Here is a 72,089-nt window from a genome sequence, read left to right as displayed (position 1 = left end):
AACAACTATCAACTAGAGATCAAATGACGTGAAAGTGAACAACTATCAACCAGAGATCAAATGACGTGAAAGTGAACAACTATCAACTAGAGATCAAATGACGTGAAAGTGAACAACTATCAACCAGAGATCAAATGACGTGAAAGTGAACAACTATCAACCAGAGATCAAATGACGTGAAAGTGAACAACTATCCACCAGAGATCAAATGACGTGAAAGTGAACAACTATCAACCAGAGATCAAATGACGTAGATGTAAGCAACTATATGGCTCTGTCGGACCTTGAAAATAAGTAATACCTATATAGTATAAAAGCTATGAATGCTAATGGCGTGACAAAATGTGAAACAATTCATAATTTTTATACAATATATGTGCATTGTCGGAAAATATCATATTTGTACGAGCTTTAGAAACATTTTCTCTTGTTTCGTAACGAGTACAAATAAATTGTAATTCTAACAATGTACATTTATTGTTTATATCCTTACACCAAACACTTTAGGTTTAGTTGTATTAATTTAAATAGTTGTCTCTGATTTTCAAAGAAATTGGCATAGTTTAAGCGCGGACCGCGAAGAGGATCCCAAAATGAACTCATTTTCGCATTACCATTTGCTCAGTACGGAATGGGAGTATCAGATGTCTTTATTTATACTTTACAAGTACAAATAAAGCAAAAATGTATTGTGTAACTGTTATTTGTACAATAGTTGGCTGATAGCAGGATAAAAACGATAAAATTGATAGTTACTTATATGTTATTTAAGTTATGTTTATACATAGTTTAATGTCCATTACACTAAGAAGTCATGCATTTTTTTAGAATTTTCCAAGGATGTTTTGTTTTCTTTACTATTGACAGAGACATATAATACATGTATTATATGTCTCTGCTATTGAGAAGAAACAGATTTATTATCATTTCTTAATTAACCCGAATAATTCAGTCCCTCCCCGTAATCGATCTCTCCTAATGAAGTAATCAGCGGAATATAACTACTGAATTATTCGGGTTATTTCTTAATCAGTTACATGTGAAGTTTATCAGATGATCTTAGCAGGGGGTTTTATTACATCAGTTCCATTACATATTATATACATGTCTTGTTAATTAGTGACCACTTGTGGCATTTGGCTTTCCTTTGTCCTTTGTTTGTTTGCAAATAAACTTAGGTGTAGTTTAGCTCCTCCCATTTAGGACTATCCCATTAAGAAGTTATTGAAACCCCGGACATGCTGCCTTCAGTGTCCAGCTTTAGAAGTTAAAAGAATAATTTTCAACACAAGTTGCTTTCTTTAAAAAAAGAAATGCAATCGTAAACCCAAATGCTTGTTTGGCATTAAATATTAGATAAATGTTTTTTTTTTTTAGATAAGAGTTAGTTTCTAGGCTTATGTTCAAATACAAATGTGAAGAAATTTAATCAATTAATGATTATTTGTGCTTAAAAAAAGAAATGCAATACGTGAAACTTAATAGCTGTTTTTATTGGAATTTGAGATATTTTCATGGTTATTTGAACAATGGCTTGATATTGTTCATTATTAAGATCCTTACACCTGCTCTGCAAGGTTTTTGTAATGCTTAGGGTAGTAAGCATTGGCAATTTTAAGTTGTGTGCTTTGTGCTCTTAAAAGTTTTAGATGACAAACCTCTTTTGTTAAAAACAAAAACTTTTTAAAACCTTTAACTCGATTTGAAGATATTTTTTGAATGTCCCTTTTTATTTTGATGTTTTCTTATATTTTAAATTGTGGGTCATGAAAAAAGGCCTGCAAGTTTAATTGTAAATATATATAATTTGAATTGCACTGTATTCTCTTCACCTTGATGACCAAAACCAATTCATTGAAAAAGCTATTTACAGCCTAGACAATACAGCTTACACCTTGTACTTATAAATAAACAAACTAAATTGAAAACAACAAAACAACTAACATAATCAAACCTGAAATTATCACTGAATACCCATTTCTAAACATTAGTTTGTTTAAAGGCCACATTTATGAACTGTTGTAAGGTGTTCCTTTTTTTTATTTGAACACGTTTTTTCATTAACATTTAAAGGGTGTCTGTTACATGGTAAAGTTACACTACTGTCTTATGGTATGTATGTAAATTCTTTTAAAACAGGTGTATTCATAAGCACATGTCCCAAGTCAGAAGCATGTTGTTTAGTGGGGTTTTTTTTTTTGGTGCAGCTCATATTTGCTTTTTGTTTCTGGTTTGAAGTTAAATTAGATTTGATTTTTCCTGTTTGAATTGTTTTATAACAGTGTCTTGGGGCCCCTAGTAAGATGCAGTTCAATGTGAGCCAAGCCTTTGTGTTGAAGGCTGTATTATAACCTATAATTGCTTACTTTGACTACACTGTGTCTTGATGGAGAGTTGTCTCATTGGTATTCCTACCACATTTAAAACAGATATTCCCTCGGACATTTGACAAATCCATTAGAATAATCTAAATATTGAAATGGAACTGAAGTTGCCTTGTAGGTTTCTTATATTGACCTATCCTTTTTCTCTCGTGCTGGATAGTTTTATACTAGTCATTTGGGGGCACTGTATAGCCTACTGATCACTGAGATGGCTTGTATTGAAAGAAAAAATGTAACCTGTAAAATTTTGCTTAATTGTACCACATTGTGTCTTGAAAGGGAGTTGTGTCATTGACATTCATACCACATCTTCTGATTTTTATATTGAAGCAGTTTTGAATGAAAAAAAATCATTGATTTCCAATATTGAATTTTTTTTTTTTAACTCAAATTAGTCGACACTAAAGAAACTAATTCCTCAATTTTATATGTCATACAATGTCATGTTTTTTCTGGCGAGCTACCTTTTGATAAATTATTTATGGATTTAAAAATACAGTAAGTGGGAGACACCTTCAATGTCGTCCCTCCTCTGGGTACGGTGGGGAGAAAAAGATTTTTATTGTTGCGAGCAACCATTTGATGAAATATAACTGGGTATAAGAATTTTTTTAAGCAAGACAGGAGAAAGATTTTTACCGCGCGACCATTTGATGAATTAAAAATGGATTTCAGATTATTTTATTAAGAAAGGCAGGACAAATGTGATAAGAAAGGCAGGACAAATGTAGTAAGAAAGGCAGAACAAATAGCAGATTTTATTTATTTAGTAAGGGGTAAATCTCTTCGTTAATTTATCTTAAACCGGCGTTTTGCATTTGCGCCGATCTGCATTTCACTTGTGACGATTCTTTTCTTTCAATTACACCAGTTGTATAGGAAAGCATGACATATGTAAGGTATCCTAAAGTATTTAACGACTAAAAAAACCCATTTAAAAACGTAATTATAATAAGAAAAAAAATCATTAACCTCGCAAGATCTTTTTATGATTTTTTTTTAGTATTTATATTGTCTATTTCTTTTCCAAATTAGATTACTAAAAAATCATTTGAATAGGCTATTGTCTCATTCGTAAAGTCTACATCTCACTCCATGTCTCATTCGTAAAGTCTACATCTCACTCCACCTGCATGGACTTTCAATGTAGCCATGATGTCAACATATGGTAACAACAGGCGTCGCTCTATATAATTAAGATTCTCTCAGCATCAATTATAAATAATTTTATACTCACTTACTGTCTTGTAATCTAATTAATTAGTACAACAACCGATTTGTTTTTGCAACGCAACTTTAACATCACAAAGAAACACTTACAACCCATACACCGTAGCTGTTATATAGGACACCAGAGAAAGTTTAGTTTACACAGTTATGAGAACAGTTGACCAGGAGCTTTTAATTAATTAGATAACGCGTTTACATCAGTACATTATCACAATGATCACACAAAGCTCTGCTACTTGTGGTCAAAATTATTAAAATATAACACAAATAAAACAAACTTCAAAATTTCCTAAAAACTATTTTACATGCATAAAACCTAAGTATCAATTATCCTGTCGTCTTTCAAAATCTCCTTGCACTATTTTACATTTTCGTATTTAATATATTAAAACCAAAAATTCATCATCTGATCGTTTTCAAGAAATAATATTTTTTTTTTTTTATTTTGACGAACATTTTGAAGAGCCTTAATTACTACAGGTTAGATAATCTGTTCCCTGGCCCAGATAACTATAAATAGAAATTATTTTTTCTTATCTCTGCCTGCATCTGTCATCACTCGGTGTCTATAAATAGACATTTGGTATCTTATCGCTGACCCTGTAAAGTCTGCTGAAATTGCATGCATGATTAATTTTAAGGTTATCGATCGTAATTAAAGCGGCACATTTAATTCCTTATTTCATTGCTTGAAGTATTATTTCTTTCATCTGCATGGTCAAATGTATTTTTTTTTAAACATATTTTAGATTTAGATTTCAGTTTTAGTTTTTTTTTCATATTCAATATCTATTTATTTTCAATTCTTATAATGAAAAAGGATCCAGATATACCTATAACAATCTGATTTGTTATTTTAATCCTCCTTGTTTTTTAAAAAGGAAATAATGTTGGAATATTTAAACAAAGAAAATAACATTACTGTATTCCAATTTGCAATGTACTTCGGCATAATCAATTTAAACGTTATTTTTAATAAACGATATTTTTTTCGAAAAATCCTCGTTTTTTACATCCATTCAAGGACGTATAATAGATTATATAGGCCCTTGGTCTATTCTAGACGTAAAATTTTAATAAAGTGCAAGAAAGACTTCTTTTTAATTTCAGTATAAAAAAAAAACATGAATTAGCCTGCTTTGTACATCAAGTACATCTTCCCTAGACTCAAAATCTTAAATGAAATGCTAGTAATACTTCTTTTACAGATTTTAGTTTTAACGATTCTCGTTCCGAATATAAATCGCATTGTTTACATGAAATCTTATCTCATATCTAAACACAGCTGGTTTCAACGTTAGACTCTAATTAAAATAAGTACGCATATATGTAGGTAAATATTAGCAGCTTGTAATTGCGTGCAAGGAAGTATTCAAATGCTTGCATCATAATAAATTTCGCATCATATGTAACATATCTCTATAGCAACTCTTAGATGGAACGGGGACCCAGTTATTTCCCCCATTGAAACGCATTGAAAATCATAGTAAATAAATGGGGTGCTGTCCAATAAATAATTTTGATAGCCACCTTGGGACTTCTGTTTCACGTTAGGCATTTGTTTCGAAGTTTCTAAGTGCAATCTCAGTGCCTCATGACCGGCATTCCGTTGCACAATTTTGTTTTGATTGACAACAGGGTAGGTCGGTCTACTTCCGGGGAAGAATAAAGGCTAGAATTTAGGCAATTTACTCTATGTACCGACGCCAGATTACATTTAAATCAATCAAAATTTTTACAGAAATTCAAGCTAGAAAGCCTACCCATTCAAATAAATCTACATTCAGTTACAGAACTTGTGTAATAATAAAACTACACCATTTTAAATAAAAGTTATATATTTTTTTTAAGAACTACATTCGTGGGTACCGGACTGGTTGCCGTAACTGGGATCCTATTCCTGTCAGACTTTAATTTTTTTTCCAGACTTTAAACTGCACTTTTAAAATAAAGATATACATCTCAGTAGTTATTGTGCAAAGTTTCAATAGATTTGATCCAACAGTTACAGAGTTATTGATCCTTATCTATGACATCTCAAATACCAGAAAATTGATCGGATAAAATCATAAATTCATGAAGAAAATATGCTTAAAATCAGCAAAACTTTTTTATTTTAAAAGATATTTACATTCTGTAAATTGCACATGGTAGATAAATTCATTTTTGATATGGAAATCTAGTTAAAAAAAAAATTCTGCTAAAAATAAAATAATTATAATTATTTTTTTAATTAAAAAAAAAATCTTATAAGAATTACATATGCAAAGAAGCATACCCCATAACAAGGGTATAAATCATGAGACTTAGTCTTCAAACAGTCAGCTAAGTTCATTTAATATACAATGGAAAAGGCTAGATGCAGAGAAGTTCTCACTTGTAGCTAAAACCAGTCAAGACGGCACCTCCTACAGTTTAACAAATGTTGGGGGAAATCCTGGATCTGCCTGAATGCTTAATGCTACTGTGCGTTGTTATACTTGTGACTGCTCTAAATGTCCCACTAGTTCATACGTGTGTGGTGGTGGACACTCAAACTGTTGGTGGCTCATAGGAGATCCATGTACTTGGGTCCAAACAAGTTAACCAACCTGAATATGGATAACAAAGACAAGTTAATAATGCAGGAACTTTTAAAAATGAAACTTAGCGAAGAAGCATTAATGAAAATGAAATTTAATCATAACACTCAAAAAGGTGAATCTGTTAACAGAGCACTGTTTCCTTACCAAAGAATATGAACTTTTCTAGAAATTTGAAGGGAGGGAGGGCATCATCAATAATTCACACTTTGAATAATGGTATAGCTTATTCCTTGTGACAAAAAGCAGAATGTATTGGTTTTAAAATCTCAAAAGGTTCATTAAAACACTTCGACCAGATGTAAAGGGAGTGTGAACGGAACAAAGTAAACCAAAATACTCCAGAAAGGAAAAAGAAAAATTTACAACGCACCAGACAGAAGACTATGGTTCAAGTGGAAGAAAAGGATCGAAGTAAACGTACAGATAGATATAAAAAAGGGCAACCTGATCCAAAACTTGATGCTGCATTTGTAAAAACATAATGGACGATCATTCATATGGTAGAGTAATACCTGCTAAGAAGAATATACATACCAGAAGCTGTTCTTCAAAAGTACCAAAATCAAGGAAGATATAGCTGCATTCATCTACTGCTGAAAAAGATACAGACAAAATGAACGGTCCTTTTAAGGACCACCAAAATCTTTAAAAAGGAGTCTAAAATTGTTGTACATTCAGTTAAAATTGTTTATATAAGCTATAGCCCTACCCCTTACATATCTTCAAAAAACATCCAGGCCCAAATCTTTAAAATTGGAGAGCCCCTGGCAAAATTTTCTGAGTTTACAAAATATTCTGTCGTTATTTATGTGATGCGGCTCTTCAGTAATGTGAGCCGCATTCCCACACAAACTTTTATGACACATAAAATGGCATAAAGTGTTTTATTTAATATTTAAAACTTATCAAAAACTAATTAAAAACCATAAAACTGAATCTATGGGCTTTTTTCTTTTTCCAGGTCCCAGAAATAGGATACTGGAAAGAAATAAGCCCATATTTTCCATCTTTTGTTGTCCCCTGATCCCATATAAGACATTTGTTATTTCTTGCCAGGTGGCTCTTTTCTAATATTCTTTGCTGATATTTTTCGAAAAATCCCTCCATTTTAACTTACAAGTGTATGAATACATAATACCATCAAAATGACCTTAATGTAACCCCTTTTGAAACTTTAAATTGAAAAACAAACTTTTTAAAAATTTCATAAATTTAAATTTCAATTTAATTTAAAAAGTTTAATTCAAATTTTAAAAATAATTACACCATTGTTTTCCTTATTGAATTTTAAAGTTGCTGGCCAAATTTCATCTATGTAACTCCACAAATAAGCTTACAATTGCAGATTGAAGTGTTCAAAATATGCCCTCTGACAGGAACGGGGACCCAGTTATTTCCCCCATTGAAACGCATTGAAAATCATAGTAAATAAATGGGGTGCTGTCCAATAAATAATTTTGATAGCCACCTTGGGACTTCTGTTTCACGTTAGGCATTTGTTTCGAAGTTTCTAAGTGCAATCTCAGTGCCTCATGACCGGCATTCCGTAACCCGAATAATCCAGTCGTTATATTAGGCTCCCTATCGATCACTACATTAACGTTAATGTAGTGATCGATAGGGAGCGTAATATAACGACTGGATTATTCGGGTTACGGAATGCCGGTCATGAGGCACTGAGATTGCACTTAGAAACTTCGAAACAAGTTACAGAACTTGTGTAATAATAAAACTACACCATTTTAAATAAAAGTTATATATTTTTTTTAAGAACTACATTCGTGGGTACCGGACTGGTTGCCGTAACTGGGATCCTATTCCAGATGCTAATGCTTATTCAACAGGTCAATTAATAAGCTATTGCGCATGTATATGAAAGGTGGTCATAGAAAGAACAGACGTTTTCCGAATAACATCCGGTGTTCCGAAAGACTACGGACATCTGGGACCTGGAAAAAGAAAAAAGCCCATAGATTCAGTTTTATGGTTTTTAATTAGTTTTTGATAAGTTTTAAATATTAAATAAAACACTTTATGCCATTTTATGTGTCATAAAAGTTTGTGTGGGAATGCGGCTCACATTACTGAAGAGCCGCATCACATAAATAACGACAGAATATTTTGTAAACTCAGAAAATTTTGCCAGGGGCTCTCCAATTTTAAAGATTTGGGCCTGGATGTTTTTTGAAGATATGTAAGGGGTAGGGCTATAGCTTATATAAACAATTTTAACTGAATGTACAACAATTTTAGACTCCTTTTTAAAGATTTTGGTGGTCCTTAAAAGGACCGTTAATTTTGTCTGTATCTTTTTCAGCAGTAGATGAATGCAGCTATATCTTCCTTGATTTTGGTACTTTTGAAGAACAGCTTCTGGTATGTATATTCTTCTTAGCAGGTATTACTCTACCATATGAATGATCGTCCATTATGTTTTTACAAATGCAGCATCAAGTTTTGGATCAGGTTGCCCTTTTTTATATCTATCTGTACGTTTACTTCGATCCTTTTCTTCCACTTGAACCATAGTCTTCTGTCTGGTGCGTTGTAAATTTTTCTTTTTCATTTCTGGAGTATTTTGGTTTACTTTGTTCCGTTCACACTCCCTTTACATCTGGTCGAAGTGTTTTAATGAACCTTTTGAGATTTTAAAACCAATACATTCTGTTTTTTGTCACAAGGAATAAGCTATACCATTATTCAAAGTGTGAATTATTGATGATGCCCTCCCTCCCTTCAAATTTCTAGAAAAGTTCATATTCTTTGGTAAGGAAACAGTGCTCTGTTAACAGATTCACCTTTTTGAGTGTTATGATTAAATTTCATTTTCATTAATGCTTCTTCGCTAAGTTTCATTTTTAAAAGTTCCTGCATTATTAACTTGTCTTTGTTATCCATATTCAGGTTGGTTAACTTGTTTGGACCCAAGTACATGGATCTCCTATGAGCCACCAACAGTTTGAGTGTCCACCACCACACACGTATGAACTAGTGGGACATTTAGAGCAGTCACAAGTATAACAACGCACAGTAGCATTAAGCATTCAGGCAGATCCAGGATTTCCCCCAACATTTGTTAAACTGTAGGAGGTGCCGTCTTGACTGGTTTTAGCTACAAGTGAGAACTTCTCTGCATCTAGCCTTTTCCATTGTATATTAAATGAACTTAGCTGACTGTTTGAAGACTAAGTCTCATGATTTATACCCTTGTTATGGGGTATGCTTCTTTGCATATGTAATTCTTATAAGATTTTTTTTTTAATTAAAAAAATAATTATAATTATTTTTTTTTCAGCAGAATTTTTTTTTAACTAGATTTCCATATCAAAAATGAATTTATCTACCATGTACAATTTACAGAATGTAAATATCTTTTAAAATAAAAAAGTTTTGCTGATTTTAAGCATATTTTCTTCATGAATTTATGATTTTATCCGATCAATTTTCTGGTATTTGAGATGTCATAGATAAGGATCAATAACTCTGTAACTGTTGGATCAAATCTATTGAAACTTTGCACAATAACTACTGAGATGTATATCTTTATTTTAAAAGTGCAGTTTAAAGTCTGGAAAAAAAATTAAAGTCTGACAGGAATAGGATCCCAGTTACGGCAACCAGTCCGGTACCCACGAATGTAGTTAAAAAAAATATATAACTTTTATTTAAAATGGTGTAGTTTTATTATTACACAAGTTCTGTAACTGAATGTAGATTTATTTGAATGGGAAGGCTTTCTAGCTTGAATTTCTGTAAAAATTTTGATTGATTTAAATGTAATCTGGCGTCGGTACATAGAGTAAATTGCCTAAATTCTAGCCTTTATTCCTCCCCGGAAGTAGACCGACCTACCCTGTTGTCAATCAAAACAAAATTGTGCAACGGAATGCCGGTCATGAGGCACTGAGATTGCACTTAGAAACTTCGAAACAAATGCCTAACGTGAAACAGAAGTCCCAAGGTGGCTATCAAAATTATTTATTGGACAGCACCCCATTTATTTACTATGATTTTCAATGCGTTTCAATGGGGGAAATAACTGGGTCCCCGTTCCATCTAAGAGTTGCTATAGAGATATGTTACATATGATGCGAAATTTATTATGATGCAAGCATTTGAATACTTCCTTGCACGCAATTACAAGCTGCTAATATTTACCTACATATATGCGTACTTATTTTAATTAGAGTCTAACGTTGAAACCAGCTGTGTTTAGATATGAGATAAGATTTCATGTAAACAATGCGATTTATATTCGGAACGAGAATCGTTAAAACTAAAATCTGTAAAAGAAGTATTACTAGCATTTCATTTAAGATTTTGAGTCTAGGGAAGATGTACTTGATGTACAAAGCAGGCTAATTCATGTTTTTTTTTATACTGAAATTAAAAAGAAGTCTTTCTTGCACTTTATTAAAATTTTACGTCTAGAATAGACCAAGGGCCTATATAATCTATTATACGTCCTTGAATGGATGTAAAAAACGAGGATTTTTCGAAAAAAATATCGTTTATTAAAAATAACGTTTAAATTGATTATGCCGAAGTACATTGCAAATTGGAATACAGTAATGTTATTTTCTTTGTTTAAATATTCCAACATTATTTCCTTTTTAAAAAACAAGGAGGATTAAAATAACAAATCAGATTGTTATAGGTATATCTGGATCCTTTTTCATTATAAGAATTGAAAATAAATAGATATTGAATATGAAAAAAAAAATAAAACTGAAATCTAAATCTAAAATATGTTTAAAAAAAAATACATTTGACCATGCAGATGAAAGAAATAATACTTCAAGCAATGAAATAAGGAATTAAATGTGCCGCTTTAATTACGATCGATAACCTTAAAATTAATCATGCATGCAATTTCAGCAGACTTTACAGGGTCAGCGATAAGATACCAAATGTCTATTTATAGACACCGAGTGATGACAGATGCAGGCAGAGATAAGAAAAAATAATTTCTATTTATAGTTATCTGGGCCAGGGAACAGATTATCTAACCTGTAGTAATTAAGGCTCTTCAAAATGTTCGTCAAAATAAAAAAAAAAAAATATTATTTCTTGAAAACGATCAGATGATGAATTTTTGGTTTTAATATATTAAATACGAAAATGTAAAATAGTGCAAGGAGATTTTGAAAGACGACAGGATAATTGATACTTAGGTTTTATGCATGTAAAATAGTTTTTAGGAAATTTTGAAGTTTGTTTTATTTGTGTTATATTTTAATAATTTTGACCACAAGTAGCAGAGCTTTGTGTGATCATTGTGATAATGTACTGATGTAAACGCGTTATCTAATTAATTAAAAGCTCCTGGTCAACTGTTCTCATAACTGTGTAAACTAAACTTTCTCTGATGTCCTATATAACAGCTACGGTGTATGGGTTGTAAGTGTTTCTTTGTGATGTTAAAGTTGCGTTGCAAAAACAAATCGGTTGTTGTACTAATTAATTAGATTACAAGACAGTAAGTGAGTTTAAAATTATTTATAATTGATGCTGAGAGAATCTTAATTATATAGAGCGACGCCTGTTGTTACCATATGTTGACATCATGGCTACATTGAAAGTCCATGCAGGTGGAGTGAGATGTAGACTTTACGAATGAGACATGGAGTGAGATGTAGACTTTACGAATGAGACAATAGCCTATTCAAATGATTTTTTAGTAATCTAATTTGGAAAAGATATAGACAATATAAATACTAAAAAAAATCATAAAAAGATCTTGCGAGGTTAATGATTTTTTTTCTTATTATAATTACGTTTTTAAATGGGTTTTTTTAGTCGTTAAATACTTTAGGATACCTTACATATGTCATGCTTTCCTATACAACTGGTGTAATTGGAAGAAAAGAATCGTCACAAGTGAAATGCAGATCGGCGCAAATGCAAAACGCCGGTTTAAGATAAATTAACGAAGAGATTTACCCCTTACTAAATAAATAAAATCTGCTATTTGTTCTGCCTTTCTTACTACATTTGTCCTGCCTTTCTTATCACATTTGTCCTGCCTTTCTTAATACAATAATCTGAAATCCATTTTTAATTCATCAAATGGTCGCGCGGTAAAAATCTTTCTCCTGTCTTGCTTAAAAAAATTCTTATACCCAGTTATATTTCATCAAATGGTTGCTCGCAACAATAAAAATCTTTTTCTCCCCACCGTACCCAGAGGAGGGACGACATTGAAGGTGTCTCCCACTTACTGTATTTTTAAATCCATAAATAATTTATCAAAAGGTAGCTCGCCAGAAAAAACATGACATTGTATGACATATAAAATTGAGGAATTAGTTTCTTTAGTGTCGACTAATTTGAGTTAAAAAAAAAAATTCAATATTGGAAATCAATGATTTTTTTTCATTCAAAACTGCTTCAATATAAAAATCAGAAGATGTGGTATGAATGTCAATGACACAACTCCCTTTCAAGACACAATGTGGTACAATTAAGCAAAATTTTACAGGTTACATTTTTTCTTTCAATACAAGCCATCTCAGTGATCAGTAGGCTATACAGTGCCCCCAAATGACTAGTATAAAACTATCCAGCACGAGAGAAAAAGGATAGGTCAATATAAGAAACCTACAAGGCAACTTCAGTTCCATTTCAATATTTAGATTATTCTAATGGATTTGTCAAATGTCCGAGGGAATATCTGTTTTAAATGTGGTAGGAATACCAATGAGACAACTCTCCATCAAGACACAGTGTAGTCAAAGTAAGCAATTATAGGTTATAATACAGCCTTCAACACAAAGGCTTGGCTCACATTGAACTGCATCCTACTAGGGCCCCAAGACACTGTTATAAAACAATTCAAACAGGAAAAATCAAATCTAATTTAACTTCAAACCAGAAACAAAAAGCAAATATGAGCTGCACCAAAAAAAAAACCCCACTAAACAACATGCTTCTGACTTGGGACATGTGCTTATGAATACACCTGTTTTAAAAGAATTTACATACATACCATAAGACAGTAGTGTAACTTTACCATGTAACAGACACCCTTTAAATGTTAATGAAAAAACGTGTTCAAATAAAAAAAAGGAACACCTTACAACAGTTCATAAATGTGGCCTTTAAACAAACTAATGTTTAGAAATGGGTATTCAGTGATAATTTCAGGTTTGATTATGTTAGTTGTTTTGTTGTTTTCAATTTAGTTTGTTTATTTATAAGTACAAGGTGTAAGCTGTTTTGTCTAGGCTGTAAATAGCTTTTTCAATGAATTGGTTTTGGTCATCAAGGTGAAGAGAATACAGTGCAATTCAAATTATATATATTTACAATTAAACTTGCAGGCCTTTTTTCATGACCCACAATTTAAAATATAAGAAAACATCAAAATAAAAAGGGACATTCAAAAAATATCTTCAAATCGAGTTAAAGGTTTTAAAAAGTTTTTGTTTTTAACAAAAGAGGTTTGTCATCTAAAACTTTTAAGAGCACAAAGCACACAACTTAAAATTGCCAATGCTTACTACCCTAAGCATTACAAAAACCTTGCAGAGCAGGTGTAAGGATCTTAATAATGAACAATATCAAGCCATTGTTCAAATAACCATGAAAATATCTCAAATTCCAATAAAAACAGCTATTAAGTTTCACGTATTGCATTTCTTTTTTTAAGCACAAATAATCATTAATTGATTAAATTTCTTCACATTTGTATTTGAACATAAGCCTAGAAACTAACTCTTATCTAAAAAAAAAACATTTATCTAATATTTAATGCCAAACAAGCATTTGGGTTTACGATTGCATTTCTTTTTTTAAAGAAAGCAACTTGTGTTGAAAATTATTCTTTTAACTTCTAAAGCTGGACACTGAAGGCAGCATGTCCGGGGTTTCAATAACTTCTTAATGGGATAGTCCTAAATGGGAGGAGCTAAACTACACCTAAGTTTATTTGCAAACAAACAAAGGACAAAGGAAAGCCAAATGCCACAAGTGGTCACTAATTAACAAGACATGTATATAATATGTAATGGAACTGATGTAATAAAACCCCCTGCTAAGATCATCTGATAAACTTCACATGTAACTGATTAAGAAATAACCCGAATAATTCAGTCGTTATATTCCGCTGATTACTTCATTAGGAGAGATCGATTACGGGGAGGGACTGAATTATTCGGGTTAATTAAGAAATGATAATAAATCTGTTTCTTCTCAATAGCAGAGACATATAATACATGTATTATATGTCTCTGTCAATAGTAAAGAAAACAAAACATCCTTGGAAAATTCTAAAAAAATGCATGACTTCTTAGTGTAATGGACATTAAACTATGTATAAACATAACTTAAATAACATATAAGTAACTATCAATTTTATCGTTTTTATCCTGCTATCAGCCAACTATTGTACAAATAACAGTTACACAATACATTTTTGCTTTATTTGTACTTGTAAAGTATAAATAAAGACATCTGATACTCCCATTCCGTACTGAGCAAATGGTAATGCGAAAATGAGTTCATTTTGGGATCCTCTTCGCGGTCCGCGCTTAAACTATGCCAATTTCTTTGAAAATCAGAGACAACTATTTAAATTAATACAACTAAACCTAAAGTGTTTGGTGTAAGGATATAAACAATAAATGTACATTGTTAGAATTACAATTTATTTGTACTCGTTACGAAACAAGAGAAAATGTTTCTAAAGCTCGTACAAATATGATATTTTCCGACAATGCACATATATTGTATAAAAATTATGAATTGTTTCACATTTTGTCACGCCATTAGCATTCATAGCTTTTATACTATATAGGTATTACTTATTTTCAAGGTCCGACAGAGCCATATAGTTGCTTACATCTACGTCATTTGATCTCTGGTGGATAGTTGTTCACTTTCACGTCATTTGATCTCTGGTTGATAGTTGTTCACTTTCACGTCATTTGATCTCTGGTTGATAGTTGTTCACTTTCACGTCATTTGATCTCTGGTTGATAGTTGTTCACTTTCACGTCATTTGATCTCTGGTTGATAGTTGTTCACTTTCACGTCATTTGATCTCTAGTTGATAGTTGTTCACTTTCACGTCATTTGATCTCTGGTTGATAGTTGTTCACTTTCACGTCATTTGATCTCTGGTTGATAGTTGTTCACTTTCACGTCATTTGATCTCTAGTTGATAGTTGTTCACTTTCACGTCATTTGATCTCTAGTTGATAGTTGTTCACTTTCACGTCATTTGATCTCTAGTTGATAGTTGTTCACTTTCACGTCATTTGATCTCTGGTTGATAGTTGTCTCATAACTCATCTCCTTATTTCTATATTTTTCTGAGGGTCTTGATTGGGTTGACAGAAAAGAGAATAATGGCTAAAAGAAATAATGAATAGACAAAAAATGAGCAAAAAATAAAAAGAATAGTGAATAATGGCGAGCAAAAGTATAAAGAATAGTCAATAATGGTGTGAAAAAGAACAAATCATAACTGTGGATAAAAGACTTGGGTATTACAATACTGATTACAGAAATATGATGTACAGAATAGAGAAATCATCTAATTACAGAGAGATTGGATAGTATAATCATGAATGAGAATTTCTAAAGATACAGGATAATGTCCTAAAAATCTAAAGAATACCAAAAAAAGATCCCCATCCTGACCCTCTTCTTTCTCTCTATTATAATTTATACGAGTTTCTCCCTTCTAGACGTATTCGTCTGTCCTTTATTTGTTTGTCACGGGAGCAAAACGGTTTGCTGGTTCTATGCAAGGACGAGCGAAGCAATAGCAGTAACTGTTCCCGTTAATCAAGTATTACATTTTACCATACAAACTTTTGGTCCAGTAAGGATTGCTAACCCTGCCGGAGCACTTGAGATCTCCCCTGTTTTTGCTGTGATTCGTGTTTCTCAATCTTAAGTTTTCCATGTTGTTGTTTTGTGAAGTGTTCGTTTTTGGCCGTTTTTCGGTTTTTTTTCTCCATTGAATTGTCAGTTTGTTTTCGACTTATGAGTTTGAATATCCCTTTGTTATCTTTCGCCTCTCTGTTAGATTATAATAACACTGAAAATGAATCATGGTTTTAAATATTTTTTATTTACTTGTCCAATGACGAAAAACTCGCCCAAAAAGTAACTCGTACCAAAAAACAATTTAAAAACTAAATCAGGATGACTTATTGGAGAATTCTTGTCTATACCGTAAGGCATTTGCTCTTTACTTGTATAAACTTGTCATCCCTGTTAATGAAAAAATCATGCTTACTCTGGATGGTTGTTTTTTTTGGATGTCCTGTCACTTTATTGTCCGGCCTGTCAGGACTAACGACATTCACATTAAAGACAAAAAGGAAAGCAACCTGATTAAAACTCAGATCTATAACAACTCCCGTGCTAAGAGATCTAAATTTTAATTGGATTGTAAAGAAAGAAGCCTTGTTGCCTCACTCTAAGAGTAACCATTCTATAGCTGTATATAATTACGTGAACCCCCTGAGGGGTTCACGCTTATATATTGGCGAGTTTTGGAAGTGTCTATGGGCCACTCGATATCCTCGGAATCACGATTCTCGGAACGTCTCGAAAATTTTCCATCATTTATATAGGTAGTTATTTATGTCTTTGATACGGTCCCTCTATGGATAGGCTACAACGTGACATTGTATATTTCAACAATCCGACATTGTTCATTTGTAAATTTGAAAGTAAAACAATAAAGACTAGGTTGCATTCTAAAAATCATTTATATGATAGAACCTATTTACCTTTTGACAAAACATAAATGTTTTTAATAATGTGAATGTTTATTAAATATCAAGTATAATGATAACGCAATCATATAATTCGTGCTTTGAGACGGTCCCTCTACGCGTTGTGTGTGTTGTATTTAATAAACCTGGGAATAGTTTATTGATATACAATGACCCAGAATAAACTGATTATTTCTGAACGTTTATCATTCGATATTTAGTATTTCAATCATAGCATGAGAAAATGTCGAAAAGAATGAAGAAAATTAAGAAAACGATATTTCTGTTAAAAATATTTATCTAAGGTCGGAAACACAGTGGTCGGAAAGCAGAAAGATAATCAAACAAAAGGATTGTTCTGTAACAAAATATCTAATTTCATTAATAGATACTACCAGACAGAGAGAATATTCATTGTTAAGGTAAAACTGAGACTGAATTTATTCCTAATAATTACAGAATATAATTAAAATTGTAACGTATACGTGCATTATGTCTCACAGGTTTGATCAGTCATTACATTTATGAAAATTATATGTAACGTATGCGGCACCAATGAGCAGGGATGCGTACCCAAAGTTAGCTAAATATCTAAATTTTAAACGGTCGTGAATGAAAAAATACTTGCGTGGTTTCAATTCACAAGGATTTTAAATCCTTGCATCTCACAAAAAACGTAATTAATATTTTACAATAATCATAACAAAATTTAATAACTATCATATACAATGTTAATTATTATTTTTTTTAATTTTTTTTTTCTTTTATTAGTTCAACCTTATAGCATCTAAATATTTGTACTATGGTACGGTTTTGAAAATTGTATCCATTGTGATGGTCAGCTATCCTACACGTCTTGATAAGAGCTTGCCATGTGACTTTCAAGCATGGTCATCATTGCTTACGGTATCCTGACCTCTAGCTGTTTCTCTTTTGTTTTCTTTTTTTGAGTCACTGTCCTTTTATAAACTTTGATATTTTTGAAATGCCAAGGATTTTCTACCCAAGGAATAGATTACTTAACTTCGTACTTTATTTGGCCTTTTGAACTATTTTTATTCGAGCGTCACTGATGATTCTTTGTAGACTTAACTCGCGTCTGGCGTACAACATGTTAATCCTGGTATTTTTTTATATCTACATGTCTTTTTATATAAATTGGTTCTTTTGAGAGTATATTCAGGTATTCACAAAACTTCTGAAAATAAGATATTCTTCAAAACCAAGTTTCCCTGTAAAAAATTTGGATTGATTTAAATAAAATCAGGAAATCCTTAAAATTTGGGATGTTTTATGAGACCAAAATAAGTCTCTATATAAGAGGTCCAAATGAAGCTGGTGTGTTACTCTCAAGAAAAATATACGAAACCTTCTTATAAGTTACATGCCACAGGGTTTCACTTCACATGGAAAATGGACTTTAAATTATCGGTACAACATCTACCATGAGTACAGACAACTTCAATAACGAGTTGAGAATATGAAGGCATCCATGCAGGAAACAAAATATAAAGATGATCATTTGATAGATAAAATAAATGCATCCAGATTATAAAGCAAACTGAGTGCTTGAATTTATATTGCGATTGGTTTGTGCAATTTGCATTATACATCCGGTTTGTAGAAACTGGGATTTGCAATAGGATTATAAAAAAATGATGTACAATCCCAAGTAATAAATGAAATAGTCGAGCTTTAAAATGTGTATTCAAATAGTAGCTGTATATACACTTTTCTATTCACACCTATCCAACATTGCTTTCAACTGACTTGTGCAAGAATGTACACACTATTACATATTTTTAATAAAGGTAGTTTAACTTCATCATTATCTCCTTCTATTGACAGTCAATTATTTCAATTCAAAAGCAAACAAAAATTCAGCAACAATCTTTTGGTGACCAGTCAGCGGTCTTAGGTTCACGTATTGCTCTTCCTTTTTTAAAGAAAGCAACTTGTTTTGTAATGTCTGACGTACATGGTCAAAGAACTATAGATTTCTCGAGTACCGTGGCAAAAAGTAAGAGATTTAAAGATTGAGTTAAAAAATAAGTTATTTCTCAATCTAATAAAAAAAAAACAGTCGATGATTCTTCGACGAGTAAGCAATTCAAAATGGATCTAAACTTTTAATTAGATTATATGTAAGACACTAATATTAACACGCAGTGGCATGGGTCTCTTGACCGGGACAAACATTTGTTTCGTCTTCAATAAAAACAAACACCATAAGAACACATTTTTTTTCAAATTTGTATTTATTTCTCCATATATTCAATGAAAACAAAATATCGTTTTCTCTTTCTTTTTGAAACAATTTGTTTTTCTTCGAGAAATTTAAAATAATACAATTTATTTACAAAAACATGTCGCTACCAAACACACAAGATGAATGGTCGGTGCCTTATGTTTTAATTTTGAACCTTCCAACAATCCGTCAATGCAAAAGTGCGATACCTAAATTATTAGTTAACAATCTATTGCACTTTGTTCCTACTATTTGCCTTTCGGACTTGACACTCTTGCATTATACATAAACTGCTTAAGTTACACAAAACTATACATATTAGTATACCAACCTTGCTTAGCCGAGATGGGCTGTTTTGCTGATTTTCTGACCATTGTTTTGGTCGATGTATGTTCAGTGTCCGGACAAACAGCACGGGCATCCAGGACAACAAGGAAAGTGGCATGTATTCCTCACAAGAACAATCGCCATTCTGTATATAATTATGCTATGCCCGACGTTCATAGCTGCAAAACTATAGATTTCTCGCGTTACCGTGGCAAGGTAAGTAGTCATCTTTATTAACCAAATGGTAATGGGATCTTTTGTGGCAACTGACAGTGACAATTATGTGTCGTAAATAAACATACGGCTGAAAAAGATACTGTTAGATTCTAGAAAGGAATTGTATATTTAAATATACAATTCCTTGATTCTAGCGATGGTTTAGTCAAAGGATAATTCTCATTGAATGTTTTTCATTTTATGCCGGTGTTGTAAAGCCATTTCCCCCCGGGGTAATTTTGGATCATTGCTATTCTTCTCCTGAGGAAAGTTGACAATACGTATACATAAAGCCACTTTCAAACCATGTCCATATTTTCCCTACACTTTGGATTTCACTTTATACATATACATCAAATTACGGCCATTTATTGTATAACATATTTGTCGTATTTTCTTAAGAAATAATTAATTCCTGGAGTGCTAAACTATGATACTCTGATTTTCGGCTTGGGTTGCATAAGATGTTGGGTAAAAATTGTGTTCGTTTTGTTGACACGTATGTCACTACAAAGCTTTAGGGTCGGGGAGTGGGTTAAGGGCACCTATATATTTGTGCTATAGGAGTTCCGTTTTCATTCGAAAAATATCCCTATTCATATATTAGTTTAGACAGTATACAGTGGCGGATCCAGAACTTTTTGTAAGGGGGGGGGGGGGGGGGGGAAGATACTGACCTAAAGGGGGGGGGGGGTGTGCGCTCCGGTCATGCTTCAGTGATTCCCTATATAATCAACCAAATTTTTACCACAAAAGGGGGGCCCGGGCCCCCAGGGCACCCCTGGATCCGCCTATGGTATATATTAATGAAAAATTACAGCAATAAAGTATTACAATGTTAATGAAATTCAAATATGGGATTCGGAAACAAGTTTGAAAAAAAACTTTTATAAATCCGTCTCCCATATACTTTTTACACTTTTATATCTTGAATCTGTCCAAAAATTCGATTTATTAGACTTACATATTAGCAGTAACTGTGGGTGATGAAATACTACTGTCAAATTTGGAGATTAGCACTTTCATCGAAGGAATAAATTTATTTAATATTCATTAAGATATTATTACCCATTGATATATATACAACTGTTTAATCCAATTGCCAACTATTGATATATGATAGCCTGAACATTTCCATCCATTCATATATTTAACATCCGGAAAAAGGTACAGCGGTATGGAACTTATTCAAAGGAGTTAACCTATATGCATTAAACATTGAACTTTATGTTTGTGCTCTTGTCTGTGTCCGCTAGCATGTGCATGTAAGAGAGTATGGTGATTTCAACACATATCCACAAATCAGAGTACATTTCTGCATGGCCACTCGTCTGTCAAAGTGTCCAGTAGTCTGTTAACATATCTACCAATCTGTGTATATGCCAACAAACCCGTTTACATGTTCACCAGATTGTGTATATACTCACCAGTATGCCGACATGCCTACCAGTCTTTCTACGTGTTCACTAGATTGTGTATATACTCACCAGAATGCCGACATGCCTACCAGTCTTTCTACATGTTCAATAGATTGTGTATATACTCACCAGAATGTCGACATGCCTACCAGTCTTTCTACGTGTTCACTAGATTGTGTATATACTCACCAGAATGCCGACATGCCTACCAGTCTTTCTACATGTTCACTAGATTGTGTATATACTCACCAGAATGTCGACATGCCTACCAGTTTTTCTACATGTCCACCAGTCTGTGTGTCTCCGCAAGTCTCTATATATGTTCACCAGTCTATCTACGTGTCAACCAGTCATTCGACATGTTCACCAGTCTTTCTACGTGTCCGCTAGTCCGTCTACGTGTCCACCAGTCAGTCAACATGTTCGCCTATCGGTCAAGCTATATGTGTCCACTAGTCTGTCGACATATCTACAAGTTTATCTATGGATTCACCAGTCTATTAACATGTCCACATGTAGCCTGTCTTCACATCTACCAGTATGTGTGTGTGTCTTTTAGTCTGCATGTCTATGGATCCACACGTCTGTCAATATGTTCACTGGTCTGTGTATGGGTCCACGAAGAATGTTTGGTAACGCTAAACTATTTAAAAGAAGGTTACTATCTTTTAATGGATAATTAATTCCCAACTACAAAGGGGGGGGGGGGGGGGGGTGGAAATGAGCTTTTCGTGTTACTATGGGAGAAGAATAGGCCTGATCATGGCTCCCCCCGTCACGCTTAGGGGCAAAGTAGGACCATGCCAATTTTTCCGGGGAAAAAAAAAACTGGACCGATCCACCGGAAAAATTAGCATGGGGACAAAATGGCCATAGGACACGAGCCATCCAACCAATATCTCAAAATAACGCCCAAATGAAAAAGGTCGGACATCTTACCAATAGAGCTGCGAGCTGAACTTTTGCAGAATGTTAATAAATTATTTTTGTACTGATGCATACACCATGCAGTTGATAAAAGACATGGTTCGTAAGCTGTCTAAGATAGTTGCTTGGAATTGAATTTTTGTTTACAGTGGGCTAATTTAAATGGCCACTACCACAGACGTATAAATTAAGGCATAGTTGCTAAGAGCACTCAGCTTCTAACTAATTCATTTATATATTTTGTTAGATTAAATCTGAAAAGTTATTTTTTCAATCTAGTTTGAAAAAAAAATCATTATTTTGAAACGTTTTTTTTTTTAATTCTACATCGCATACCATACTTTTAGTTGAACAGAGTTTTTTTTTATTTGACTTTGGAGAGGGTACCAGATAGTTTTCATATTACGTTCATTTGTACTTGGAAAGTGAAGAGTAGACACATTAGATTACCTGCCCTTGACATCCTTACATAAAACAAAATCAGCATCAGTTATATCACGTCTGTTAGTATGTAACTATTCTCTTTAGTCTGGGATGGAGGGTTTTGTGGATATATTGACCATTGTTTTGGCCACGCTGTGGTCAGTTTCGGGACAAGATTTATCATCAAGGCAGGTAGCCTGTTACCATCACGATGACAATCTCCATTCTGTATATAATTTTTCTATGCCGGACATTCATGGTGAGAAAACCATAGATTTCTCCCATTACCGTGGTAAGGTAAGTTTATTTATAATCCTGAATAAAAACTTATACGAGTGCATGTTAACTTCTAAAATTACATCTAGAATTTTAGTTTGTTGAAGGGCCTTTTGTCTGATTTTAAGAATATGCTTTAAATTGTAAAAAATATTCGAATTAGCTCTCGCCGCGATATAGCCTTGTTGTGCTAATGCGGCGTAAAGCAACCAACAATCAATCAATAATCAACAGACTTTTTAAAATGCGTATAAAATTCGGTCAATTCGGCCATGCAAATCATGCAAATATTACAAATTTAGAAAATAATATGAAGAAAATCATCTGAATCATATTCTTATATATTAATTATTTTATTTTATATACTAGGACCCTTTTTTTTATTCTAGTCAGGGGCGTATCCAGGATCTGTGAAAGGGGTGTAATTTCAGAAAATATACCGCTGAGCGTACAAAAATGTAGCGACGCGAAAAAAAGGGCGATTTTTGCCAGAAAAGGAGATTTGTTTTTATCGAAATTTTACGCCCCCCCCCCCCTCCCCACTTGAGGTTGGTCAAGATATCTTATAAAACATGTATTATTTATTATTTTTAATTTTGAGTGTATTATGTCGTTTTTGTCAACTGTTATGGCTCCGCTTTGAATCATTCTGTATTAATGTTCTTGAATCTCTAGTAATTTTCAGTTGATTATTGTGTTACTAATAAGAATTACTAATTTTAAAATTTAACCTATTTAAAGTTCTTTATTTAAAAAAAAAATTGTATACGAGGAAAGCATATCATGCAGGAAACACATTTCGACCATTTATCGCACATGCATTTAACATGAATATGTATGAGGTTCTGGGTGGGGTTTACAAAATAAAAAAAAAACAATCGGCAAAAGGTGAAGAATAAATATGCTAAAGGGGGGACAAAGAAAAGAGAAAAACAATAAGGAATAATGCGGTGCTAAAATATAAAGAATAGAGGATAATGGTCAAAATAAATAAAGAAGAGAGACAATTTCTTAAAAATGAAAATAATTCCAGACCCTCGTTATTTCACTTACATTTTATAAACGACTGGCCTAGTTTACGGACATGACTATGTATGTTTTACGTTGAAGGTCATTAAACTTTAATATTTCATTTCCTCAGATTTCGCTTTTGAATTTTTTTCAAATGTTTCCATGTTTTATCATTCCACCAATATAAGAGCTGAGAAAAAAAGCTTAAGAATTTTTATATATTTGCGAATCTGGTGTTTCAGTGAGTTATTTTGAAAGATAAGCTATACTTTTATATAATTAATCGACCTTGATGATTGGTAAATAAAACATTGAAAGACTGCCAATATGCATTGCATTCTCTTTCATCTTATACAGCTGATATATGTACATATGTCAATATACACAGTAATAAATTACATATAAACAAACTTTCACAAATGATTGGTACATGTAAGTGGCCATCCATTAGCTATCAAACTTTCTATACATATAACAGTCAGGAAAGAAAATACACGCTAAACCTATGGAGGTTAGTGCAGGCGCGGATCTAATATTTGTTGTTAAGAAGGGGGGGGGGGGGGGGGGGGGGGTGGCGAGAATAAGAATATAGAGGATTATCCTTTTAATGAGAGGGTGGATGTTGAATGTAAAGTCTCGTATTGCCTTGTATATATGAATACACAAATTTCGACTTTTGTGATCTTTAATACGTATGAACGGCTTCAATTTTCGCTCTGGTTAGCAAAAAAAAAAAGTCAATTTTAGTCTTTAACTTCGAATTCAAACGCTTCATGTGTTCCTTTTTCATACGCATATATATAGCTGTCCTATGTGAATTGGGTCTTTACCCTCTCTCTCTGACTGCATTCAAGTCTAATATTAGTTACTGGTTATATTTATTAAAGTCAAAAGATAAAAATTTAATATATTGGTCTTATAAAGACAATGTTTTACTTAAAAACAGTATATTTCACAAACTATTTTTTTTTTTAAATCATATTGGCTTTGGACATGTCTGGGAAAATCAAGGTACCTTTTCTAAGTCTAAATTAATTTCATCTATTGTCAAAAAACTACAGGAAAGATTTATAAATTATTGGGAAGGGTTACTTTATAATGATGACAAAATGGCAGGTGGTAATAAGTTAAAACATACCGTAATTTTAAAACAAACTTGCAGAGAAAAATATTTATTCACAGATATTGACAAAAAAGCATTACAACATTTGTTAAAGTAAGAATTAGTAATAGTAACTTATATATTGAAAGAGGTCAAACTGCCAGTAGAGGACAGGATTTGTAAACTAGCCAAGGGAAAAACAAGTTGCTTTCTTTTAAAGAAAGAAAAGCAATACGTGAACCTAAGACCGCTGACTGCCGGGTCACCAAAAGATTGTTGTTCAATTTGTGTTTGCTTTTGAATTGAAATAATTGACTGTGATTAGAAAAAGTCAGTTGAAAGTGTATATTTACATCTACTATTTGAATATACATTTTAAAGCTAGACTATTTTAATTAGTACTTGGGAATGTACATAATTTTCCCGATGATAACCCTTCTGCAAATCCCAATTTCTACACACCGGATGACTTATGCAAATTGCATAAACCAATCGCAATATAAATTTATGCACTCAGTTTGCTTTATAATCTGGAATTCTGCATGCATTTATTTTATCTATCATATCTTTATATTTTGCTTCCTGCATGGACCTTCATGTTCTCAACTCGTTATTGAAGCTGTCTGTACTCATGGTAGATGTTAATTGTATAGACAAACCTTAAGTCCAATTTCCATGTGCAATGGAACCTGCGGCATGCAACTGATTGGGACATCTTATAAAGAGACCTTTTTTGGTCTAATAAAACATCTCAAATTTTAAGGATTTCCTGATTTTAATTAAATCAATTCAAATATTCTACAGGGAAACTTGGTTTTGCCGAAGAATATCTTAATTCAGAAATTTTATGAATACCTGTACACACCCTCAAAATAACCAATTTATATAAAAAGGTATGTAGATATAAAAAGATACCAGAATTAAAATGATGTTTGCCAGACGCCAGTCTACAAAAAAGCATCAGTGACACTCGAATGAAAAAAGTTAAAAGGCCAAATAAATTACAAAGTTAAGGAATCTATTCCTTGGGTAGACAATCCTTAGCTATTCGAAAAGGTCAAAGTTTATTATAGGACAGTGACTCAAAAAAGAAACAAAAGAGAAACAGCTAGAGGTCAGAATACCGTAAGTAATGATGACCGTGCATGAAAGTCACATGTCAATCTCTTACAACCGTGTCCTAAATTTAGATAAGAAAAACGAAAATGCGCATTCACGAGTAAAATTAGTATTATTGGAATTTTTGTGAACGCAAACCGATAGTGTGCGATTGAAATGTGATCTATAATGTGAACGAATCAAGAGGTGTAGGATGGTTGGGCAACACAGTGAATACAATTTTCAAAACCGTACCATAGTACAAATATGTAGATGTTATAAGGTTAAACTATTAAAACAAACAAACAAAAATAGAATTGAAATTTTATAATAAACATACGTTCCTGTTAGTAATTTTTTTCCGAAAATTTTTAATATATATACATGTAGTATCAATAAACACAAACGTCAAGTATTTACGGACGGACATTTTATTTATCAAATGAATCTATTTTTAAATTCTACCATTCCACTATATGAATAGATTACTATACAAAATATAAGCAAAGACTTATAAATCCATACTAAAACAGTACAAAAAAATTACCAGTATGATAGTATACTTAATTAAATTTTGTTATGATTATTGTAAATTATTATTATGTTTTTTTGTGAGCTGCAAGGATTTAAAATCTTTGTGAATTGAAAACACACAAGTATTTTTATTCACGACCGTTTAAAATTTAAATATTTAATTAATTTATCTGACTTTCAGTTTTATGGATATGTTACAATACAAAAAAATAAATAACAATTACTTATAAAACCTTACTAAAACGGTAGGAAATAATTAACGTAGAAATATAATTATTATTGTTTATCAACATTTTTTTTTGTATGATGCAAGGATTTATTCAGATTTAATTATTATGCATGTTTCAGTTACAACTGAATATTTAAAAATACCAAAGCAAAGTATCTTGTCATATAAATACTTATTTCTTAATTGCAACTCTGAAAATATTCTGACTTCAATTTAATATTTAGTTTCGACAGAAACATAAATACAGTATATATTTTGTATATATTTCTTCGATTTCTATTGAATTAATTAAATTGAATACTTTTGATAATAATATTATCTTTCTGTTTCCGATCTAATATACACATTTAAACCAGAATGTTCTCTCCTTAGTCTATGATGAAAATACACACGTGGTTAAATCTTCAGACAAAATTAGTTTACATGTAATCATGACAATGCACAATACCACGTTATAATTGACCTAGATACACACAGTGTACAGGGGTCGTTTTAAAACAAATATAATTGCGTTGTCAAAATACTTGTTTAGAAACTTTCCCACCAAAGCGCTTATAAACATTCACATTACTAAAACACATATGTTTGGTGAAAAGGCAAAAAGGTTCTTATATTTAAACGATTTATTGACTGCAATAGTGCAGCGGCTACAAGCATATTTCAGACGAATTGTGCACATCCTGCTACAAGCATGAAATTTGGCATAGACCTTCCTCAACTATTACTCTTTTATTTCAGACAGGGAGGCATTTGAAAAAAATGTCTCACTTCCGGTAAAATCCAAAATGGCGGACATCATACCTAAATCAGCCCAATATCGATGGCTAGTATGTGAAAAGGTGTTATTATCATGCTACTATCATAATATTTGGTACAAACCTTTGTTATGTACAACTTTTGTATATATTATATAGATTAGATGTCTTCAAAAACCCTACTTCGGGTAAAATCCAACATGGCGGACATTGTACTTAAATAAGCTAATTTTTTAGGGAGGGTAATTGAAATGTGTTTTAACGTATTGCTACTATCATTACATTGTGCAGGAACCTTTCTTTGGTGCTTCTCATGGATACAATGTATAAGACATATGTCTTTAAAACTCTTACTTCCAGTAATATCCAAAATGGCGGACATAGAAAAATCTAATTTTTACTTTGATATTCACCTTTTTTTAAAATGTAAAGAAATTTTTTTTTTTTGTGCTGGTCCTTAAACATTTGGCTTCAATTTATCCTCAAAACCACTAATTCTATTCTGTTGTAAATGTTTAAATATAAAGTTAACACTTCGGGTAAAAAAATACCAAAGAGGAGTCCTCAATCCATATCTTCGATGTAGAGTTTTGGATAGATTGATTAAAACAAAATAAAATCACTAATAAAAGTACTAAAACATTTTTAAAATTACTACTATTTGGCCAAAAATACATGTTTATTCACAGTCACCACCACATGCACACAAAGCAGTGCACGGGAGACCCGATTTTCCACATTATCAACGACCACGGCATCCTTTCTTACATCCACAATGTACAAGCTTCTGACAAAATGATGAGGCCTCAGAAAGAGTTTTTTTAAAGTGATCCTCTTTGTCCCTTCGCCATCCATTAGCGCCTGAACTGGGTAGCATAAGAGCCAATTCCAAGCTCGTCCCCCTTAACACCTGCCTTAGTATATTGCACATTTAACATGCTGGAAAAGACTAGACCAAGTTGAGGGAATAGCCTCAATTAGCCTTCCATTTTGCGCAAATAGTTATTTTCTTGCTTCGTTAACCATGTTAACCCCATCTGATAAGTTTGTGCGATCTTACAGTTAAACCCTGGTGATTTAGGCTGATCAATCATCATTCCTTATCTTCAAATGCCATCAATGTCTCCCACGCAGTCTTTTTTCCTTTTCAAGCGAACATAGAACCGTATCACAACCGGGTAAGGCATGGATCACAATAAGTCTGTGTGATCACTCATTGCCTAGTGCATTTGAAAGGTCATTGATAGATATTTATCAAAAGCTTTTTGCCCTCCCAAACACAATCCATAGTTCGTCTACCCCTATGTCACGGAATAGCGAAATAGTAATGACAGCATCATCAGTAACAACTGTTCGAATCATGACTCGTTTGAGTTCGTGTTTCACTGCATCAGACACATGCACCATGATTCTAGTGTCAGCCTCTTAATGCGAACATGGTGCTAAACTTGAAATACTTCACGTGGTGGATAAGATAGAATATCCTGATCATTTGTTGCTACAACTACCATACGCATCCAAGACTTCATTCACTCCTGTAAAAGTTTTAAGGTATTTTTTAAGGTAAGGACATAATACCCTATCAGCATACTCGTTATGAAACACCTTGAAACTGTAACAACAAGAAACAAGAGCTACATTTAGGGGAAAGGGAATAATCAGGCGAATCCAAGGTCAAAACAAATTCCTCAAAATTGGCAAAGTTTTCTGAGAGATGACGACAATAAGAAAGAACTTTTTAGTTTTCATTCACAGCAGATTGCTCAATAGATTTTGAGGAAAAGGTAGTTGTAGCAACAAATGCTGAGGATGTTCTGTGTTATCCACCACATGATGATGTTTCAAGTTTAGCACCATGTTCACAATGAAGAGGCTGACACTAGAATCAAGATGCATGTGTCTGATGCAGTGAAACACAGACTTAACTGAGTCATGACTCGAACAGTCAATACTGATGTTGTTGTTATTGCTGTTTCGCTATTCCGTGACATAGGAGCTGACGAACTTTTGCTTGTATTTGGAAGTGGGAAAAGCTTTAGATATATATCCATCCATGACCTTTCAAATGCACTAGGCATTGAGAGATTACAAGTCTGCTGGAAAAGGAACTGCGTTGGTGACATGGATGGCGTTTGAAGATGTGACTTTATCATTTAGAATGATGATTGATCAGCCAACATCTCCAGATATGGATTTGATAATGTCATTGATAAAACGATACGTGGTTTTGTTGTAAGATCGAACAAATTTATCAGATGGGGTTAACAAAGCAAGAAAACATGTGTTTTTGGAAGAGGAAAGACTTATTGAGGCTATTCCCACGACTCGGTCTAGTCTTTTTCAGCATGTAAAATGTGCAACATACCATGGCGGGTGTAAATGAGTAACAAGCTTTGAATTGGTTCCAATGCTAACTAGTCCAGACGCTTATGAATGGCGAAGGGAAAAATATAATCCATGGGAACCCTTTTGGACAACTCTTTGTGAGGCCTCTTCTTCTTATCAGGAGCTTGTACATTGGATGTAAAAAACAATATCACGGTCTTTGTAAATGTGGAAAATCAGCTCTCCGCTTGTGAATAAACATGTATTTGCGGCCATAAATTAGTAATGCAAAAGATGTTTTAGAACTTAAGTGATTTTATTTTGTTTTAATCAATCTATCCAAAACTCTACATCGAAGATATGGATTGAGGACTCATCTTTGAAATTTACGCCATATTGGTTTTTTTTTACCTGAAGTGTTAACTTTTTATTTAAATATTTACAGTTGAATAGAATTAGTGGTTTTGAGGATAACTTAAAGCCAAAAACTAAATGACCAGCACAAAAAAAACACATTTTCTTTACATTTTGAAAAAAAATTTAATATTAAAGTAAAAATTTGATATTTCTATGTCCGCCATATTGGATATCACTGGAAGTAGGGGTTTTAAAGACATATGTCCTACAAATTGTATCCATGAGAAGGACCAAATAAAGGTTCCTGCACAATATAATGATTATAGCAATACTTTAAAACACATTTCAATTACCCTCCCTAAAAATAAGCTTATTTTAGTAAAATGTCCGCCATGTTCGATATTACCGGAAATAGGGTTTTTGAAGACATCTAATCTATATAATATATCCCAAAGTAGAACATAACAAAGGTTTGTACCAAATATTATGATAGTAGCTTGATAATAACACCTTTTCACATACTAGCCATCGATATTGGGCTGATTTAGGTATGATGTCCGCCATTTTGGATTTTACTGGAAGTTAGATTTTTTCCCATATGCCTCCCTATCTGAAATAAAAGAGTAATAGTTGAGGAAGGTCTATGCCAAATTTCATGCTTGTAGCAGGATGTGCACAATTTTTCACAAAGCCGCTGTACTACAACCTAGCCTTATTGTTTACTTTCCAATTTACTTTGATGGTGTAATGTCACGTGGTAGCCTAGCCATAGAGGGACCGTATCAAAGACGTAGATAACTACCTGTATAAATGATCGAAAACTTTCGAGACGTTCCGAGAATTTTATTCCGACTTCCGGCCGAGAGATATCGATTGGCCCATAGACACATCAAATACTCGCCAATATATAAGCGTGAACCCCTGGTTCACGCATATATATTAATTGATGCTGTAGTCTTTCGGAATACCGGAAATGCCTATTGTCTTTTCGGAATACATCTGTTCTTTTCTGTGGCCACCTGCGTAATAGGTAATTAATTGGCCTAATGAATATGTATTAGCGTCTTACAGTTGCTATAGAGATAAGTGTTAATCGAGAGTCGAGACTGATTGATATTTTACATCAGCAGTTAATTAAATTATAGTCGCATATGTTAATTTTTCTGAAATACAAGCTGTGTAAACATTCGACATTAGATTTTAAGCGAAAAAAATACCGTTAATGGTTAGGCGTTTTTAAGATTTTAAAACTGAGCCATTTTAGCGAAATTAAAAAAGAGCTAAGTCCGTTTATGCAGTAATTAAGGAGTTTTTAAAAATTGTTCCTATTTTAATTAAAATAGCAAAAATTGAATTATTATAATCATATTATTTAATTGGTAAAATATTGGAACAACATATTTTTTATCGTTATCAAAATACAAATTGAAATAAAAAGAAAACAAATTAAAAGAAAATCAAACTGAACCTTAAAGAATCGTTGAGATGTGTAAAATGCAGATGTGAGATGCTACAACGAAACATTTCATTTTCTAATAAACATTTAACTCATCAAATTTTTTTAGCGGTATGATGATGATTCTGAAAGAATAATTAAATTTTAGGACTTGATGTCTGAGTTGACAGTTAATAGAAAAGTTGATTATGCATAAATCATGCAATAGCAGGAGTGAAATACTATAATGCAGGGTCAGAGATAAACTAGCGATTGTCTTTTATAGGGACTGAGTGATGATAGATACAGTCAGAGATAAGATAATGAATTACTATTTATATTATTATTATTATTAAGGCTCTACATTTGTATCAAAATATAAATAAGGGAAAAAAGCAATAATTAGAATAAAAGACAACGCAATGAAATCAGGCAGTTATTTTTCTCGTATGAATTGTTTTACATTTGTCATTTCGGGGCATTTTGTAGCTTACTATGCGGTATGGGGTTTGTTCATTGTTAAAGGCCGTACGTTGACAATAGTTGTTAACTTCTACGTCACTTGGTCTCTGGTAGTGATTTGTCTCATTGTCAATCGTACCATATCATCTTATTTTTATATGAAGTAAAACAATGAGGTCTGATCTATTCCTCGATGTTTGGATTGAAAACTATTATACTTAAGTTACTAACTGTATGTGATTGCGAAAATATATTAACAATTGTCCAAAGGATTATAATAACAGGAAGATGAATATCATCTTTTCCAGATTATTTTATAAAATTAGAGATGCGTATGTTAGGAAAATATGTGAGTTTTCCAAAGCACGTGTGTCGACTACTCTCTCCAAAAAATATAGTTATGAATGACATAGTCAATTCTTTTGTTTTTGGTATGTGACCCCCCCCCCCCCCCCCCCCCCCCCCCCCCACAAAAAAAAATCAGATTCAGATTTAAAGTTGAAGTAGCTGGTGCACAACTTCATGTCCACCCTAAAGAACAATCAGTGCAAGTTTCTGGGAATTCCGTCAATTTGTTTTCAAGGAGTCGAGGCAATCTGTATTCATAAGCGAATTTAGAGGGTCTAGTTGACAAAGGCTTAGAGCGTTTCTGGCGACAAAATATGACGATATCATAACAAATTAGACGGTACAAAAACGTTTGTATTCATAAGAAAAAATAGCACAACTTAGTAAAAAAATATTTTTTCTTAAAATCACTATCCGTATTCAACGGACATGCGACTGAAAAAACATGATTTTTAAATTGCGTACTGGACATGAGCTATACTGAATTGGCAGTTATTCAGGCCTGCTTAAAAACAACAAATCAACAACTTCATTATATTTTGGCTAATTTACAAAAGGACAGGTTATGAAATGAAAAAGTGAGATTTGTTTGAACCATGGAAGTAAAACTGATTTAAGTATAAAGTTTAGGTTTCAAACTGTTTCTACTCTAAATACCTGATTTGAGTTTGTTGTTTGGGGTATAAATAATTTGAGATCAATCATATCTTGAATATGATAGCCAATGATCGAACCATATTGGTTTTCCAAAATGGTTTAGTTTGGGATTAACAAATAAGAATATAGCTTAGGGTTTGAACTATTTTCAAACTGGCTACAAAAACAAATAATCATGATTCATTTCTTTAAACTGCTTTACAACAAAGACTGTTTTCAGTTACATTTCGACTTCAGCAAGGAAGCTACCTCAAATTCCCAAAATAGTACCTCAGAAAGGAATTAACATACAGTGGTTGCTTCTTATTTATCATGTTGTAATGGAATGGGAGAGAGAGAAATTATTTCTTTAACAAGAAAATTTTGCCCAACATTAAAAATCCATGTCAGTTTATCTACATCTTATATAAAAAAGAAATGAGGCGAAATCATGCATCTTTATAAAACAATTATCTGATCTTTCATTCCAAACATGCATTTAGGTTCACGATTGCATTTCTTTTTTTAAAAAAAGAAACTTGTTTAAAAACATTATTTCCGTTATACCATAGATATAATAGCCATTGGCTTGGCTATTATATCTATGGTTATACCTTCTTTTTCTGATTTTTCTGAGTTTGGGAAATTTAAATTTATAGTAAGCAGTAATGACTTAGATATATGTAAAATAAGTATTTTAGGTGTCAACAAGATGTATGATATGAATCTGTTTTTTAAAACAGGATGTATAATACTAATCACTCACTGTATAAATTTCATTTCTACTGAATTAAAGTATTTTCATTGTTGTGTAGTAAAGGAGATAACCTGTAAATTCTTTGGAATAACTAAGATATAAATATAACATGAACTCAGTCGTGGAATCAGTGATAATTGTTCTGTTCATTGTATTGTCGTTTTATAGTTCTATTGTATAAACACATGTATGTATATGTTCATTGATGATAGTCCAATGTCTGGACTTTATTTCAATAAAAATTACTTACTTACTTACGCATAAAAAATAACCGGAACAACTTCTTTTTTAAAAGCCGGGCGGACAAACTTTAAATTTATGTATTTACGACGTATTTACTACGTGTTTCTTTCTTGAAACGCATTCACTTTGGTACTAACAACAACCAATTCTTCTACAGATTGCCAAAGTGCAACTTTGATAATTATATTTTCGTGTTGCTTCGCAATGTTAGTCATAGAGAAATACCGTAAACAATTACCAGTACAATGAACACTACTGAAATTTGAAAAAAAAAAATATGAATTTTAGTTTAAGATCCAGTTAGGGAGCGACCATGCAATTAATTCTAATGTGGGGTTGTAGCAGATTTGGTCGGGTCAATATATATATCTATTTTCATTTTTTTTTTCTGATTTACTATTTTATTTTTTACTGTTTAGTCACATCAGAGATTTTTTTCTTCAACAATTCGTGGCCAGAATATTTTTTTGCCAAAAATTGACGTCCCCTCCATCGAATTACAATGGCCGTCACATTACTGGAAAACAATGGGATATTACACAGGGAAATTTCACTCGCGTGAATTGAGATTCACACGAATCTGACGTGAAATTCACCTGAAAGGAGATTGCGTGAAACTCACGTGAAATGATTGCATGTGAGCTAATTCACGTTAGTTTCACGTTCACTTGAATTTTCAAAATAAAGTTATTCAAATACCAATTTCAAATTTTATTAAAATCATGAAAAAAAGCATGTTCACGTGAATTACACGTAGAAACTCGTAAGACAAAGTAATCATTAGTTACAAAGTTGATAAAGGTTGACTAATAATATAGTATGTCAAATAAAATTGGATCTATGATCAGCAGGGACGTTGCATCTGAATGTTGTTTTACAGAACGTCACACAGAACATACAGCCGAAATAGTCTGCTAATTTCATTCACAACTAAGTCTTATCTAAAAGCTAAAAGATTCAGATCGTGCATATAGTCCTTATCGCTATCTGGTAATTGGCGACACTCAACGCGAGAATTTGCGGCATTTGAACTATTGTTGTCATGCAACAATCGATTTTTCATTATGCGTGTGACATCAAAAATTTACGGGAACGTCTGTGATGTCCAGTAATAGCAGACAAATAACGATAAAAAAAGAGGTGAAAGCTACTAAAGGGATATTCGAACTCATAAGCAAAAAAAACTGACAATGCAATGGCAAAACACGAAAAGACAAACAGTACACAAAACATAACGTAGAAAGAAAGACAAACAGTACACAAAACTTAACGTAGAAAGACAAACAGTACACAAAACTTAACGTAGAAAGACAAACAGTACACAAAACTTAACGTAGAAAGACAAACAGTTCACAAAACTTTAGAAAGACAAACAGTACACAAAACTTAACATAGAAAGACAAACAGTATACAAAACTTAACATAGAAAGACAAACAGTACACAAAACTTAACATAGAAAGACAAACAATATACAAAACTTAACATAGAAAGACAAACAGTACACAAAACTTAACATAGAAAGACAAACAGTACACAAAACTTAACGTAGAAAGACAAACAGTACACAAAACTTAACGTAGAAAGACAAACAGTACACAAAACTTAACGTAGAAAGATACAGTATACAAAACTTAACGTAGAAAGACAAACAGTACACAAAACTTAACATAGAAAGACAAACAGTACACAAAACTTAACGTAGAAAGACAAACAGTACACAAAACTTAACGTAGAAAGACAAACAGTACACAAAACTTAACGTAGAAAGACAAACAGTACACAAAACTTAACGTAGAAAGACAAACAGTACACAAAACTTAACATAGAAAGACAAACAGTACACAAAACTTAACATAGAAAGACAAACAGTACACAAAACTTAACATAGAAAGACAAACAGTACACAAAACTTAACGTAGAAAGACAAACAGTATACAAAACTTAACGTAGAAAGACAAACAGTACACAAAACTTAACGTAGAAAGACAAACAGTACACAAAACTTAACGTAGAAAGACAAACAGTTCACAAAACTTTAGAAAGACAAACAGTACACAAAACTTAACATAGAAAGACAAACAGTACACAAAACTTAACGTAGAAAGACAAACAGTACACAAAACTTAACATAGAAAGACAAACAGTACACAAAACTTAACATAGAAAGACAAACAGTACACAAAACTTAACATAGAAAGACAAACAGTACACAAAACTTAACGTAGAAAGACAAACAGTATACAAAACTTAACGTAGAAAGACAAACAGTACACAAAACTTAACGTAGAAAGACAAACAGTACACAAAACTTAACGTAGAAAGACAAACAGTTCACAAAACTTTAGAAAGACAAACAGTACACAAAACTTAACATAGAAAGACAAACAGTATACAAAACTTAACATAGAAAGACAAACAGTACACAAAACTTAACATAGAAAGACAAACAGTATACAAAACTTAACATAGAAAGACAAACAGTACACAAAACTTAACATAGAAAGAAAACAGTACACAAAACTTAACGTAGAAAGACAAACAGTACACAAAACTTAACGTAGAAAGACAAACAGTACACAAAACTTAACGTAGAAAGATACAGTATACAAAACTTAACGTAGAAAGACAAACAGTACACAAAACTTAACATAGAAAGACAAACAGTACACAAAACTTAACGTAGAAAGACAAACAGTACACAAAACTTAACGTAGAAAGACAAACAGTACACAAAACTTAACGTAGAAAGACAAACAGTACACAAAACTTAACGTAGAAAGACAAACAGTACACAAAACTTAACGTAGAATGACAAACAGTACACAAAACTTAACGTAGAAAGACAAACAGTACACAAAACTTAACGTAGAAAGACAAACAGTACACAAAACTTAACGTAGAAAGACAAACAGTACACAAAACTTAACGTAGAAAGACAAACAGTATACACAAAAAATAATATATATAGAAAACTAAGGTGTGTTGCAAAGACACTCGACTTTTTAAAGCCGTAACCTTGTTGACATTTAGATGTTTGGTCGTTTGGTTGCTGTCTAAATGACGTATATCTCACGCCGCAGCAATGATAATTCGTCGTAATTATCAAAATGAACAACAATAAAATTTCGGTTACTCTTGTGAAATAATATTTATTTCTGAGAAATACATGGATATATAGCGATATAGTCAGAGATCGATATATGCCAGGGGTTGGTATAAAAGCGATAGAGTCCAACAGCCGTTAGTAAATAAAGTAGTCCCAAAAGCAAGTTAATTCTTATATGATTTTGTTTTCTTTTATCAACTTTAATTGTTGTAGAAGATATTATTCAGCAATTTTACTCAGTGGTGGATTCGGGTAGTAGAGGGCGTATCTTTTGGTTGGATAATATATATATTTTTTAGTTATAAAATTGCCCAAATAATTTCGGTTTCGCTACTCTCAGCAATATTTCTTCCATTTTATGAAATAACACCCTTTTAAAAATCCAAGTTCCATCCGTTTCTTATACGCACACAAACAAAATATTCATACATTTTAAAAGTACAATGCTGCGTTTACAAGTTTCGACATCAAATAATGAATCATCCTTGTAAACTATGCCGACAGCCAATATTTATAGTTTGTTTAAATGTCACAGAAACGTGATTAATACTAAACTTTTTACAGAAAGAAAATAAAATAGTGGAAAGATTAATTGCTGTTGGTAATGAATTATTTATTTGCAACGTTTGCCTTTTAAACAAAAAGAGTGTTACAATATCAAACAAAAAATTGAGAATGGAAATGGGGAATATGTCAAAGAGACAACAACCCGACCAAAGAGCAGATAACAGCCGAAGGCCACCAATGGGTCTTCAACGCAGCGAGATAATCCCGCACCCGGAGGTGGTCCTCAGCTGGCACCTCACTGTTTTGCACGTTCTCAAAACATCCCCTGGTCATTATTAGCAAAAAAAATTTATTCTTTCTAAAGATGAGAACGTGCCACTGTTTCTGCTGATTGGTCCAGAAGTGGTCCAAAAGTCATTTATAAAGACGCTGACTCTTTGAAGCGTAATTTACGAGGACGTAAAACAAACTGAAATTTTAGTATAAAAGTATCCTCTTCCAGTTAGTCTTGGCATTTTTCTTAACATCTTTATGATGGACAAGGGGACCGCCCCTCCCCTTTATGGAGCTTCAATTATGGTTAATGCATAGACTTTTCGTATGTCCCACTCCTTACAATGCCTAGTTTTGCCCCCTTTATCGAGCTACATGTATGTTTAATGATTAGACTTTTTACATGTCCCGCTCTAAACGTTGCTTAGTTTACCCCCCCCCCCCCCCCCCCCTTGTTTCAAAGTTCTGGATCCGTACCTGATCTTCTCTGGTGTGATAAAATGCCCTTCAGTATCGTTTATAATTATTATGTTCTTGTTTTAAGTTGTTCAAATAAGAACAGGGCTATGAAATAGCCACAACCTTGAAAGACGTCGAAAGTCCGCAACTTGAGACAATAATCTAGAAAAAGATAAAAAAAAAAAAAAAAAATTTGTAAGCATTCGGCACACATCAGCAGATTAAACAGCTAGGTACCGGGATTTGCCGATGTTAGCCCAATGATATGTAAAACATTGATTATTCCCTATTATCACAACTTAAAAAAAATTTTAATTGTCAATGGAATTAGTGTCCTAAATATTTTAAACATCCCGGTGGACTATTACAGGACCTACCTACTATATTTATTGTTAACTTGTTCTCGTCCTGAACATGCATGAAATATTTGCCAATGGACTTAAATAAAACAACAATCAACCAATCAATCCAAAATATACACCGTGTTATTTCTGGCTCCATTTTCGAAATTCTAGGTTAAATATCAACAAAAACTAAAAAAAAAACAACGAATACACCGGTTATCTCGATCCGAAACCGCGGAGGGATCCGCGGTCCCGAGGAGCAATTAATGAAACGTTTGTCAGTGTGGGAAAGTTTAATTTAGATCCAACGGACTCGATAATCAAGCTCGATAGGAATCCGATCCAGAAAACACACCCACCGTTACAAATGTTTCATCAATTGCGCCTCGGGGTTCGGATCCCTCCGCGGATTACGGATCGGGATGCCCGATGTGAATACATTTCATACTGTTTTTGTTATAATATTTAGTTCTATCCCAAATTAGGAAAAGGAGAATGCCACCAAACGGGAAATTATTGGGTGTCAATTTGGCATTTTCCATATCCTGAGATGAAGCAGCAGACTGCATTAATCAGCATATTGCTTTTTGAAGTATAATATACTTACTGAAACATTTGAAAGTGGGTTATTTGAAGGTCACCCGTTTGCCAATATCCTAGCTGCGGAACTGTAGCTTTTATTGTCCTTGTGATAATTTTGGCAATTTATGATCCGAAAATTGCCGAAAAATATCACATAGACCAATAAAGCTACGATTCCGGTATTACCAATATCTTTGCTAATATGATATATACCATCTAGCTGATATAGAATTTGAAGGTTTATTGTCACCCGCGCAACGCGTTGCGGGGGACATAGAAACACCGGGCGTCCGTCCATCCGTCCGGTCTTGTTAGCGATCTCACGTGTACAATTCTTGCCAAATTTTTTTGAAACTTAAATCATAGGTTTATATCAGCAATGCCGATCAAAAATTTGTAGAAGAGATTTCCTCCTTGGAAACATTAATTATATGGAAAATTGGAGGGTTAGTGCTCTCATTTGTTCAATTCTTGTTAGATTTTTATGAAATGTATAATATAGGTTCATATTAGCAATGTCCTGAACGAGTTCGAAAATCAGTGCCGATCAGTTATTTTCAAAAGAGTTATGCCCCTTGGAAACATTAATTATATTGCATTGTTAGCGCTCTCATTTGTACAATTCTTGCCACAATTTTCTGAAACTTAAATCATAGGTTTATATCAGCAATATCTTTGACGAGTTTGAAAATCACTGCCGATCAATTATTTTCAAAAGAGTTATGCCCCTTGGAAATAGTGCATTGTAAGCGCTTTCATCAGTTCTATTCTTGCCAGATTTTTATGAAACTTATATCATTGGTTTATATCAGCAATGTCTTTGACACTTTCGAAAATAAGATCTGATCAAATATTTTTAACGAGTTATGCTCCTTAAAATATTAATTATAATGGAAATTACATTGCATTTGCACTAAAGCCTTCATTTCTCTTTAGATAGTAATAATAATTCCTGCTCTTTTATTTACCCTCAGAATTAATTGCATATTTTTATGTAATATGTAAACGTGATTTCTCCTTGCGTAAAATTTTATTTCGTCAGTTCAAGAACGTTTTAACATAATGATTAATTTCAAAACTACATTACCAGTGGCATATTTATTATGTAAATGATTAAAGAAAAATAATTATTCTGATTCATCATATTTACGCATGTTTTTACGTAGTTGGTAAGACACACTTGTTTCATATAGAAATGTAATATAATACAAATGAAATGCATTTGTGAATTTCACGTAATAACAAAACCTTTTTCTATTCGCAGGAGGGGTTTTATTTCAAATTGGGGGAGTATTTTTTTATCGGATTCATCAGAAAAAAATAAATAATATAAGAGCAAATAAATCTATTGACGTATTTAGTTTTGCTCATTGTTTTGATTTTTTAAAATTCCTTTTGTTTGTTAAATTGTCTTTGATTTTTATTGTAATTGTTTCATCTATACACGACGGGCTGAATGGGGTTTACACAATAAAGAATATCATGGACAAAAAGTGCAGAATAAAGGCAGATAAATATAAATAATAGACGAAAATAGACAAAAATAGACGAAAATAGACAAAAATAGACAAAAATAGACAATAATAGACAAAAATAGGACAAAAATAGACAAAAATAATTAAGAAAAGAGAACAATTGGATGCTAAAATACGAAGAATAGAGAATATTTGGCAAGATAAGAGGAAAAAGGCCTAAAAAATAAAAGAAAAAAGGTATCTTCTTCCAGACTCTCGTCTAATTTTGTTCCTTTTTCATCCAGTGCTCTTGTTCCTTGATTTTACCGATCTTTCCAGCAATGAAATATTTATTCTTCTAGTGTAAATTATTGGTTGTTAATTATACTTTTCTTCATCAATCTCTCTGGATTGATCTTATAATAATAATTGCTGTAACACTCTCAATTTCCCGTCCTTCATCCCGGTCGACAGATTTTGCAGAACTTACCAATAGGATTTATCGCCAATGTGTTATCGTCCTGAATATGCATGAAATATTTGAGAAAAATAAACCAAATCAATTAATCCATTCTTTTGTGTCATAGTATTATTTTGATATATACTTACCGACGAAGACTCTTCATCGCAAAATATTCACAACCAATTAATTTATTGTACTATCGATTTTCGTCTTGAATATGCATGAGATGTGTGTCAAAGGAAGTAAGTAAGAACATTTTATCTAAAGTCGTCATATATGTTCATAATAACAGCGAAAATATAAGCTCTGATCATGCTGGTGAGGGAAACACTAACCAATCAATCATATTTCTATATTATAAACACTTTACTTGTAGGTTCTCTTGTTGGTGAATGTGGCTAGCTTTTGAGGCGCCACTCCCCAGTACCATGGAATGAATGCACTTCAAGATACTTATAAAAATTTCCACATCGTTGGAATTCCATGTAATCTGTTTGGCAAGGTACGTTTTTGTTGTAGAATGACTCGAGCAAATTTGACTTGGTAAATATTGGATTATTTAAAAAAAAAAAAAGAATAAACACAAAACAAAGAATGTAACTGATGACGACTCGATGTCACGAGTAACCTTAAATGTAACTGATGACGACTCAATGTTTCGAGTACCCTTTAATGTAACTGATGACGACTTAATGTTACGAATAACTTTTAATGTAACTGTTGATCGACGACTCAATGTTACGAGTAACTTTAAATGTAACTGATGAGAAATATCGTAAAACACGAGTTATAGTGGTTTAATCTGTTTCTCTAATTTTTGTGCTATTTTCACATTTCTTGATCGGTGTGAGAAAAATACTTCTCCTCACTAGTGAAATATCTGTTCTCGGCAAATGATTGGTCGAAATTTAATTATGACGTCAAATTTTCTTGGTTTAGTCTGAATTTTCCTATTGTGACGTCATAAAAAAAAGGCGACCATGCCTGATGACGTCACATATAAAGAACACAGCTTTCTGCAAATCTTTGAAAAGGAAGGATAAAATCATTAGAGAAACAGATTCCACCACTATAACTCGTGCATTACGATATTTCTCCACTCGAGACAGTTAAATTTTAATATTTAAAGCGCGAGGCAGATTAACCAAGTATTGTGCAACAGCACAGTATTGCGAATGTCACATTATTACGCAATTGCAAGAAATCTTCAATTGAAAATAAATACAAATCTTTTAACCAATTTCAATGGGATTAATTTAAAGTCTTTAATTTTTAAACCTCTGCGGTCGTATCAGACTGCGCTCGACGAAGCATTTTATTTCTGTTTGGAGAAGGGAAACAGACACACATATATTTGTTTGGCCTAAATACAGAAAAACTCGAAGGAGGAAAGTTAGGGTTCGTTTGAATGTTTAACAATTTCTATTTCAGCAAGAACCAGGAGCAAATGGAACGGAAATTTTAAACATGCTGAAACATGTTCGTCCAGGTTCCGGGTTCGTACCAAACTTCCCACTGACACAAAAGACTGACGTCAACGGAGAAAAGGAACATGCATTATACACCTACCTAAAGGTAATTTCTAATTGAATTTGTTTTTAAATTATTGACTAATTTGTTCATTTGTATGTTTTGGAGTTTAGTGTGGCGTCCATTTCGCTGAACTAGTATACATTATTTTCAAGGGGCCAGCTGTGCAATTTATAAAAACAGTTACATGTATGTACGAAATAAGGGATAGCATTTAACGGAAAGAACCGATAAGGACATACTTTGATTCCGAACCGATATCACTTGATGCCCATTTGTATTTCTGGTGGAGGAAAGCCGAAATTCCTACGATACAGGATCTTGGAATGAAACTATCGATCCATTAGGAGAACAGCTGAAATTCTCAGACATCAAATAGATTGGTCTGAAAGTTTCCCTCATGGAAACTACTAATGGATCCCATCTGCTTAGCACATGTCTCAAATAAACCTGAGAATATCTGTAGGACCTTTCCTTAACAAACAAAAAAAAAGGAATCCAAAACATAAACACAACGATGTAAGGATTACAAAATTTGTCAATGAAACCAATCTGACAAAACAATTTCAATGAGGTTGAAGGATTCTCTCTGCAAAAAGTCCGCTCTCATCGGCATGCTCGAATGCTCGGAATGGGTGGAATGGGCGGATGTTGGTGTCAGATACCGATCATTTCTGTTGAACTTATTTTGCTTTTTCAGTACTTCAGCACTTAAATAGCAAAATAAAGATAATAAATAACACAACTTCAAATACTTGCAACTAAAGGTGAACTTTATGCAGAAAAAAATAAGTGGAATTATTTTTTTTTAAATTTTACGTTCATTTTGTATTTTGAAAATGTACTTATGCAATTTGTAATTCTTGTGATTTATTTTGTTTGCTTAAAACGTTTTGTGGCAAATATTACATGCCTTTTCATGATAAATTAACAAGAATTTCAATCTTTAAGTTATGCAAAGTTTGTAGACATTGATAGAGGACTGTCACCGGAAAAAGGTATGTTTAATTGGTACTGAAATATTCCTTTCAACATGGCATCTACAAAGTAGTTTTGTGAGACAGAATGAAGCTAATGGTATCCATTTACATTTTGCAATACATTCAAATTTTATTTTTTTGTTACGGTCGGTAACGTTTAATAAACAGAAAGTCAGAACCGTTTGTATTTGATTAAGACTAACCTACTATGTTTGATGATTTGAGTTTTCGCGGTTAAAATTATAGTTCAGTACGAGGTAAGGTGAATTTCCCGCAAAAATGCCCTACAAATCTCTGCACGAGTTATTTCCCTGTTGAGAGAATTGGTATGATTGCTAATGAGACAACTATCTACCAGAGACCAACGGACGTGGATGTAAGCAACTATTTATCACCTTACGGCCTTCAATAACAGAGCAAAGACCATACCGTATAGTAAGCTATAAAAATCCGTCATTACAAAATGTGAGACGAAAAAAAAACATGTTTATATTTCGCTGCTTTTTTGTCGACTTTTATTTTCTATACTCAATTTCATACAACCCATGTCTGTACATTTTAGGCTTTCTGTCCACCAGTAGATGACATATTTTATACAGAAACATCAGGAATTTATTACAAGCCTTACCATAACAGTGATGTCAGATGGAACTTTGAAAAATTTCTAATCAATAAAGAAGGGAAAGCTGTAATGCGGTACCCAACACGTATGGTACCATCCTCCTTAGAAAAAGATATAGAGGATTTGTTAGAGGAAGGGTCACAAAAAAATTCATATGGAGGAGGATCGGGGCGGTGACTCGTAAATAGGACTTTATTTTCAGCTTTATGGCTTTTTGTCTGCAAAATATTTTAAGGCTCCAACCATTTTCTTATTTAGTGAAAAGATAGGCAAAATAAAATTATTTATTATTCATTTATTTGTTTTATAATGTAAATTCTGAATTCTATTTTTTTATATGCTAGCTAAAAATGGATGAAAAAATCTTAACGCATCAAGGGCAATGGGGTAAGGGGGGAGTGGGGGTGGTAGTTTGAACGCATGACATATCCTTTCCTGGTAAGAAAATGGTTCGTTCCCAAACTAGCATTCGCAAATACTAATAACATTGAAGATTTTTTAATGATTCATTTTAATGACTATTCCATTTCATTTTTTAAATGCATAGCAATATTACCAATAATTGTTTAAAATAATGGACATATATTGTATAAATATAAATTTATCTTAAGTCTTATTTATTTTATGATGTAAGTTTTACAGTTTATGAAAAATTTGCCAGAAATAGATGAAACTCTATGGTGAATTTTGAATGAATCAATGATAAAATGGTATTTGCATTCTACCATTTTTGTAATTGGTTCTTGTAAAAAGCAATGAATAAAATAAATGAAACACCACTTTATTTTGTTCTTTTTTTTGTTAAATAAGAGATTACTATGTACACCCATCAGTAGTTCTTTCTCGTAAAATAACCTAACAAGTTTACTATGGAGCATCCGTCAGTAGTTCTTTCTCGTAAAATAACCTAACAAGTTTACTATGGAGCATCCATAAGTAGTTCTTTCTCGTAAAATAACCTAACAAGTTTACTATGGAGCATCCGTCAGTAGTTCTTTCTCGTAAAATAACCTTACAAATTTACCATGGAGCATCCATAAGTAGTTCTTTCTCGTAAAATAACCTAACAAGTTTACTATGGAGCATCCATAAGTAGTTCTTTCTCGTAAAATAACCTAACAGGTTTACTATGGAGCATCCGTCAGTAGTTCTTTCTCGTAAAATAACCTAACAAGTTTACTATGGAGCATCCATAAGTAGTTCTTTCTCGTAAAATAACCTAACAAGTTTACTATGGAGCATCCATAAGTAGTTCTTTCTCGTAAAATAACCTAACAAGTTTACTATGGAGCATCCGTCAGTAGTTCTTTCTCGTAAAATAACCTAACAAATTCAACAGGCAGGGTGATCACCAAACACTTTCTATACCGTTTAGATGGTTAATTTATTTGACATAGGTAGAGTTGATTGATTGATCGATTGTTGGTGTTTAACGCCACTTTCATCACTCTAAACTGTATCATGGTGGCCATTTTTATTTGATGGAGGAAAGCTGGAGTGCCCGGTGGTAACCACCAACCTCCGACAGGACAAATGACAATCCAAGTTGATTATGATCGGAGTTGATTGCACCTTCTATGTGCTGCGTTCGAGCTCACAACTAACAGAGGCCTAGCTTGACTCTTATTTTTTGTGAGGCAAAGAAGGACAGGACATCAATGCGGAACTAGTACCGTAATGCTGCTGTGAAGAGGTTGATTCAAGAGCAAAACCAGCGTCCCAAAAAACAGTTCTTAGTATTTATAGATGAAAAGACTTATACATTCCGCGATTCGAAGCAGACACCACATTTCGGCATGGGTTAACTACCGGACGGGTTGCCATATTTTGTTACCATAATCTGCACCTTGGCGTACGTTTTATACTGGGTAACGACATGTTAAATAGTTATTTTATCAAGAGTCGTATATATAAATAAAAAAGAGGAGACGATACCAAGTGGCAATCAAAACCATGAATAAAAAAAAAAACAATACTAAGAGAAAAACGACGCGGGACAGATAAAGAGTTATCCACCAAACAGCACAAGGAAAAATAGGTTGGGCAACATGAACCACACCAAAAAATAGGACTAAACTCGCAAATGCACTTAAGGCAGTTTCTGCTCCACTTATGTTTTGCTCAAATCATTTGGTAATGCCATAACTTGAGACGAATACTCAAAAACGGTTTATCAAACATGATGGCGTCAGTAGAAAACAGAGTGATCACTACAAAGTTGCAATAATTTAAGGACCCCTGGTCTAAGCAGCTAGATTGGAAACCCATCAATTCTATATATCACAAAATATATTGAGAGAAACAAGGTGTGAAATATCATACAATGTATAAACTGGGAGATATAAAAATAAGAAGATGTGGTATAATTTCCAATGAGACAACGCTCCATCAGAGACCAAATGACATAGACGTTAACAGCTATAGGTCACCGTTCAACAATGAGCAAATCCCATACCGCATAATCAGATATATTTAGGTGACTAAAGAATATTTCAATGTAAAAATGAAAAGATTACAATGTGAAAATTGAAATAATCTTTTTTTTAGTTCTAAACCGTTCAGTCAAATTCTATAAGTCAAGATAAGAAACAGACCTAACTGTTTATTTGATATCATTTATTACAAGTTCAAAGGGATAGATGCAGTGAGCGACGTTAAAGGATAATGCAGCTAATTTTCATTCGCATGTTTAGAAGCCTCTGTATAAAGTACATGTATGTGTTATACACCATGTCAAACAAATGTAACAAATTTGTTTCAATGAATAGCGGCAACTTTATCATCTTAGTTTAAAAGAAGTTCTTGTTTTAGTGGTATTTATTATGAAAATGTCCCTTGCTAACAGGATATTTGTACCGATGTTGACTCTTGCCTTAAAAAAATTGAACTAAATCTTTCAGTATGTCTTACGTTTAGAATGAAAAATAGAGATTTCAAATTTCTATAACCATCCGGCATTGCTACGAAATACAAATTGTACATTTTATCTTTCTAATTTTTTTCTTGGTCTAATATTTTTAGTGTGGCAGTTGCCTCATTGCCTCAAGGAAAGCTATGCCTCTGGAGCTGCACGAGGGACTTATGCAGAATGTTACGAAATTATTTTTGTACTGATGCTTATACCAGTTGATAAAGACATGGTTCGTTCGCTATCCAATATATTTGCCTGGAATTGAGTCTTTGTAAACACTGTGCTAATCGATATGGCCACCACACAGACAAGTGAAGGGGGTGTAAATGAAGACATTGTAGTTTCTAAGAGCTTTTAAGCTTTTTTACTAATTTAAATTTTCGTTATATTTTGTTAAAATCTGAAAAGTTTTATTTTTTCAATCTATTTTGAAACATTATATTTCGATAATTTTTTTTTAATCTACATCGCAAACCTCACTTCTAGTTTAACAGAGTTTGTCTATTTGAATTGGGAGAGAGTACCTCGCAGTATTCAAGTGTCCATTAGACCTTGAAAAAAGTACAGCATTTGAAACATTTGAAACATTTTATTTCACTAAAGGCCTCACATGAGGCATGATAGTACAACAATATAACAAATAACAAATAATGCATGAACATACATATTCACAAATGCTTGAATAAATGGGAAGGTAAATATCATTTGTAAACTGACATTACAATTCTACAGAACTTAGCTAAGCCAACAAGAACAAATTTATCTTTGCTGTTCATTAAATCAGAGAAACTCATAGCATTCTTCACTTTACAAATATCTGCTGGTAAAAATTTCAGCCCTTCAGCATTAAAGAAAGTACAATCATATATGTAATGAAATTCATCTCCTAGCACATTTCTGTTACATAAATCACATATTCTTTCTGATCTATCAATGCTATAAAATCTACCACATTCAATAGGTAACCTATGACTACTGCACCTATATTTACACAAATTAATTCTTAAATCAAAAGGCAATGTAGTTAAATAATCTTCAAAACCAAACTCAGACTTGTACATTCTATAATTTAAACATTTTGATGTATTAAATATCTGAGCCTTCCATTCATTTACAAACAAATTGTGGTAATAATGTTTCACATTTTTAGACAACTGACAGTTTGTATCTATATATTGATTATTCAAGGCATTAATAAAACCACATTCAGATAATATATCTTTTACACAATTCAACCACTTAGAGTGATATATATCACCAGAATCAAGTTTATATAGCATTTCATACAATGTACGAGAAATTTCTCTTTTTTGCCTGTAACAATACGTTTCCAAAAACCAACCATTCTTGCCTTAATATTAACAGACATTGGTACTCTACCAAGTTCACCATATACAATGCAATTAGGTGTACATTTTTTAATTTTCATTATATATTTACAAAATTCTAAATGCAATGATTCAATAACATCATTTTTCTCATACCCCCAAACTTCTGCACCGTACAACAATATAGGGCCAACCATAGCATCAAAAAGTTTTAACAATACATCTATAGGTAAATACAATTGTCTTGCCTTACGTAATACATAAAACATTGCTTTTCTGTCTTGTTGAACCAGTCTAGATTTATTAACATGAAAAGTACCTTTTCTAGAAAATACAATACCTAAATATTGGAATTCATCAATAACAGATAAACGGTCATTATTATATATGGAATGAACATTTTCAGCCTGTCGACTTTTAGAAAATATAACAACATTGGTTTTTGCAGTATTAACTTTAAGATTCCATGTTTCACAGTATAAATACATTGCATTCAATGCTGATTGTAACTCAGCTGCAGATTCTGCAAAAATGACTGTGTCGTCCGCATATAACAACAGATACAATTTGAAATACACTTCAATATCATTATTGTCAAACAGTAAATGAGACATATTACAAACATCATTCAAACCACTATAAGCATGTGAAATAAACTCAGTTAAATCATTAAAAAATATAGAAAATAATAGGGGCGACAGGTTTTCACCCTGCCTCACACCAATATTAGATGCAAAAAAATCTGAACAATTAGATCCATCTCTTACACAAGATTTTGCAATTTTATATAAGTTTTGTAATAAAATCAGTAATTTACCATCTATACCATTGCGTAACAATTTTTGCCATAATAATATTCTGTTTACAGAGTCAAAAGCCTTACGAAAATCAACAAAGGCGCAATACAATTTTTTCCTTCTAAATAAATACAAATCAATGAGACATTTCTACTTTTACATACCAAATCATCATAATTAATTGTTGAAAGTACTCTATAATAATACTTCTTAGACCTGCGATAATTTTTACGTTTTACATAACATTCACTATTGAAATACTTCTTACGATGTACAAATTGAGAGTTACATTTTTTTTTTACATTTTTATCATTTATTTTTACAAACATATTGGCTAGTTCTGCCGCTTTCCTTATAATATTAATACAATCATCTACAACATTATTGACAGTTACATTATCAGTATTTTGAGGATCAATATCCTCTTATCTATTCAAAAGTTCATCTATACTGGCATCGTCTAGGTTCTCTGTGAAAGCATTGTATAAGAAACTATGTGCATTTGATTAGATTATCTGCCCTTGAAATCCTTACATATAATCGATATGACCATCATTACAGGCAGTAACGTATTTATAAATGCTTTGTAACTAAAAACAATTTAGCCTCTACCTGATTTTTTTTATTTGATTACAATATAAAACGTTTTCTTTTTTAAATATTAAAAAAAAAGTGTTTTTAATCCTTGTACTAACTGGTTAACTAATGTTTGTCCATTTGACTTTAGAAACAGAACAGCATAGTAGAGGCTATAGTGGATGAGGGTTAACAGAATAGAGAAAAACGGAACAAAAAATAAAGAAATTTCAATAGAGAATAATGAGATGCTAAAATATAAAGAATAGAGAATAATGGGCAAAAAGTATAAAGAATAGAGAAAAATTAAAGGTTACAGAAATGAAGGACCCCACCCTCAAAGTACTCGGAACAGCATACTACCGTGTGCATTTAAATTGATTATCTGCCCTTGACATCATTACATAATAAAACAAAACCGCGTCAGTTATATCACACCTGTTGCATCTGTTAGTACATGTAGTATGTAACTAACAATTTTCTTTAATCGGGATGGTGAATTTTGCGGATATAGTGACCATTGTTTTGGCCACGCTGTGGTCAGTCTCCGGACAAAAAACATCAAGGCAGGTAGCCTGTTACCACCACGATGATAATCTCCATTCCGTATATAATTTTTCTATGCCGGACATTAATAACGAGAAAACCATAAATTTCTCCGATTTCCGTGGTAAGGTAAGTGACTTGTTTATGCATGATTCCTCAATAAAATCTATAGAAGTACACGTTAACTGCTGAAATTTCTTAAAATGCGTAGATTCGATCATCGAATTTACAATATAATTTTAAGAAAATAATTAGATCCATATTCTAAAATATTGTTTATTTTATTGTTTATACCCCTTGTTTGAGATTCTAGTCCCGGGGCGGATCCAGGAGTCGGTTTCACAAAAAAACTTACGACTAATATTGATCGTAAGTATACTGAATTGTTCATGACTTACGATCAATCTTAGTCGTAAGTTTTTTTGTGAAACCGACTCCAGGATTTTTGAAAGTGGAGCGTCATTGCAGAAAACTGAATATTAACCGCTGACAAAATTTGAGCGATTTTATGCCATGATATTTTTTTATCAATGAAGTCATACGCCGCTACATCCACGCTGATAGTTGTATAAGATCTCAAGGAAAGTACCTATTATCCTGCAAAATCCATAGCTGATAAGCATAAATAATTTTAAAAAATTTACCAATTTTCGTTAATTGTTTTTTTTTTATCTTTAGAAGAGGGAAGCATACCATGAATGAAACATTTATCGCACTTACATTTTATGTACGACTGGTCTAGTCTATACGGACATGAATACGTATGAGGGTCTGGAAAGGAATTCCCCCATTTCTCTATTCTTTACTTATTTTGCCCATTATCCTCTAGCCTTTATATATTGGCACTCAATTTTCTCTTTTCTTTAGTTTTTGGCCTATTTTTCTCTATTCTTTATTTTTTGTTTGCTCTCTTTGGTTATGATTCTCTATTCTATAAATCCCATCCAGACCATCATATCATGCTCATATCATGCAGGAAATAAATTGCGACTGCAATTGCATTTTATAAACGACTGTCCTAGTATACGGACATGACTATGTATATGGAATATGAGGGTCTGCGTGGGGAGTCCTTTATTTCTTTATTCTTTAATTTTTTATACCAATGTTTCTCTATTATTTATTTGTTTATCCTTATTCTCTATTCTTTTATTTCAACAACCAATTATTCCTTAATTTTTGGGTCTATTTTTCTCTATTCTTTATATTGTTTGCCCTTTATTCTGCACATTTAATCCATTATACTCTATTCTTAAAACCCCACCAGACCCTCAAGCATCTTATGTTTTACGTAACAGGTCATAAACCCTAGCTTTTGCTTCAGATTTCGTTTATGTTTAAAAACAATTCCATGTTTTATCATTTTTTGACTAACAAAATTCCACCGATATAAGATTAGAGGGTGTGGATGTGTGTTTACAGAATAGAGAATAATGGGCAAAAATGATAATGAATAGAGAAAAATGGCCAACAAAATTAAAGAATACAGAAATGAAGGACCCCCATCCATACCTTCATATAAGTGCAGAGAAAAAAATGCTTACGATTGTTTATAGTTTTTAGAATCTGATATTTCAGTGAGTTATTTGAAAGATAAACTATAATTTTGATAATTAGGATAAATTATTGAAAGACTGCCAATGTGTATTGCATTTTCTTTCATCTCATACAGCTGATCCATGTACATGTGTCAATTAACAATATGAGTTATATAAACAAACTTTCACGTATTGTCGAACTATGTAAGTGGCCATTCATCCCCTAGCTATCAAACAATCTATACATATAAATATAACAGCCTGGAAGGAAAACACACGCTAAACTGCTGGCGCGGATTCAGGATTTGATGTTAAAAGGGGGAGTGTGCTACCGAGAATTAGGAATTTCAGGACTTTATTTTTATCTAAAATTGGCTGTAATTTTACCTTTATATTTAAAAAAAAAAATTTTATGGTGGGGATGGCGCTTAAATGTAAAGTTTAGTATAACCCTGGTATATGTTTACACCAATTTCGAGTTTTGTAGATTTTACTACGTACGACTGGCCTCAATTTTCGCTTTGGTTAGCAAAACAAAATCACTTTTAGTCATAACGTCAAATGTTTCCTGTGTTCCTTTTTCACCGGTTCCCTTTTCATACACGGAACAAATAACCAGAAAAAAACTTCGTACTTTTTCAAAGCCGGGCGGACAAACTTAAAACTTTTGTATAACTAGGTGTTTTTTCCTTGAAATGCATTCACATTGGTACTAGCAAACACCCAATTGTTCCTCAGATTACAAAACAGCAACTTTGATAATTATATGTACGTGTTGCTTAGCCATGTTAACCATAGAGAAATACTGTTAAAGGGGCACTAGCTACGAGATATATAAAAAATCTAATATATGATTTTTTTTGTTCAATCATTAATGAAAGTGCATGAAATAGTGAAATAATTATTCGCTTTTAGCCGCCAGTATGGTTCAATTTTGTCAAAATAAGCTAAGAAACATTGATGATGAATTATTCACTTGCAAGTGAATAATTCGACCTCATTGAATCCGTATTCATGTGAACTTCAATTTAACCCCTTAGCTAGAGATGGATAACACGTGAATTGTGTGTGTAAAGTTATTTAAAGGAAAAGAATGTCAACATTGAAAGTGAAACAAAGGTAAATCATTTGATTGGCTGATCCGATCCACAAAAAATCATTCTTATACAGGTAAAAACGATGATAAATATATATTTTTAATCTATAATATGAAATTAAACAGACCTAGAAAAATCCAAGAGCACGAGTTCGCTTAATCTATTTATATCTTTATTTATGTTTACATCGCTTATATGGTCATCGGATGACTTTGGAGGTCAACACGATAGTTAATTAGATGGCGTCTAGACTAAAATACACACGAAACGAAGCTTCGTGTTATCATGCCCATGTCCTGTTAACTGTTTATTTTAGACTTTTAATAGTTTGGATAAATGTTTTACATTGTTATAAATCAAATATGAGAAATTGAGTCAAATCGGTGAACATGAATTTGACAGCTAGTGCCCCTTTAACAAAATTACCAGTACAACGTTACTGAAATTTAAACAAACTATGAATTTAAGTTTAAAATCCAGTTAGGGAGCGACCATTCGATTCTAATGTGGGATTCTGATAGATTTGGTCGGGTCAGTATATTTATTTTAAATTTGATGTTAATTAATTAGTACTAGTCATGCTAGTTATATTTTCTTTTTAGTCCTTCAGAATGGTTTTTTTTCAAATATTCTTGGCCAGAATATTTTTTTGCCAAAAAATGGTCTTCCCCTTCCCTCATAATAAAATAGTCGTCACATTAATGGAAAACAATGTGATATTACGCAGTTGTTCAATACTAAGTTATCATTAGTTTTTTTATACAGTTTGACGTAAATAACATTGGATCCACGACCAGCACGGACATTGCAACTAAATGTTGTTTTACAGAACGTACAGTTGAATTAGTCTGTTTCATTCACAACTAAGTCTTGTCTAGCCGCTAGAAGATTCAGATCGTGCACTCATAGACACTCAACCCGAGAATTCGCAAGACTTGAAAAGAAAAGAACTATTGATTTCATACAACAATTAATCACTTTTCCATAGTGGTGTGACGTCAAATTTTACTGGAACGTCTTTGATGTCCAGTAATGGCAGACAAATAGCGATAAAAAAGAGAGGCGAAAGATACCAAATGGATATTCAAACTCATAAATCAAAAACAAACTGACAATGCCATGGCAAAACGACGAAAAACGACGAAAAGACAAACAACAGTACACAAAACACAACATAGAAAACTAAGGTGTATATTGCATATAGACACTTCGCTTTTGGTAGAGCCGTAACTATGTTGACATTTAGATGTTTGGTCGTTTGGATGCTGTCTAATTGGCGTATGTCTCACACCACAGCAAAACAGCAAATACAATTCGTAACTTTTAAGATGAACAACAACAAAAGTTTGGTTAATCTTGTAAAATAATGTTTATTTTTGAGAATTATCCAATATAGATATAGCTACATGCATGGACTTCACCCTTATACTTAGCTTTGCCATATGACTTGTATAGAATCTCGAGCTATCTGAATATCATTACACCGACGGTTTTTTTTGGATAAGGTTTATAATATCAAAACATGATTAAGCAATGTCAAAACCATATAATGTAAAGACAAAATATCATCAAGTAATGATAAAACCACATAACGTAATGTCAGAGTACCATATACGACAGCTATGGCGTTCCATAAGTTACTGACATGCCAGCTCCGATCCATTCTTGTATGGTTTTCTTTTTTTTATTCACTTGTACTTAAATTGTTGTAGAAGATATTATACAGTAAGTGTACTTATACGCATACATACAAAATATTCATACTTTTTTTTAAGTACAATGCTGTGTTTACAATTTTCGACAGTCTGATATAAAATGCATGATGAATCATATCTATTACCTATGCCGACAGCCAAACTTCAAACGTATCTGCCAATATTATATAATTTCTTTAAATGTCACAGACACGTGATTAATACTAATTTGCATACAGAAAGAAAACAGAATAGCCCAAAGATTAATTGCTGTTGTAATGAAAATATTTATTTTCAACGTTTGCTTTTTAAACAAAAAGAGAAATTCAGAAATAGTGTTACGAAATCGAACGTTACTGTTCTGCATGTTCTCAATGGTCAAAACAACCCGAAAGAATTGTCCTCTGGTCATTATCAGCGAAAGAGGTTAAGAGCAATTATCTGTAACCACCAACCATTTCATATAGAGGGGTCGGCACGCATAATTACCTATTTTCAGGAAACTTAGCCTGACCATATAATTATGTAAAAAAGTAAGAAAAAAACCAAGTCAACGAGTTTTCCCGTACATTTTGATGACCTTGACTTGTGACCTTGCGTATATTAATTGGATTTTTTAAAGAAAATATAATAGAAAGAGGCAAACAATACTTAAGGAAAATGTTCAGGATGATAAACCTCTGTTTTGTTTACAGATCAACAGAAAGAAGTAAAGGTCTTGTCAAAAGTGCTTAGCAACACCCTTATTTGATACAAAAGAATCTAGTAACCATATATGTTTTGATTGAGGACTGTATGGATTATTACAAAGACCAGGGTCAGAGGTGGATGTTTTCACACAAGTTCTTAGCAACCATTCATTTATAGTGTTAAAGTGCCTAGAAACCATTTATTCATACTAGAAAAGTGCCTAGCAACAATATATTTTCGGTTCATTGAGACAAAAATCAGAAAAAAAAATTATATCAAACATGCAGTTATCTTTAAATATTTAGTAATCCATTTGAAGAGCACACATTGTATGTACCGAATTGTTGAATTACACTGACTTGATTGTACACATGCATAATCCAGAATAGTTAATTATGTGGAAAGTTCAATTTCAAGGTTAAAAAAAATAAGGGTTTGATTACAAATCCAAATACATACAAAATAAGATTTGGTATGATTGCCAATGAGACAACTCTCCACAAAAGACCAAATGTTATATTTATGGCAGGTCCTTTGAATCTACAAAACAAGGCGAAACGAACAAAATTGATTAGAGAACGACCAATTTATTTCTTTGGTTAGGGTAAGGCTTTTGAGCAAGAGGTTTTCCGTGGACAGAATAATCGTTTTCACCCGTTATAAGACTGGATTACTTGTTTAATTTTTTTTCGTCGAAAACAAATATTTTCTGTTGTGTACACTCCTAGATTCTTTTTTCAAATCGTATGTGCATCTGAATGTATAGAAAAGTTATTTTCATCATGTCTTTGGCAAAATTATTGATTTTTACATCGCGATGACCGTGAGGGCACTCCGATGTATTGCTATCGACTAGATTTCCGTTACGTAACTTTCGTTTTGGGTTTGTGTTTGTAACCGATCTATAAACATGGTAAATACGCGTATATTAACGTATTCAAAATAACATTCCTTATCGTTCAGAACATAAAATAATAATATGAAAATGTTTTGTCGTTAGATATATGTATATGAGTAAAAAATCATTGATAATATCTATGCACACGTACCGAAAAATTGTGTTAAAGCATGCGGAAGAATATCTCAAGAACGTTTTGCGACAACCCCGGCAAGGACCGGTAAATCTGCATGGAAGATTGTTTTTGCGGGAAAATATGAATGCCTACTCATATCCAATCTTTTTGAAAAATCGAATTTTTACAGAAGAGTGTCCACCATGCACCTGCACTGCACTATTATTAGAATAGTAGAATAGAATGATATACAAATGGATGAAAATTATATATAAATGGTTTACTTTTATAAATTTTGACTTGGATGGAGAGTTGTCTCATTGGCACTCATACCACATCTTCTTATATCTATGTAACTGTTATATTAACATAATATATAACAACAAACCAGTGTATACTGATTTGTATCACTACAATATAATAGTTATTACGGTGAAGTTGAATTTCCTGTCATTTATTCATCATCCACGCACGAACTTGTCTCAGAAAAAAAAAATATCTCTGTACATTAACCTCAGTTTCAGGTATAGAGATGTGATTTTTTTCTGTGACAAGTGCTTTTGACCATCCACAAGAACTTGCGGTCACCCGATGTTCAGTACTTCAGTACTTTGATTAGTTCTAGACACAATCACATTCATTTCATTCAGCATCCTTTATCCCCATCACAAGATATAGAATGGTCCTTCCCTAGCTAATAAAACTACTCTGAATCCGCTCAATTGCTACTTTTGTATTATGTGGATAATGGGGAAAAAAACCTTCTTAAAAAACCAATAAATTGTGTGTTCTGAAAAATTTACTTTTTTTCATGTAGATTTTATCTTCGTGTTCACATTTTCTCCCTATCTATAATAGTGTTTAAGCTAATTGTAAAATCTTAAAATTTATCTAAAAAAATTCTTTTCGGGCAATAACAACCAAAGAAAGTTGATTCACAATTTCAGCAATGTTAACCAATTGGTAAATCTTATCGTAAAGCTCATTTAAGCTGTATATTGCCTCTCTTTACCTTTAAAATTTTTTTCAAGAACGGCAAAAAAATTAATGACAATTTCAGTAATGTCAACATATTTTAACTTTTCTCGTTGATCTGTTTTTCTGAAGGTATATCTCTATCTATTATAGCTTTTAAAAAATAAAACCAAAAAACGCAGAAAGGGAGGAAAATCATTATAAAGGGAAGTTTCTAAAACAATAGTAAAACCCAATTCATACGATGCCACTGCAAAATGTAGTTTCTAAAACAATAGCATAACTCATTTTTTACAATGCCACTACAAAATGTAGTTTCTAAAACAATAGCATAACTCATTTTTTACAATGCCACTACAAAATGTAGTTTCTAAAACAATAGCATGATTCAGTCTATTCTATGCCTTTACAAAGTGATTTTTTTTTTTACAGTTTATTTATTTATCTATTTAATGACAAATTGTCACACCTGGGACTTACATGAATAATACAGTCTCTTGGTCCCAGGTTGTCTATTACATCAATTTTATTTAAATATCAAAGACTACTAGCTAATTTTATTTTTAAAGAAACCATCATTTTTCAAAATGCTTATTGTATTTCGATACTATGCGAATAAAAGTCTTTAATGTGTTCATCAAAAGAAACATTTTGTTTCATGTGTATAACAGGAGTCATTTATATTGTACAGTGTAAACATGATTACTTGTTTTACTTAGAAATATAATCTAAATACTATAACGATAAAATATTAATATAATTTGCACTACGATTGAAATGTATATGTACTGTATTTTTTTTGTGAATAATATCTTTTATTTCAAATCACCTGTACATAAACACTGAGCAGTCCAGGGCAGCTGACAGAGGGGTCCCTGCTTTTATTTTACATGTCCCATTAGGTCCGAGTACACAGTTAACGAATATAGTCCTTAGTGTGGACAGTGTGTTACTTGCCAATTTTTTTTATACCCCTTCCAAATTTATTTCTCCATGTTTTATGCCTCAAATAGCAAGTAAGGGGGTGAAATGACACTGTAAAAAAATTTGGGTCATGAATTTTAAAGTAAAGTAGTGATTTGGTCCAGCTGAAAAAGGTTAAAAATTAGCACTTCGGAAGCTGTCAAAAGATTTCAAGACCCCCTTAACATGAAATTTTCCATATTTTGAGTTAGAGCCGATGAAGTTTTCTATAATTTTGATATAATTTGTCCCAAAAGTAGTACAACACACTGTAAAAATATTATTGAGAAAGCGCAGGTGGGATTTTTTTAATTTTCATTTATTGTCTAAAAGAAATGCACTACGAAATAACTGTGTACTCGGACCTAAGAGGTCAAATCAGGAAATATAGAATCTGTACTTTTGCAACTTCCCTGAATGATTTGATGGTGTCAATTTGTCAAATAGCATAAAACTAAAGGATTTAAACTTTTATTTGATAGAATTTCTGCAAAAATGACCAATTTTGGCATTATACGGTCAAAATAAGCATTTCATAGCTTTTTCAATTTTGATGCATAAGTGGCATTCTGACTTTCTATCTGACAGGTTTTCATGTGTCAATATTTGTGTTTCTATGCTTTAATCCAGTTGTGTTACTCATTTGTGAACTCTGAATCTACAGAAAAGAAGATTATCTCAGACAATATGTGCAAAATGTGTTGTATAAATGACCCTCGTCTAACGCCCTGTTTGGATCAAGTTAAATGTGAGGAGCTTGGTACATAAAAGTTGAAGTCCATCATAAATATCTCACTAAATTTGTATAAAAAGAACTTAACAATGTCTGTTGTACCTGTTTCATTTCACATAATATCTTTCTTTTCTTCTGTAGGATAGCATGTGGTTCAAATATAAGCCTGTTGAGACTAAAATTGCATGCAAGTTTTTCACTAAAAAGTGAAAAATCTTTGTATCAGACCATACTGTCTGCACAAAAAGTTGAATGCAAGAGTCTTTTTGTGCTCAGATTTACTGTATCATGTCACTTGAGTATAGAAATGATAGAAAAGACACAAATTTTTATTTCCTATAGCTTCAATATGCATTTTTAAATGTAAATATGTGCTACGGCCTAAATTGACCCTAAATTATTTTCAGTCTTACTTGGCCTAAGACCCTTTTAAACTAATATGATATGTTATTTGTAAGTTTTCTTTCCATTTAAAGTACATTAAATACATATGTAAGGATTATTTATAACCAAAAAGCTTCACAAATTTAAAATTGCTGGAAAATATTACATCTTCATGTAAGGCTCCCCTTCATTGGAAAACCTCCATTTTTAGGCACAGGCTCATATAGATTTGACTTTTGAATAATTATGCTAAGTCTGATATATCAAATGAGTACTCTATTGCTTTCAATACATGATATATTATATATTAAGGCATTTTAAAAGTATTTTTTTGCAAAATTTGAATTTTAAAAGCCCCAAATGTTGATAGTTGAAATTTTTCAATTTTAACGTCTAAATTTAACACGCAAAGTAGAATATAGAATTAATCATATTGTCTATAATATATATCCTATTGCCATGAAACTTTGTAAGCAGTCTTATAATTTATTAAGCTTTGGTCATACCAAGTTTTATTAAGATTGGTCAACTTTTTCTATCCTATTAGGTCCGAGTACACAGTTATCGTCCTTTGATTTTCGTTGTCCACGAATATAGAATATAGTCCTTAGTGTGGACAGTGTGTTACTTGCCAATTTTTTTTATACCCCTTCCAAATTTATTTCTCCATGTTTTATGCCTCAAATAGCAAGTAAGGGGGTGAAATGACACTGTAAAAAATTTGGGTCATGAATTTTAAAGTAAAGTAGTGATTTGGTCCAGCTGAAAAAGGTTAAAAATTAGCACTTCGGAAGCTGTCAAAAGATTTCAAGACCCCCTTAACATGAAATTTTCCATATTTTGAGTTAGAGCCGATGAAGTTTTCTATAATTTTGATATAATTTGTCCCAAAAGTAGTACAACACACTGTAAAAATATTATTGAGAAAGCGCAGGTGGGATTTTTTTAATTTTCATTTATTGTCTAAAAGAAATGCACTACGAAATAACTGTGTACTCGGACCTACATTTGTAAGAGCCAGGGAAAATACAAATGGGTGAAAAAAAACTCTCTACTATATAATATATTCAATATAAAAACCCGCATCTGTTTTCAATTAGTTACTGTATTCTACAAACCTTGAAATCTTGCATTTTCATATAAATTTATCCTTTTTAAATACATTTATAAAAGTATATATAACTATTATTTTTTGTCTCGCTTGCGACTGAACGCATATGTATTACAATCCGGAGGCGGCTGCCGGGGCGACGGCGTAAACTATTTGTTTAAAACTTTTTATGTCAGAAGGTAGAAGACCTGGTTGCTTCATACCTTGTATGCAGATAACGTATGTTACGAAGTTGTCATCTGTCATATGTCAATTGTCCTTGACCTCATTTTCATGGTTCAGTGACTGCTTGAAAAAAAATTAGTTTTTTTGTTAAATGAAATACTCACTTATTATGAGTAATAGGATAACTATATTTAGTATATGGGTTCCTTGCAACGTCTACATGTCCGTCATGTACGGTTCACCTGACTTCGACCTTATTCCATGGATCAGTGACCAAGGTTAAAGTTACGTGGTCAAGTCCGTATCTCAGATACTGTAAGCAATAGATCAACTATATTTGGTGTATGGAATGATTGTAAGGGGTACATGTCCGACTGACAGATTTCATCTGACCTTTACTTCAATTTCATGGTTCATTGAACACTGTTTAGTTTTTGTGATTTTGTCTATTTCTCAGATACTATAAGCAATAGGTCAACTATATTTGGTGTATGGAATGATTGTAAGGGGTACATGTCCGACTGACAGATTTCATCTGACCTTGATCTCAATTTCATGGTTCATTGAACAATGTTTAGTTCTTATCTTGCTAATTATTTTTGTTGTATAAAGTTTTTCTCGATTTTAGCAGTTTCAAGATTACCTTTAATTAGACTTAAAAAAAACAGTCGTCAGTTAAGGGCATCAATAGACAATTTCGGTCATGTTGATTAATTAGTCTTGTTGGAAATATTTGATATTAAATTTTCCATTTATCTATAAAAGTTTTCAATACAAATAACTTACATATGTTAAATTACTTTCTATCCGAGGCCCCAGGGATGTTGTGATTCACCTGGGTTTGCGTAAAATTGATACAATGAATTTAGAATAACATTTCAAGCAAAACGCAAAATCAATTTTTTATTCCACAGTGTCCCTTATTCTATATTATAGTGTATTTAAGTCCCTCCAGATGTTTTTTTTTATCTACATATCATAAGAATGATAAATCATAAGAATGATATGTGTTGGTTCCAGTTTGCCCAGTAATTTCAGAGAACCAGACTTTTGCACACGTTTACAGACGAAGATGGTGGAGGCAAGAGATGAGAAAAGCTTAATTTGACCTGTAGACCAGGCCAACAAAAAAACAACAAAACCCCAAAAAAACTGGTTAAAAATCGTCGTTTAAAGTCATTTTAAGTATTTTTGTGATTTTCTATCATGTAAAATAGTTTTCAAGTAAAACAACTGTAAAATTTGCTAAAAGCTGACGTTTAATTTCTGTTCTGAAAATTTTAAGATAGATCAACACCTACCGACCATAATATACAGAATATGGGCTTTTTACAGAATATATGCTATTCATTATTACTGTTAAGTTTAATAACATATGATTATACAGTTTAAAAGGGAAATATTTTAGACGGAGAATATACAAAATGATGACAATGACGAACGCCCAGTGTTTGTATAACCTCATACAGCTCTTAAGAGCCTGGTGCGTTTAAAGGAAAGATCTTTGAATCATGGTCAGAAAAATATGTTTTACATTTTGTCCTCAGCATTATAAAAATTTATGGTTGCTAGGCATTTTCCACGATATGAGAATGGTTACTAATGACTACTGTGACGATGTTGACCACCTACATTCTTGTTGTAAACCTATATATATATGCTTGGGAAAACAGCCTTAGTACTTATTTTGAATGATTTAAAGTTTCATGAACACTAAATATAAATGATGTTTTAAGTCAGAACAGGAGACAACGTGGCTGATGATTAACTGAAATACACAAAAGTAAAATCATGTCAGTAACTTTTTTCTGTTAAAAGAAATTTGAAATTTTAATTGAAAGAAAGAAATACATTTGAGTTTAAAAATTTCGGAATTTTGTCACAGGGGATAAAAATATTGATGATTGCTAGGCATTTTCCAACTATGTGAGAATGGCTACTTAAGTCTTTGGTAACGATATTGACCCCTCACCTTTCAATAATGATCTATATAACAGTTCATATTAGTCTGAACCCAAATATGTATGGTTGCTAGGTACTTTTATATCAAGTAAGGATCGTTGCTAGGAACTTTTGACATGACATTGACCTCTATCATTTAACCTTGTTACCAAATAAAAGCAATAATCGTTCTGAACATTTTTTCTATTCAAGGTATGGGTATATTTGTAACCATTTCAGACAAAATCTAATAAGAAAAGACTCAAGGTTAAAGGTCAAGGTCATCGATTACCTTTTACCTTTAGATCAAATAACATAAATGGTACCAATTTTTCTGCACCAGATGCGCATTTCGACAATCAATGTCTCTTCAGTGATGCTCGAGGCCAAAATATTTGAAAAACCAAAGCTTATTAAAAATATGAAGAGCTATAAACAAAAAAGGACCAAAAAGTATAGCCAAAGCCGGGCAAGGAATCAGAGCTTTGCATGAGGAAGATACGTTCCTTAATTTAAGGTCATTGAATGCGCAACATTTTTCAATTGATTTTCATCAAAAGCGCTTCGGACGTATGCAGTCATGTTTTGTTTAAATTATTCTTGGATATTCCATTCACTTCAAATGTTATTGTCAATGGGAAATAGTACATGGGCGGATTAAGGGTTTTGTTACTGTAATCTTATTTATTGCGTGGAGATCTCTTTTATAGAAGAAAATTTGTTTTTATATTATTTTTTTCTGATTTTTCACTGCTATTCCTTAGTTTTCTTATCCCTATTTTTAAAACTAATGAGTTCGCCTCTGTAATACGTATCAATTATTTTATTATTGACTGTAAATACAAAGTTAGCATGAGATGGAATTGAGAAGACTATATTTTGTTCTCGTTTAGTAGATTATTTGTGTTTATATTAAATTTTTCAGACTTTTCACTGCTATTCTTTAGTTTTCTTTCACCTTTTTTAAAAACTCAGGAGTTCACCACTGTAATATTTATCAATCATAAAATATCATTGACATGAAAAACAAAGGTAGCATAAGATACAATGTAGAATTGAAAAGATTATGAATCCCCTGTACTCGGTGCTAAATACCGTTTTAAAAAGCACCCAGAGCATTCTTATATATCGTAATACTGCAAGGTTATTGTAAAATACTTTCAGTACAGATAATTAACATTACTAGCGGCTTCAAGACTACTTGAAATGTTTATGGTGATACACAGCTTGGGTTCGTGCTTCTCAAACTGTTTTTATGCACTGATGCATTATGAGGATAGTTTTTATTAGTTTGTCAGTATTTCTACCAAAGGAGATTGAATTTCCAATTATTAGCTTCTGTCTCTGTGTGATACGGGTGCTCCAAGAACGGAGGAAATAACTCAGAGATTAAGAAGACGATCTAGAATTCTCTGATGATTTAAAACATTTCTTCAGTGGTGCGAGTTTGTAGTATTATTTTTCGAGTGGTGCGAGTTCTGTCTCTGTGTGACACGGGTGCTCCGAGAAAGGAGGAATTAACTAAGAGAAGAAGAAAACAATCTAATGATTAAACCGTTGGGTGACATTTCTTCGAGTTTGTTCTGTTTCTATTTTTTGAGTGGTGCGAGTTTGATAAAGTGATGCAAGTTGTAATAATAAGTGAGAGTGTTTGAGTGGTGCGAGTTGGCCGTGGGCCGAGTTGTCGGGCAACACGTCAACTGAGCAAGCGTAAGCGCATAAGACACCGATCACTGATAACGGTCTCCGAATTTGGATATTTTCTCAAAAATTGGCGTTTTCTGTGGAAAAAAGATTGTTTCAAAGACAAATTTTGGAAATACAAAACACTACATTTATACGTCATATCACAAATATTTCCGACTTTGTATGGTTTCAGAGAAGTTGCGGCTCAATGAAATCGGCCTCTTTCTTTAGTAGTATAGAAATCGAAAAAGGCTAAATTTGATCAATATTGAAATATACGTTGAGACTTCATGGGCATATATAATATTGTTCTTTACTAAAGATAACAGTTAAAATCTAGAAAAAAAACCCAGGATATTGTTCATTTAGCCAGTTAGAGAATCAAAGTGTGTCAGAATCATGTCTTAGTTATTATTTTTTCGACTTAAAGAACATATTTCTCATTTTCACCCTGTAGTTCAAACAAGTTAGCCTCTTGTTTTATTATATTTAGTTTGTTCAGAAACTATTGTTTTCGTTTTGATTTGTTTTGGTTAATTTCATCTCGTTCCGTTCCATTCTTATTCCGTTTCGCACTTGTAACACGTGTCCACTTTTTAGTCTTTCTTCTTTCGTATATTTTAATCAAAAATAAAAAAAAAAAAAAAAATTCAAAAAGCGAAATGATCAAAACTGCACGTTATGTTTAGTATTTTTAGAATATGAATAAATATCTAAACTTTAAAATTTTAGAATGATTTTTAGAGTTTTAAGTTTTTAATTATTTGATGAAAATTGCAAAATTTCAAAACTTTGATAAAATTTCCAAAAAACTAAAATTTAAAAACTTTTTGAAATTTTGAATTGATAATTGTTACACGGACCGTTATTGTATGTCGAACCGGTGTTGGTTTTTAGATTTGAAGAATAGTGTTGCTTGTTTCTGTTTAATTTAAACACAGCTTTTATAGTCTCGGGACGATTTAGACCTTGATCTATTGTGTGTACATCATATAAACCGATATTTTTCTTGGAATCATTGTTTTAATTTAATGCATAACTCTAAACAGCATTAGCATTATTCACTGACGTATTTATGAAAAAAATCAACAACTCATAATTTTTCATCTGGTTTTATTTACAGGTCGATGAGGGTGGTAAAGGGTTATTTTCGTGCAACGTGTTTTGCCATTTTTATTTCACGCGCAGCCGTGAAAAGGGTTCGTTATTCACCGTGTTTCGTGAAATCGGTAAAAAGATCAACGTGCAAGAAATTTTTATTGTTCGTTCATCGTGAAATGGCAATTTTATTTCGCGTTCTTCCGTGCAGATACCCCCCCCCCCTGTACGCCCCTCGTCGATCACAACAATGTACAAAAAGTCCAGTGGGAAATGATTACCCATTAAATGTCATTTTATTCTTAGTTTTTTCTTCATGTTACTGGTATTTTTGCTAAGCATCCAATGGCAATTCGTGATAGTGACCATTTATAACCAGCCCAGCTATGATTAAACATTGATAATAGTAAACAAATCAATCTTTATTTAGCTCAAATAACCTATAAGAGTGTCTGATAATAAACAAACGAGGAACGGCGGAATTGAACGAATTTAAAATATAAATATGATTTTTCACAGCTCACCTACAAAAACGAGAATTAGAATGTACAGATAATATACAGTATATCTGACTGATGGAGGGTAACGTTCAGCGACAAATATTTCTTGAATACTTGGGACATTCAAATGTTAATGCGGCAGTAGTTGTATATATGCTCGAATGGGGCCCGTTGAATGAGAAAAAAAAAAAGAGACACGAATAGTGACTGCATACCCTATACAGCGGATCCAGTCATTATTAAAAGGAGGATTCAACCCAGGAGAAAAGGGGAAAGGGGAGGGGGTTCCAAATATATGTCCCCATTCAAATGCTTTGATCTTCAAAAAAGGGGGGTTCCAACCCCCGGACTCCCCTCTGGATCCGCCACTACTGCTATAGTTGGACAAATCCACTCTTCAAGGTGGACCCGAATAGTGACGCCATACCTTATTGTTGGACCAATCTACCATCGAAAGTGGACAAAGAGACACGAATAGTGAGGACATACATTATAGTCAAACAATTATACCCTCAAAGGTAGACACTTAACGCCAATAGTGACGGCATACCCTATAGTTAGACAAGTCTACACTTCAAGATGGATGGATACCCTTGAAAGTGGACGGTACACCTAAGAAAACGGGAGCAAACCCTTCTTAGCTAAACGCTCACCCTTTAACTTAACACCTTTATACCCCTGAACCATAAGCCCGTGGTAGTTTTGGAAAGGAATAGTTTGTAATGCACAACAAGTTAGATTCTTTTTGAAAGGTTTATGGGCCCTTAAAAGGGCCGTAATGAATTACCCATCTATGATTGGAAAATTGTTGAAACTGTAACGTGGTGACCCACTATCTCCACATAGCCGGTTATTTGGTTGGTCGAAATCCAGCGGCGATCTTTCCAAGTTATTCCAACCAACTCATGAAATTTAATCACCAGTTTCCTGAATTCATGAACTCTCTGACTAATCTCTATAGTCGTCAATTCTTCTGTCGCTCTCTTCAGACAGCTTTCCATAATGTCCTCGTCCCAAAACAAAGACTTACGAGGAAACACTTCAGACCAGACTTCAACATGGCAAGTTAAATTATGGCGTCTAGCAATGTACAACTGCATTTTTGAAATGAGCAACTTTAGCTTCTTATCTTATCTTATCCTGCTGAATGGTTCCAGTAAAACACAGAAGGCGTGGCTAAATTGTTGTAAACCGATTTTATTGCGTAAACCCCTGAAGTTCTGTAACTGAATGTAGATTTATTTGAATGGGTAGGCTTTCTAGCTTGAATTTCTGTAAAAATTTTGATTGATTTAAATGTAATCTGGCGTCGGTACATAGAGTAAATTGCCTAAATTCTAGCCTTTATTCTTCCCCGGAAGTAGACCGACCTACCCTGTTGTCAATCAAAACAAAATTGTGCAACGGAATGCCTAACTCGAATAATTCAAGCCCTTACCGTCTCCGATTCTCTCCACCTTACAAATAAATCTACATTCAGTTACAGAACTTGTGTAATAATAAAACTACACCATTTTAAATAAAAGTTATATATTTTTTTTAAGAACTACATTCGTGGGTACCGGACTGGTTGCCGTAACTGGGATCCTATTCCAGATGCTAATGCTTATTCAACAGGTCAATTAATAAGCTATTGCGCATGTATATGAAAGGTGGTCATAGAAAGAACAGACGTATTCCGAATAACATCCGGTGTTCCGAAAGACTACGGACATCGTCCAATATATACTGCGTAAACCCTCAGGGGTTTACGCAATAAAATCGGTTTACAACAATTTAGCCACGCCTTCTGTGTTTTACTGGAACCATTCAGCAGGATAAGATAAGATAAGAAGCTAAAGTTGCTCATTTCAAAAATGCAGTTGTACATTGCTAGACGCCATAATTTAACTTGCCATGTTGAAGTCTGGTCTGAAGTGTTACCTCGTAAGTCTTTGTTTTGGGACGAGGACATTATGGAAAGCTGTCTGAAGAGAGCGACAGAAGAATTGACGACTATAGAGATTAGTCAGAGAGTTCATGAATTCAGGAAACTGGTGATTAAATTTCATGAGTTGGTTGGAATAACTTGGAAAGATCGCCGCTGGATTTCGACCAACCAAATAACCGGCTATGTGGAGATAGTGGGTCACCACGTTACAGTTTCAACAATTTTCCAATCATAGATGGGTAATTCATTACGGCTCTTTTAAGGGCCCATAAACCTTTCAAAAAGAATCTAGCTTGTTGTGCATTACAAACTATTCCTTTCCAAAACTACCACGGGCTTATGGTTCAGGGGTATAAAGGTGTTAAGTTAAAGGGTGAGCGTTTAGCTAAGAAGGGTTTGCTCCCATTTTCTTAGGTGTACCGTCCACTTTCAAGGGTATCCATCCATCTTGAAGTGTAGACTTGTCTAACTATAGGGTATGCCGTCACTATTGGCGTTAAGTGTCTACCTTTGAGGGTATAATTGTTTGACTATAATGTATGTCCTCACTATTCGTGTCTCTTTGTCCACTTTCGATGGTAGATTGGTCCAACAATAAGGTATGGCGTCACTATTCGGGTCCACCTTGAAGAGTGGATTTGTCCAACTATAGCAGTAGTGGCGGATCCAGAGGGGAGTCCGGGGGTTGGAACCCCCCTTTTTTGAAGATCAAAGCATTTGAATGGGGACATATATTTGGAACCCCCTCCCCTTTCCCCTTTTCTCCTGGGTTGAATCCTCCTTTTAATAATGACTGGATCCGCTGTATAGGGTATGCAGTCACTATTCGTGTCTCTTTTTTTTTTTCTCATTCAACGGGCCCCATTCGAGCATATATACAACTACTGCCGCATTAACATTTGAATGTCCCAAGTATTCAAGAAATATTTGTCGCTGAACGTTACCCTCCATCAGTCAGATATACTGTATATTATCTGTACATTCTAATTCTCGTTTTTGTAGGTGAGCTGTGAAAAATCATATTTATATTTTAAATTCGTTCAATTCCGCCGTTCCTCGTTTGTTTATTATCAGACACTCTTATAGGTTATTTGAGCTAAATAAAGATTGATTTGTTTACTATTATCAATGTTTAATCATAGCTGGGCTGGTTATAAATGGTCACTATCACGAATTGCCATTGGATGCTTAGCAAAAATACCAGTAACATGAAGAAAAAACTAAGAATAAAATGACATTTAATGGGTAATCATTTTCCACTGGACTTTTTGTACATTGTTGTGATCGACGAGGGGCGTACAGGGGGGGGGGGGGGGGGTATCTGCACGGAAGAACGCGAAATAAAATTGCCATTTCACGATGAACGAACAATAAAAATTTCTTGCACGTTGATCTTTTTACCGATTTCACGAAACACGGTGAATAACGAACCCTTTTCACGGCTGCGCGTGAAATAAAAATGGCAAAACACGTTGCACGAAAATAACCCTTTACCACTCTCATCGACCTGTAAATAAAACCAGATGAAAAATTATGAGTTGTTGATTTTTTTCATAAATACGTCAGTGAATAATGCTAATGCTGTTTAGAGTTATGCATTAAATTAAAACAATGATTCCAAGAAAAATATCGGTTTATATGATGTACACACAATAGATCAAGGTCTAAATCGTCCCGAGACTATAAAAGCTGTGTTTAAATTAAACAGAAACAAGCAACACTATTCTTCAAATCTAAAAACCAACACCGGTTCGACATACAATAACGGTCCGTGTAACAATTATCAATTCAAAATTTCAAAAAGTTTTTAAATTTTAGTTTTTTGGAAATTTTATCAAAGTTTTGAAATTTTGCAATTTTCATCAAATAATTAAAAACTTAAAACTCTAAAAATCATTCTAAAATTTTAAAGTTTAGATATTTATTCATATTCTAAAAATACTAAACATAACGTGCAGTTTTGATCATTTCGCTTTTTGAATTTTTTTTTTTTTTTTATTTTTGATTAAAATATACGAAAGAAGAAAGACTAAAAAGTGGACACGTGTTACAAGTGCGAAACGGAATAAGAATGGAACGGAACGAGATGAAATTAACCAAAACAAATCAAAACGAAAACAATAGTTTCTGAACAAACTAAATATAATAAAACAAGAGGCTAACTTGTTTGAACTACAGGGTGAAAATGAGAAATATGTTCTTTAAGTCGAAAAAATAATAACTAAGACACATGATTTTGACACACTTTGATTCTCTAACTGGCTAAATGAACAATATCCTGGGTTTTTTTTCTAGATTTTAACTGTTATCTTTAGTAAAGAACAATATTATATATGCCCATGAAGTCTCAACGTATATTTCAATATTGATCAAATTTAGCCTTTTTCGATTTCTATACTACTAAAGAAAGAGGCCGATTTCATTGAGCCGCAACTTCTCTGAAACCATACAAAGTCGGAAATATTTGTGATATGACGTATAAATGTAGTGTTTTGTATTTCCAAAATTTGTCTTTGAAACAATCTTTTTTCCACAGAAAACGCCAATTTTTGAGAAAATATCCAAATTCGGAGACCGTTATCAGTGATCGGTGTCTTATGCGCTTACGCTTGCTCAGTTGACGTGTTGCCCGACAACTCGGCCCACGGCCAACTCGCACCACTCAAACACTCTCACTTATTATTACAACTTGCATCACTTTATCAAACTCGCACCACTCAAAAAATAGAAACAGAACAAACTCGAAGAAATGTCACCCAACGGTTTAATCATTAGATTGTTTTCTTCTTCTCTTAGTAAATTCCTCCTTTCTCGGAGCACCCGTGTCACACAGAGACAGAACTCGCACCACTCGAAAAATAATACTACAAACTCGCACCACTGAAGAAATGTTTTAAATCATCAGAGAATTCTAGATCGTCTTCTTAATCTCTGATTTATTTCCTCCGTTCTTGGAGCACCCGTATCACACAGAGACAGAAGCTAATAATTGGACATTCAATCTCCTTTGGTAGAAATACTGACAAACTAATAAAAACTATCCTCATAATGCATCAGTGCATAAAAACAGTTTGAGAAGCACGAACCCAAGCTGTGTATCACCATAAACATTTCAAGTAGTCTTGAAGCCGCTAGTAATGTTAATTATCTGTACTGAAAGTATTTTACAATAACCTTGCAGTATTACGATATATAAGAATGCTCTGGGTGCTTTTTAAAACGGTATTTAGCACCGAGTACAGGGGATTCATAATCTTTTCAATTCTACATTGTATCTTATGCTACCTTTGTTTTTCATGTCAATGATATTTTATGATTGATAAATATTACAGTGGTAAACTCCTGAGTTTTTAAAAAAGGTGAAAGAAAACTAAAGAATAGCAGTGAAAAGTCTGAAAAATTTAATATAAACACAAATAATCTACTAAACGAGAACAAAATATAGTCTTCTCAATTCCATCTCATGCTAACTTTGTATTTACAGTCAATAATAAAATAATTGATACGTATTACAGAGGCGAACTCATTAGTTTTAAAAATAGGGATAAGAAAACTAAGGAATAGCAGTGAAAAATCAGAAAAAAATAATATAAAAACAAATTTTCTTCTATAAAAGAGATCTCCACGCAATAAATAAGATTACAATAACAAAACCCTTAATCCGCCCATGTACTATTTCCCATTGACAATAACATTTGAAGTGAATGGAATATCCAAGAATAATTTAAACAAAACATGACTGCATACGTCCGAAGCGCTTTTCTGTATTTAGCTCAGAGCTGACTATTTGGAAGCCAAGTAAATATAAGAACCGAAACAATTGAAGAGGTGTATGGCCAAAAGGGACATTAAAAATAGCAAAATCTATACAAGGGAAACTTTGGCAGATGGAGTTGAAACCTGAGTTTCTTTATAATTTATATATAAACGGTCTATTTAAAAAAAAAATATTGTAGGTTGCCAGTGGCAAATATTTCATGCATATTCAGGACGATAACAAATTAACAATAAATACAATAGGTAGGACCTATAA

At 32.8% G+C, this 72,089-nt stretch overlaps 1 protein-coding gene across 2 annotated transcripts; it reads left to right on the top strand.

Annotated features, from left to right (window-relative positions):
• The first annotated feature begins 22,512 nt into the window (after positions 1–22,512).
• On the top strand, positions 22,513–45,159 carry LOC127723314 (glutathione peroxidase 3-like). Of its 2 annotated transcripts, none has more exons than XM_052229882.1 (4): positions 22,513–22,788; positions 41,625–41,750; positions 42,680–42,823; positions 44,321–45,159. In XM_052229882.1, exons 1-4 carry the CDS (start codon positions 22,603–22,605, stop codon positions 44,555–44,557), a joined length of 693 nt encoding a protein of 230 aa, XP_052085842.1. In that variant the 5' UTR covers positions 22,513–22,602; the 3' UTR covers positions 44,558–45,159. The 2 variants fall into 2 exon arrangements, with proteins under 2 accessions (XP_052085842.1, XP_052085843.1); XM_052229883.1 differs by lacking the exon at positions 22,513–22,788 and adding an exon at positions 24,269–24,289.
• The last annotated feature ends 26,930 nt before the right edge of the window (positions 45,160–72,089 follow it).

Source organism: Mytilus californianus, unplaced genomic scaffold (assembly GCF_021869535.1).
Source record: "Mytilus californianus isolate M0D057914Y unplaced genomic scaffold, xbMytCali1.0.p SCAF_13, whole genome shotgun sequence".
NCBI lineage: Eukaryota > Metazoa > Mollusca > Bivalvia > Mytilida > Mytilidae > Mytilus > Mytilus californianus.
Note: the sequence above shows the minus strand (reverse complement) of the source record. Positions and strands in the feature narration are given on the sequence as shown.